Source organism: Dasypus novemcinctus, chromosome 14 (assembly GCF_030445035.2).
Source record: "Dasypus novemcinctus isolate mDasNov1 chromosome 14, mDasNov1.1.hap2, whole genome shotgun sequence".
NCBI classification, from domain to species: Eukaryota; Metazoa; Chordata; class Mammalia; order Cingulata; family Dasypodidae; genus Dasypus; species Dasypus novemcinctus.
Window position 1 is genome coordinate 37,737,224 of NC_080686.1, and position 72,089 is coordinate 37,809,312.

Consider the following 72,089-nt stretch of genomic DNA (forward strand, 5'->3'; position numbering starts at 1 on the left):
AGAATGTTCTTAGCATTATTTTGCAAGCCAAATATTTAACAGTAGAATGGTTACGTAAATGGTGGTATGTCCATCAAAGAAAACGAACAAGCTACTTTTATATACAGCAACATGGACAAATCTCACAGACATTGAGTTAAAGAAACTAGACATAAAAGGAGCCAGACAATGGAATCATATACTGTATAATTCTATTTAGGTAAAGATTAAAGACAGGGAGAACTAATCTTTGAGATTAGAAGTCAGAATATTAGTGTGGTGGTTAGAAGCCAGAAAAATATTTTCTTAAATCTAATGCAATCCTGTGGATGTGAACCCATTGTAAGTATGACCTTTTTTTTAAAATGATTTTTATTTATTTATTTATTTATTTTATTTCTCTCCCCTTCTCTCCCCCTTCTCCACCCCTGTTGTCTGCTTTCTGTGTCCATCCACTGGGTGTTCTTCTGTGTCTACTTGTTAGCAGCACCCAGAATCTGTGTCTCTTTTTGTTGTATCATCTTGTTGCATCAGCTCTGTGTGTGTGCAGTGCCATTCCTGGGCAGGCTGCGCTTTCTTTCACGCTGGGCGGCTCTCCTTACGGGTGCACTCCTTGCGCGTGGGGCTCCCCTATGCGGGGACACCCCTGCGTGGCACGGCAGTCCTTGTGCGCATCAGCACTGTGCATGGGCCAGCTCCACACAGGTCAAGGAGGCCCGGGGTTTGAACTGCGGACCTCCCATGTGATAGGCAGACGCCCTATCTGTTGGGCCAAATCCGTTTCCCAGTATGACCTTTTGATGAGGCTACTTCAGTTAAAGTGTGACCCACCTCATTCAGGATAGGTCTTAATCCTGTTCCTGGAGTCCTTTATAAGAGAAAGAAATTCAAACAAAGACAAAAGCCATGGAAGCAAGAAACTGAAAGCAACCATACCTGGGAGAGCAGGGAGAGACCAGCAGACTTGTGGCAGAGGAATGAAAGATCAGCAGCAGTCTTCAGGAAGAAAGCTACGCTTTGACCATGTCTTGATTTGGACATTGTCCTGGCCTCGAAATGTAAGGTAATAAATTCCCATCGGTTAAGCCAACCCATTTCATAGTACCTGCATTAAGCAGCCTAGGAAACTAAAACAGCTAGTGAGAATACACTAGGAAGGAGACACAGAGAATTACTATGTTCTCTATTTGAATCTGGGTGGTTTTCACATAGGCTTGTCGGCTTTGTACAATTTCATCAAGCTATACACTTAATTAAGCATTTTACACTTTAATGCATGTATGTTACACTTTAATAACAGTTTTAATAATCACTTGTTTACCTACAGTTAGAGTAGAAAGACTATGTGTACCATTCATTAAAATATTGTCATGTAATAGAGGTGTCCTAAATGCTAATGAACATGTATTGGATACATTTGCAACTGCTTTGGATAAGAATGGAAACTGTCCAATGCTAAGCAGGATTGAACCCCTCATCTGCCACAAGAAGCATCACTACACAGGTCAGAAATATTACAGATTGTTTTATGTCTATGTCTACAGATAGCTGTTTCTACTTAAAAGTTAAACCTTTATAATTTGATTAAATTCTATTGAGTTTACAAAACAGCAAATATAAAATAACTATGGAGAAAATATGACACTACTGAAGAGGAAGATATTGTCTCTGTAGAAATGTATATTAGAGTGTTTCCAGCTGCAAATAACTGAATACCAAGTCAATGTGGCTTTAACAGTACTATCATTTATTATCTCATTTAATACATACTTACATACATACATACATATGTACATAGGCTAGGTGGTACAAGGATTGATCGGAGACACAGAGACTCAGAGCTATCTTTCTGTTCAGCCAGGACAGCAGGTTTCGGCCCTCAGAGTTGCCCCTTTTCTTTGCACAATGCATCTTTATATTTCACAAATTTACACAACAGCATCTAAAGAGACATTTTCTCCTTTGCCTCTGTTGTTATCAAGCAGATAGCCTTTCCAACCCTTTCCTCCACCCCCAAGCAGACTTCCTTCTTCCTCTTAGTAACACTGCAGGACATCAATCCATGGTAGCAGGAATGAACTGTGATGATTGGCTTTGACTAATCAACATTCTCCTCTGAGGATGGGGTGGGACAATGTGACCGCAAGTGGGGTGGTGAATACCCCCAGTAAATTGGAGGCTGTGGGCTTGGAAGAAAGGGGTGGAAGGATGGTTGGTGGTTAGGCAACCAAAAGTGCCTGCCACAAGAAAGTAGTAATACTAAAAACAACCAAGCCTTTACAAGTAACAGCCTTAGTCACAAACCAAAGTGCCACTTTTACATGAAGGCTGTGTGGAGAAGACATCATCTTCTGTCTACATTCATATTGCGCAACAACAAATAAAAATGTGAACAGTGCCGTCTTTTGAGTATTCAAGAATATTCTGTTTAATTTTATTCTTCAAAATGGCATTTCTAACTTATATACTGAAACAGGTATGACAGGAATGCATTATTGAAATATTAATGTTTAACATAGTGAATGTTTAAATCATTTTTTAACATAAAAATACGACCTTCAGTAACTAAACCAGAAGCCAGTAGAAACCCTCAGTCAAGGGATATACAATTTTTTCCCCTTGCCTGGAGAGAGTCTTGGAATTAAAACCTTACAACCTTATATTTTTGGGATCTAATGTATATTAGAAATACCATAGAGTTAAAAAAAAACATAAAACCTTATAACCAAATCTAAGTTGCTTTTTTCTAAGTAAGTCTTAAGGTGTTTGACTCATACAGTGTATGGAAAGATAAGTAGTTGAATCATTTCACAGTTATAATGTATTCAATCATTTCTTTTTCCTCTTAATTCCTTTCTTTCCAATTTAAATTATCTTGGAAATACTTCAAGTAGTGTTATTACTTTTATTTTTTTGTTTGATACTCAGTATTCTTTTCAAAACCACATTTAAAATGCAGCATAAAAATGTGTTCTTCCTCTACTGTGACATTTTCAATCATGAACTTTGGGGTCTTTCATCATTTTCCAGGAGAGGAAACCAGATCTCTGAAACTTTTGCAAGAGAATTATGAATAATTATTTGAAAAGCACAAACTTTTGGATTTAAGCTACTATGAAAATGCAAAATACACCTTTTATGAAATTCGGATGTGCACCAACAGCACTTTCTGTGCTTTTCCAACAGATGATGTTTCTCTTTGTTCGTTGAGACAGGAAGCAAGATCTCACATTCGCTAGAGGCTTAGATCTGAGTTCTTGGGTTTGATAAATAATGTGTAGTGGGATGGTGGAAAGAGACAGTTTAGGATGATGTGAAAGTTACTATCAGAACGCTTTACTTCATTTATCATGTGCTAACTGACAAAAGAAAATGAGAGTGTGGCTCACTACTGAGGGGAAGCAAAGATAAGAGAATTAAATACTTAACAAGAACGGACCTGCAGAAGCAGCACCACGCTCACTCAGTAGGAGGAGCCTTCGTGAATTTAAAATGAGAAATTTTCCTACTCCAGATTACAACGTGGACAGCAGGGAAACTGGCAGTCTCATTTCATTATCTCTTCTAGCGCTGGGGTTTGCATTCCTGTCAACTTAGCAAGATAAATTAACTGAGGGAATCCTGTGCATTATCGCTATAAAATTATACATCATTAGAAAGAAAGAAAGGAGCATCCTGGTCACTTTGAGAAGCATATACCACATATTTGATGGGTGAAGTAGGACTCTCAATTGTCAGGGAATCCTTAGTCACAAAGGAAAGCCTTCTTGGATGACTCGGTCTTTCTCTGACTCCCCCTACCGCATCTGGCTATTATCAAGTTCTAAAGGAGCCAAAGAGAACTTCTCAATTCTAGATACCAGGTCCGGGAAACAAGCGGTTCCCTGGAAAAATAAAATAAAAGAAGCCTTTCTCTCCCATACCACCCTCCAGTTCTACCTCTCTCCAAGACTAAAGGTGTTAACCGCACTGCCACTCCTATTCCATGCTCTCTGGGGCAGCTCCTTTTCTGTAATTCATTTTAGCATCAGGTCCGGACGGAGGCTCTTTGAAAGGAGGGAAGGTGTGAAGAGCCTTCCTTGCAAACACCTTCCTCAGGGTCTAGATCCTTGCAAACACCTTCCTCAGGGTCTAGACCTTCCACGCCCCCAACTCTGCAACTCAAAGCACGCCCACAAAGGCCCAGCGTCCGGGCCGCGCCGCGCCCGGGGAGGGGGGGCGGGAGGCTCCCAGTTCTTCTGGCGGGCATCCGGCCGGAGCTGCGTGGAGGTGGGGTGGGCGAGGTGGGGGGGCGCTCACGTCACGTACGCGCGCAGGGACCGCAATAAATGCCCGCGAGCTCCGGCAGCCGCGGAAGCGCTCCTGCACCCGACTGCGCGCTGCAGCAGCGCGAGGGGGCCGCTAGTCTTCCCCCCAGCCCCGCCGGTCTGCCCGCCCCTTCTCCTGCAGGAGTTGCTCAGGGACGCTCGGGCGCCCACCCTGGCAAGCTAACTAGGCAGCTCCCTTTTGGCCCCAAGTTCAGGGGCTAACTTAGGAGCACTTTGCCTACTGCTCCTTCTTGTTCAGAAAGGAGCGGCGGAGACAGAAGATTGTCCCCCTGCAGTCAGCGCCCCCTTCGCCCCAGTCCGAGCGTCGCCGGGTCCTTCCCAAACCGTGCTTCCCCGATCGCAGTGGTTTGTGGCGGCTGCCGGAGGCCGGCGGTCCTGCTCCGCCCAACGCTCATAGCGAAATTCACACTGGAGAGGTAAGCGTATTTCTAAAACGTATCGCCGAGTGGAAAAGTTCCCGCCGTTTATCCACCTTTTCTTTGTAAAACCCTCCTTTCAAAAACGCCAACTTGGAGAGAATCGCCAGGCACAAAGGCTGGGTGGGCTCCTTGGAAAGCAGCGGCGATGGAGATGGCAGGAGCTTGTTCTTGTGACTTTGTGGGTTTCATCACCTCACTCGGTCGCAAGCTTTCCATTTAGGCTAAGTGAATAAATAGTGTGCCCCTGCGGTGGATGGGGGCAAAAGCTCTGAAATTGTTGGTGAACTGCTGGCGCTCTCGAATGCGGACTACAGGTTAGGCACAAACTTGCCAGGGAATAATAATTGAGCTGCGCCTGCTTAAGAGGAGACTTCCCTAGTGACCCGAACCATTCATTCGCGGTAGCTCACTGGGCCCTGCAGCTGTGCCCACGAGCATATCCATGAATAGCGTTGTACTTTAACACGTTTATCTTCAATTTCAGAATGCTGTGATTTCTCCTAGCCATAGATAGGACACTGGAGTGAAAGGAGAGAAAGAAACATGAGCCTTTCATTGCTATAAAACATTCTACGTAGATAACGCTGCTCTTTGCAGACTCTGTATCATATATAGTCATTTAAAGCCTTGTAATTCAGAAATTATTTTCAAGTTTTGACTCTTCTATGCTGCTTCTCCCAGTTATTTTTAGCCTCATGTATATTATCTTGCAAAATATTGTGGTCTATTTTGTGGAAATAAAACATTGTGAAAAGCCCTCTGGAAGAAACAGGGCTTGGAGATGAGTTAATTCAAAAAGTGGGTGGCCATTTGCTGGTATTATAGAGACAAATCCAGCGGGCATACTCCCTTTCGAATGCTTGTTTTACTTTTACTATTAGAAAATCAGTATCTGCCAGTGTTTTCATCTGAATCACATTGCATGTCGTTATAGCCAAAAGGAGTGGAAGAGCCTGTCTTGGAGCATATCCTGGGGAAACCCTGAGGTCATTCATTATGAAGTGTACGGCGCCAGAGTGGCTCAGAGTAACCACAGTGCTGTTCGTGGCTAGAGCAATCCCAGCCATGCTGGTTCCTAATGCCACTTCATTGGAAAAACTTTTGGAGAAGTACATGGATGAGGAGGGTGAGTGGTGGACGGCCAAGCAAAGAGGGAAAAGGGCCATCACCGACAATGACATGCAGAGTATCTTGGACCTTCACAATAAATTACGAAGTCAGGTGTATCCAACAGCTTCTAATATGGAGTACATGGTAAGGACATTTTTCAAGTGGAATGGTACAGGAAAAAAAATGTTTATTGATGCTTTCAGCCACCACAGTTAAAATGGAATATTCGTAATTGTCTTTAAAGAAATAAAAAAGATTTTATTTGGAGGAATCTTCTTCTAGATATTCATTTATTAGTGTTTCTCTCATTTCTAAGAGTAGAATTCAGTATGTTTAGATGCAGTTTTCTTAGTAAGTGCTCTAAATTCTGCTCCTACTGGAAGGTTGCTATACAGGAAATGGCTAACAGCTGATGCGTTTGATTTTCAGTGACTTAATAGAACAATTGCTTTCTAATTCCTAACTGATGGAAACTTCCCATGAATGGTGGGTCTGAAAAATTCAAGAACTAGTTATTTGAAGAAGCTTTCTGGATTGCTGATACCTATGTTTCTAATGGACCATTGTTTCTTACAAATATCTAACGGATGTGTTGTAAAGAGTACATTTTTGTGGTTGCTTAATATTAAGAAATGCTTTGGCAAAAGCTTTTTAAAATGAGTTTTATTATTTGTGAGCTTTAAAATATGAAAATTAGCCTGGGCAAAGGATCAAACAAAAATAAATAGCACCTTCTTATAATAACTTTACATTTACTCTTGGAGTAAATTGGCAAGTTTGGGAAACAAAATCACTTAAGATCATTCCTAGTATTCTAAATATTTAGAAAAAAATTTAAAAATCCATTATGTTACTTGCATGAATTAGGAATGCACTTGGAATAATAAATGATCCTTGGTGATAGCAAAGCTTATTTAACAAACATTGGGAATAACATTTCTTCTTTGGATACATTACAGGGTATTATAATGTATTCTTGTTTTTCTTTTTTTCAGCATTTACATTAGTTGTGATGGGTAGTCTCCGTTTAGGTAACTTTGGTGAAGCTTGGAAGTTCTAAAGTTGACGCTACCCATAACAAAATATGGCATTATGTTATTGTAACTTTTACCGGAGAAGTATTTTACCTTAAGGAAAGTAGGAAGCAGTCAAGAGAACTCATCAGTGATTAAGTTTTGAGTCCCAGGACTCAGATTGCCTGGATTTAAAACCCTGGTAGAGAACAGGCACAGGCTGCCTGACTTTGGGCAACTTATTAATTTCTCTTTGCTTAGTTTCCTCATCTCTAACTTTTGTACTTCACAGAACTGTTGTGAGGATTAAGTGAGATGACCTGTGTAAAGCTTTAACTCATTAACAGGCACATTGTAAGGTCTCAGTAAATGTTATTATGACACATAACTAATTTTATTTCTCCTCATATTGTTTAAATAGACTATCTAAGGAAGTTGATAGCTCTTTCGAAATTCTGTGGAGAATATCACATCTGTAATGTCTTACTTTTCTGCTTTTTGTGTATTTTAAGGAGTCGTTGTATACAGTGCAAAATTCTATGAGTTGGGGAGCAGATGTAGCTCAAGTGGTTGAGCATCTTCTTCCCATGTATGAGGTCCTGGTCTCAACCCCCAGTACCTTCTGAAACAAACAAAAAGACCAACTTTCCTTAGGGAGTGGATGTAGCTAAATGGTTGAGCACCTGCTGCCATGTACTATCATGGGTTCAATCCCTGGTCCCTCCTAAAAAAATAAATTATATGAGCTCCTCATCTGTGAGCCTTCAAACAGAAAGAGCCAATTATGCAAGCTTTCCGACTGGCATACCAAATGCTTATTCCATGCGAATGAGTATTCAGTTGCTTTTAATTTAAAATAAGGAAAAACTTAGGAGTTCAAATCCACACACACACAAAAGAAATCTGAGAATATTTGTATGTGTTTTAAGTAATATGGAAGTAATGAAAACAGTTCTGTTATTCATTTTCATGTCTGACTTCCAAAGACAATAGCTGCCTATTGTATGATGTCTGGTCTGGGGTGTTTATATGAGTTTCTTTTTAGTTTCACTGGTTTCATTCTAATCCTTGAAATGTAGATTCAGAAACCTGCCAGGGTTTATGTTGTGTTGCCCTTAGATACTGTTAGCACTGGAAGTGTGTCTTGGACATTAGCTGGACTGCAGGGGAGTTCATTGCCCAACTGTAATACTGTAATGTATTTTCTAGACTACATATTGAAGGGGAAGTCTGAAAGAACAATAGTTCTATTTTATTTGAAATACTGTTGATTTATGTATTATATAACATTTAATACAGATGTTGCTTCAACCTTGTAAAAATGTAATTTATTCAAATCGTTTTTTAAAGTACATTTATTCTGAGAATACAGAATTAAAAAGTGGCTAAAGGCTGTTTCTTATAAACTCTGCAATGTCCTATGATAAATGCCACTACTTTTGGCAACTTATACTCTATATGTCATAATATTAAAAGGTTGCATAGCTGATTACCTTATTTCACATTTGGTGCTTATTTTAGTCTACCCTTATCCTGTGAACGTATTACGGCATCAAAGCCATATCTGCATTTATTAACATTGCATCCCTACCCCTAGTCTTTCTTCATTTAATGATCATGGCTAAAAATTGATTCTAGAAAGCTGTGTCTTCCCTTAATAATTATATAAGTTAATTGAGAAGAAAGAGTAGATACATCTGAAAATTTTCAACTAAACAAGGATACATAATTTTTTGTTCATGTCTATAAATAATGCCAAGGAACACAAAATAATGGAATATTCCTAATTGTGAAAATTAATCAGTGGGAGTTCTTGGAGAAGAGGAGATACAAGTTGTTCTTTGAAGGCTGTCGTGACCACAAATTGTGGGAAAGTGTGGAAGGTATATTCCAATTAGAGAAAGTGGGACAGATAAATGCAGGGCTGCAGGAATTGACAGCTGATTGAAGGGAACTAGAAGCAAATAAGGTTGATGAAAGCATAAAACCTGTGGCTGAATTACGAAGGGGAGAAACAAGTTATTGCTTATGTGAAACTACTAATTCTAAGGAGGGAGATTGCTTTTTAATTTAGGGTAAATCAGGAAACTGGAACTTTTGGGCCATCAAATGATGCTGTTGCTGAAGAGCCAAAGGATTTTGGAGGAAAAAAATATCGGCTTAGCTGTGGACAGGATGTGATCTTTGACAGCATCCATTCTGGGCATTGGTAAATTAGTATACCTCACAGATTATAATCAGATAAGACATTTGATACAGTTGAACTTACTCTTCAAGCCTTTCCATGGGTTTAAGAAACCATCACTTGGTTCTTTTATTTTTCTGGTTATTTCATCACCATCCTTGCTTTCTGCTAATCCCTTAAAATTTTATTCCCCAGGTTTTTAGTTCTGGACTTCTCTCTTCCTTTGGGACCTTATCTGCTCTTTTGACTTTAAGTATTACCTAAACAGTGATAGCACCAAAGTCTGTGTCTCCATTCAAGAATTCTTTCTCTGGAGCTTCATTGTCTTATTCCCAGCTGCCCATGTTCATTTGCGTGTAGTATTACTCCACAGTCAGTTCAAGTATAAGATGTCTGAAAAGTAACTGCCTTACCCTTTTCCTCCACCCTCACTGGCCAACCTGCTCTACTTCTGGATTCTCTATTTCAGTTAATGCCATCAACATCTGCTCAGTCCCCAATTCCTTCCCTCTATCCATTTCCACATAAGATACACATACCTATGCAAATACATAATTACTTTGCCAAACTCTGTAGATTCCATCTCAGAATATCTTTTGAATCCTTCTCTAGTATTTCATCCTTTTCAGGTTCATTATCTCACATCTACATTTGTACAACAGCCTGTACCTAGGAGACTGTACCAGTCTGTTCCGACTTTATTTCTGCTTTACTCTACCCTCTTTGTTGTCACTAAAGTTGTCTTCTCCCCCAACACAAATCTTCAGTGGTTCCTCCACTGTGCAAAACGGCTGTTCACTTCCTGCTGCTAATAAATTAAAACCCACACTGGTGAGCTTATAAAAGATGGCACTTCAGGCCCCCGGTCTGCCCCAGGTCTCTCAACTCCGTTGTGTGTATGTGAATCTCAGTTCACACTGAACTTCTCGCTCTTAAAGATTCTTGTGCCTCATCAGACTGGTGCGCCTCTTTACTCAGACGCCTTCCTCTGTGCCCAGGATGCCTGTGCTTTCTGTTTTCTGACAGACTCTTACTCATCCCTCAAGACGAAGCTCAAACATGATCTTCCTTCTAAAGCTATCTCTGGTGTACCCATTCCTGTCATATTCCTTTTGTGCTCCTAAAGCATTTTATTTGAGCCTATTTGTGGTAGTAAAGTTTTGTTGCAATTAAATATTTGCATATCGGCTTTCCACCCCAAGACCTTGCTTTCCTAGAAGGGTAAGGATCATATCTTATTGGTCTTTATGTCTTAGTGCCTGGGGCATAGAAGAGGTGTGCAACAGAAGTTTGTTGGTTGAATATTGTTGCATGCTCAATAAATAGATGCTAAAGGAAAGGATGGCTGGAAGAAGAGATAAGGTTGTATGAGATAAATATGGAGGGCAAGTAAGAAAGAGAAATGAAAATAATAGGTGTTGTGGAAGGTAGGATGTCACCAATATAAGAGATTTTGACATGGGAAATTGGAAACAATAGAGAGGAAGACATAAATACTTCAAGTAATTCAGGATATATTTTCTACCTTTAAAAATATTCATGGGTTGCTAAAAATTATCCTGCAGTATAGGGCTTCTGATCTAAGAGGAAAGACATTCAAATGTTTTGGAATTTAAACAAAAAGATAAATTAACTGTATTAACCTTTGTTACAGATTTTTAACACAGAACCTTAAACATATAGATTGACTGAGATCCGTATTAGTTTACTGCGATGCAAAGTATACTGATGTCTAGAATGTGTACTAGCAACCAGGGCACTTGATCTAGAAGGGACACATGGGCTAGTTCTAAACACTGTTTTCTACATTTTTAGCTGTTTCCAAGTCTTTTAGAAAACTGTTGACAGATACTCTGTTGGGAGAGTTGGTGGCTGTGCCTGCTTACTCTCTGCTCACATATGGATGAGAAACTGGGCAGAAGTTTGGCACAGCACTTTTCCAAATGCAGAACAAATGCTTCTGAGTACCTCTTCTTTTTCTAGACAACCAGAGGCTTTAAGCCAAATAACTAGTGGTACTTTCTGTACAGTCTGTGGTGTATGTTGATACTCCTTTCTTAATCTTTCTAAAAGCATCAGGAATTCTACTGTAATGGGATTTTATTGCAATTCTTGATTCCTAAAACAATAGTTATCTTGCTATATATTGGTTGCTTTATACTTTTCAGCTATTAAATATTTTCATATTTTATTGATTTTCATTATAATCTATATGCACTGAAAACTAAGTGAAATCTTTTCCTTGGTTTAAAAAGCATCGTTACTATTTAAAGTTACTAAAGTTTCTTTGTTCCAAATTTGAAATAGCTTATTTAACTTTCCTAAAGTGCTTTCACTTTAATAGTATTGTTGAGATTAAAAAACCACTATGTTTTGTTAAGTGTCTTTGTCTACAGAATTTTAAATTTTACAAAATCTTAAATTTGGATAGATACCAGGTTTTTGGTTTTTAGAAATTGACACTTTAAAATTTATGTTTCTTTTTGGAACTTGCCTGTAGTTGGCAGTACTTATAAGAAAAATGTGGCATTACCGGCCAGTTCTGTTGAATTTAGTAATTTACCCTGGATTTCTAGGAGATTAAAGATCTCTCCTTAAATGTAAGGAATATATCTAGGTCTTTGGAAAGTCAAGGGAAGAGAAGTAGTCTCAATAGGAGAATGTAACTCCCAGAGACAGAAAAGTGCATAACGTTTTGAAATTACTTCTATCCAATTCTTCATTCAACAGATATTGGGGTTTACCATATGCCAGGCACTGCCTGGAGGGAAACGTGACAAGCATTCTTCCTTGCATGGAGCAGGAGTGAATGCCCTGGAGCTTCAGGTTCAGCAGGCGGTCTGTGAGGCTGGACTAGTGAATTTGGGGCATTTCTCTGGAAATGAGTCCAGAGATTTTATTGGTTGGGGTGGGCTGAAGATACTGTCATTGTGTCATTGTAAAAACTCACTTTTAGTAAGTTAGGAGAAGACATTTGAGGCATTTGAACAGAGGTGTGATCTTATTTGCATTTAATCAGGAACATTCTGGCTTTGTTGGGCATAGGGTTTTCATGGTGGGAGATGGGGCAAGGGTATCAGCAGGAGCTAAGGGTCTTATAATAATTCCTCCAACTGTTGATGGTTGCTAGGACTGGGGTTGGTAGCAGTGAAGGTGGGGTGGTGAGAAGTGGCAAAAATGTGATTATATGCTAAAATCCCTGTGTACCCATAACATGAATCATGAAAAATTCAAGGAGGGCTTGTGCAAGGCTAGTGAACTTGATTTGGCCAACCAGGCAGCAAGCAGCCTGGGCCTTCTTTCATTTGCTGCAAGATTTAAATCCATCCAGGCTTTGGCTGAAGTTCCGTGACAAAGGGTGGAAGTCACCCATGCTCATTTGAATATCACTGGGGAAGATTCTGGGTCCTCTAACTTACTAGGGCTCCCAGAATGTTGCAGAGATTCTGGAAATCACCTGATTAGTTGATATTCATTAGAGGAGGTGGGAACCCAGTCTGTGAATAGGGAATGGGTTTCCAGGATGGAGATGGCTGCTATTTTCCTACCTGGTTTGCCCTCCCTTCACAAAATCCATTTTACTCCTTCACTTCTTCCATGACCAACAGAAGATAAGAATTTTAACATAAAAAGCAGAAAAGGGCAGTGGTCCAGTTCCTGTCCAGTAATTATCAGCCATACTATTCTGGGGTATATCATTGGGATTACATTTCATTTTCAAGGTAGCACCAAAGAGATTTTGGTTGTGGAGTGTGGTTCCAAGATTTTTGCCTGGGACACTGGAAGTATTGGAGTTGCCATTTCCTATGATGGGAAAGAATGTGGATAGACCACTTTCTGATAGAAAAAGCTGGAGCTCAATTTTGGACATAATTAATTTGAGATATAGCTTAGATATCCAAAGGAATTTTTCTATTATGGAATTAGACGTATAGTGATTAGATATATGCGGTACAATCTGGAAGGTAAATTTTTGATTCATTGGCATTTAGATGGTATTTGAATCCAAGAGGAGATAGGAATCACCAAGGCAGTGGGAATAGGTAGAGAAGAGGAAATGTTCAAGAAGTGAGCCCTTGAAGCACTTTAAAGTGTTTAAAGAGGAAGAGAAAGTGAGGAGGAACAGCAAAGAGAATGGAGAATTGGAAAGGAGACCAAGGAGTATGATGCTCTGAAAGCCAAATGAAGAAAGTTTTCAAAGCTAAAGGATAATCAGCTGTCAAATGTTGCTTATAGAAGTCAAGCAAAATAAGGAGCAAGAAGAGACCATTGCCACTAGTTATCTGACAGAACTCATAGAGGTGAAAGCCTGACTTCAGAAAGTGGTGAAAGTAGCTCCAGAAAAAAATGGGATTGGAGAATAAGCATGCTTATTTATTCACTTCTTCATCAAACATATACCGTCTACTGTATGGCAGGTGATATCTGCAATCATAACTATTTTCTAACCAAATGTTTTCAACTTAGTTTTAGAAGAGATAATTCCATTAGGGAACATATCTCAAATCTTATAATGACGGGCAATAGGAAAATGCAATTTTACTTGCAGTAACTTTTATTAAATGCCTTCATTGAAAACTGAAGATATTAATTTATAATCATATATAATCACAATTAAGAGTGACATTCATTTTAGGAACATTCCCTCTTCACTTTTGTCCAGGCTTTGTTTGTGGTTACACATATTCCTTTCAGGAATTTATTCAAACTAATCATTGTTCACAATTTTAAAAATATTTTAAATTTTCATATTTTTAATGACTATCACTAATTGAATAAAAGTTTGATGTTTGTGAAACTTGCAATAAGCCATTATATATAAAACATCAGTAATATAAATATAAAAATATATGTGATTAATGGGAAGGAAAATGTGAAAATTCAAGTGATAATGATTTGCCTAGTAAAGGTATTATAGTAAGTATGTCTAAGTGACTTTTTAAAATATTTTTCTAAATATTTGTTGCCTTTATAATTTTAAGAAGCTACAAAGATTCTTTGATAATGGATACAAATAATCTATTGACATTGGTAAATTTGCATGTAAGAAAATGGGTTTGTTTATTCAACAAATATTGACTGAGCAGTTAAGAGCTGGGAACTATTCTTAATGCTGGCGAATACATTAAGTTATAAGAAGTGTAACAAGTTAATGCAAATGAGATGATAGAGAATGATATAGGTGGATCCAATTGTAGCTGAGAAAGATTTCTCTGAATTGGCTTTTGAGTTGAGAAGTGAATTACAAGGAGTCAACTTTACAAGGATACAGAAACTTATCATTCCAGGCAGGAATATGAGGCACAAAGACTTTAAGGAAAGAGGTTGGGGTGTACAAGGATCATACAAGCCACCACTGTGGCTGCATTTTATTCAGCCTTGGGAAAATGTTAGACAATGAGGTAGGCATATAAGCATGCAGCAGATCCTTTTGACCCTTATAGTAGTGAGGAGAAATTTGGGTTTTATTCTGACTGCAATGGAAAGTCATCGAAAATTTTCACAAGAGATTGTTATTGGTATGATACACAGTTTTGTAAGATTACATTGACTGCCTTGTGGAGAAGGGTCTGAAGGAGGTGCACAAGAGTGGAAGCAGACGAGTTAGGAAGCCATTGCTATACTCTAGGCAAGAGATGATGGTGAATTGTACTAAGGTGGTGGTGGTAAAGAAGAGAAGTGGCTAGTTTCAGGCTGAGTTTTGATGGTGTTACTGATTAACCCTGCAGATAGATTAATATGAAGGGTGAAGGTTAAAAGGCAATCTGGAATGTTCTTAGATTTTTACTGAAGCCTGGGTGGATAGTTGAAGCATATGCCAGATCAAAAGGAAAAACAAGTTGGACGTGAGGATGAAATCAAGAGTTTCTCTTTGACCAACCTTGGTTTTTGAGGCCATGCTGGCCTCAGTTGAATTTAATGATCAGAGGAGAGTTGCATGTGAGATAAAAGTCTGGAAATTATTGATATGTAGATGTGATTAACTGAACTGACTGAACATCATCCAAGGAGAAGACTTTTATGGACAAGTGTTAAATATGTTGGATTGAACCTTGGGGCACAGCAATATTGAGAAGTGGAGAAGAAAGGAAAAGCTAGCAAAGGAAGTGAAGAACAAGTGGTTAGTGACATTGGAGGAAAAGACAGGATAATTTGATGTCCCAGAAAGCCAGGAGAAAATAATCCAACAAGGGAGAAGTCAACTCTTTTCAATATTTCTGATCAGTTAAGGTGAAGAAAAGTCAACCCTGGTTTTGCCAACATGGAGGTAACTGGTGACCTTGATAAGAGTAATTTCAGTGGAGAGTATGCACAGAGTTCTGAGTGAAGTGGTAAGAAGAAAATGGGAGATAAGGAAGCGGAGAACTAACTTTAGATAACTTTTGAAGATGACTTTGCTGTGAAAGAGATCAGAGAAATGACACAATAGCTAGAGAGGAATTGGGGAACTTTTTTTTTTCTTATTTTAAAGAGCGTGTTTGTAGGTGGATGGGAATGAAGAAGTTGAGAGGAAGCACTTGGCTTGGTAAGGAGAAAATTTAACTACAAAGTCAGTTCATCTGTTGTAAAGGAATGGCTGAGACTATGGTTATAGAAGCAGGTAGTTTGGCATGTTTGATGAAGAAGAGAATTTTCATGTGAATGCTTTAATTTTTTTCCCAGTGAAGTATGAAGCAAGATCATCAGCTGAAAGTAAAGAGGCAGGAATGGAGGGGTCTGCTCATAGGGACATTATGAAATGGTCATTTTATAAATATTGCTCAAGAATCACTGTGGAATCAAAAGTATTGGAGCTTTCTGATGGTGTTTTGAGGTGCTTCAAGTTCACTTATTTCACAGTGCTTTAAGTTAAAAAATTGAATAAATATGGAACAGATTTGCTCTAGTATGCCAAGGCATTTCCAGATAACAGAGGGCATTTAAAATAAATTGCCATAATTCCCACTACTCTATCCAGCCACCTCACTTGCTGTCATCTGCTTGGCTTTTGAAGGCATTTGATGAAGCAGTTTTTGGAAATGAGAAAATGGTGATTGAAAACATGGTAGTTAAATTTTTAAAATATTCACATATTGAATAACAGAACAATTGCAAATAAAATAGTGTTTTTGGTTCAAAATGCAAACTAAATGCTAAACACAGATAGTTGAATAAGAATTCTAAAAATAAAATTATGGACCTCTTACCCCCAAATATGTAACTTGGATTAGTGTGTCATAAAACTGCCATTGATAAGAAACTGGAACTGGTTTACCTTACTACTAACACTACTATCACTAAAATATATGTTTTGCTCTTTAACAGAATTAATATTCAAGTCAACTACTAACATAAAACTTACTGGAGAAAAGACCACAATTTTCTATTTTGGCAGCTCATCAACCTCATAAGCAAAGTATGAATAGGGACACAACCCATTTAGATTTTAAGTGTTACATTTCAAGTTTTTAGTTAAAGGATATTTTGAAAAAAATCACCAGGAAATTAAGACTAGCATGAAAGCGCTGCTAGGTATGATTTGGGGGTCGAAATAGGAGGAGTGCTTTGTTTAGTCCAGTGCCTCTCAAACTTTAATGTGCACATGAATCCCCTAGGGACCTTGTTAAACCACAGATTCTGATTCAGAAGGTCTAGGGATGGCCTCAATAGTCTGCATTCCTAACAAGCTCCCAGGTGAGGTGGCAGCTGCTGTTCTGGGACCTCCAGTTTGAACAGAAGGCATTAGGCTCCCTGGAGGAAGCAAGGTCTAAATTGAGATGTGAAAAATTGACTCTGGAATTCAGATTCGTTCTTTTTCCCCTCTTCAACTGTCACCCTCACCTGCTCCCTTTTTGTAAGGTAGCAACTATAACCCCTGATGCATGAAAACAGAAGCTCCTTGTTAAGAAGTACTTAGAAACCAAAAATATGTAGGAGTTTGAACAATAATATTCTCCAGGGATTAATGTTTAATAAATCAATCTAACTTGGTGGAGGGAGAGTGTGGAAAATGAAATCTCAAAAGCTAAGGGCAATCAAGGACAGGGTAAACTTTAAAGACTGAAAGAGTGAGAAGGAAGAGAGGAATATTTCAAAGTGGGCAAGTGTAGCGGGGCTGGGGTTCAACTAAACAGGGTGATGAGCTATTAGATAGAACACAGGAATGAACATGGAAGTTACTATTTGTAGACCATCCCTTATGTGTTGTTGCAATTGAAACAATAGAAAGCAACCACCAAAACAGTGGAAATCCACTGTAAACGTGCTGGGAGTAAAACATAAAACTATATCTTACAGTTGTGCATGACATGGAAAATCCAAATCTAACATACTGAATTACAATGCCTGAAGTACTCAAACGATAGTGAGATCACATGTCCAAAGAAGGGAAACCAAAATGATAAAATAAGGATTGGGGGAGGGATTGCTCTTAATGAAGATGGAATAAGAACATCAGGACTCCTGTCTGGAAAGAAAAGCCTGAGAGATTTCTTAAATCCAGAGTGGTATGAATAATATGAGTACAAACCGCACAAACAAAATGCAGCACTGTTTCACTCAGACATATATGTCATTATCCATATGCTTTGGGTTTTTGGACACCGAACGGATCGTGCCAAACCTGCTCTCCTTTGCAGATGCTGGAATCCCTATGCTCTCCTTGTTTTCTCTAATGAATTTCTGTTTTTTCATCAAGACTCACTCAAAGCATAATCTTTTTCTCTAAACCCTCCCACATTCAGTTAGATCTCCTCCCCCAGTTGCCCAGACTCTGCCTCTGTTAATTTGCATGCTTGTCTATCTCTCACTCTTTCCTTCCTTAGATTAAATTCTTTCAGGGCCAGGGCCTTTGTTTTAGTATTCTCTGGCTGAGTGACTGACATATGTTCTAAGCTCAATTTATGCTAGTTGAAAGGAAAAAAAAATTGAAAAAAAGGAATGAAATACTGAAAAGATGATCAGATTTTTAACAATTTAAAATGGGCAGAATGGAAAAAGACTGATTAATTCTGTTTTGACAAGAAGATGTCATGATTCATAAGATTTCAAGAGCATTCTTTTCAGTGAATTACTTTGGTTATGTTTTACTTAATTTTGTGTTTTTAAGTACAATAGGGTTTAGGTTAGGGTAAAGTCTTTCTTTAATGAGCACAGCATTGCATTTCAGTGACTTTCGTGAGTTGCCCTGGGTTGCTGACATCTGTCTCATGGAGAGGGGTTGGCCAGACCCTCTCCGAAGATAGGGTTGGGATCTTCCAGGAGATACAATGATCAGAATGCTAAAGCTCTTGGGGCAAAACTCTTTACAAGACATAAATCACCACATGGTGAGAAGTACACATGAATATATTATAAACTTTCTGTAAATTTTAAAGGGTTTGGAAAAGATTGTAGACGTTGTGTGGTAGGGACTCCACCTGAATGACAGGAAGCCTTTCAGATAGGTAGTGATGTAAAAGTTTGCGTACAGTTGACGAGACGGGAGTACGTGGCAGTCATGATCTTGTGTGAACTGATTCAGACTTCTGTGTTGAGCTGTTTAAGGTCTTATTTTCCCAAATGATGCAGAGGACCTTGTTCTACCAGTGGGAATCATCCCACAGACTTCGGAAGCCTAGTGCTAGCAATGGCCATAGAGTAAGAAGCTATTCACATACTGACCTCTCATTTTTCTTCCCTACATACCAATGAAGATACATTTCATTTGAGGTAATTTGGACAGTGTTAATTTGACTTTTATAGGTGAAACAGTTGTGACAGTGTTTCCTAACTTTGTGTTTATTATTATTTATGTATACAGATGTCGCTTAAATGTCAGGAGTTATGGGAGGCTTCAGTGGAAATATCATCCTGAAAATTGAATACTAAAAAGGTCTTACCTGGAGAGTTAATTGTCAATAGATTCAAAGTAAAGCTAGGGATAACTTACTCTAAACTTTTAAAAAAAATTAATATTGTATTAAATTTGAATTCTAAGACAACTACTCTGTCATTGAAGCTTTAGGAAGTAGTGATTATATTATTGTTTGTCAATCATTTGAAATTTTGGATTTGAATTTTTTCCTTGGTTACATGAATATATGCAGTGTTCCAAATGCAAAAAAAAATTTAAAAAGAATCTACTATTAATTACAACAAATTAAACAGATTCTTAGGGGACTGGGGGAGGAAGAAGAGAACATTTATTAAGATCTAGTACTTGCCAGGTAATATATAAGGCAGTTTGCTATTACAAATTCTGTGAGTTAGATCTTTTTATTAGTTAGGATCTCAGCAGGAAACAAATGCTATAAGTATAAGTGTTTAATGATGGGTCTGTCTGCAGGGTCGTAATAGACTGTAAAAGTGAGCACCAAGGGATGGTGGTATCTGAGCCCGTGAATGCCGGACCTATAAGTAGCTGCATGAGAGGACACAGTGGACATGATGGTGAGGCAGAGGACACAGCAGAGATGAGATAGCAGTGAATACTTTAATTCAACCCCCACCCTATGAGACTAGATCTAGATCAGTCAGTCAGTAAGTATGTGTAGGTGACCAGTTATACACCAAGTTTTATATTAGGTGCTACGGCAAACACAAAAAATATGAGATGCAGTTTTTGATTTAAAAATCTAGTTTCAGAATTAAGATCCAAAGCAATAGATATGGGTCTAGAAGGATATAGAGTAACTGGAAAGTTATGTGTTTAAAAAGGTTCTGAGAAGGGTGAGAGAATTGGAGTACTGTAGTTGGAATGACTTCCAAGAGGAAAGACAACTTTGACTTTGGCGAAAGGATAAAATTTACCTAGGGAGGAGAGGAGAGAAAGAACACTGCTATGGGAAGGAAATCTCTGATAGATTCAAAGGAATATGAGAAATTCAAGAGAGGTGCAAGAACCTGGCTACTCAGAGTTTGTGTTCTCAGTATGGTCCTGGAACCATGTGTTAGAAATGTATCATGGATTTCTCTTCAGACCTACCAAACCTGAGTCTGAACTTCAACAAGATCCTGGTTGACTCAGAAGCCCTTTAGTATTTAAGAGTCAGCTGGAGAGGAGGATCCATATTGTGGAGGGCTGGGATGTAAATGAGGTAGATGTGATAAAGTCTCTGATGAGGTAAACCAGTAGATATTTGACAGAAATGGAAGGATTTTGTGAAGTTAATGGCTGTGCTGCCTTAGAAGGCATAGCATCTTGCATTCGCTGTATTTGTATAATATTGAAACAGTAGGTTTAATTGAAATCCTCTTGTTGAGTTTATCTGGATGTTAAATTTGTTTCAAAAATTAGTATTTTAATTTTAATAGAATGAAGATGCAATTCCTTAAATTATTAAGGTTTGAAGTTTTTAAGGTTGATGGTAAGTAAAACTCTGCTACATAGTCTCCTCATCTCTGTAACTTCCAGGAGACCCTATAGGTGCCTTTCCTTGAGGTCATGATACATTCTCAGAACCTGACAATCCCTTTGTGTCCAGTACCACAGCTTTGAAATCTGAGTCTTCTGTATTTTCCCTGTAACTACAAAGTTTTTTCGAAACAGGGAACCACAGTAGTTAATCACCTGAGGTAGTTTCCTAATTTTAAGGGATGTATTCCAGCTGTTTTCCATAGTGCTTTTATACCACATAGTTTAGTAAAGAAAACATAATACACTCTTCCAGCACAGACAGATTTATTGATTGATTGATTGGTTTGTTTATTGTAGTTCTGATAAAAAACAAACTGGATGGAAAAAAATGGCTTTACAGATTTTTAAATGAGGCATTAATGTTTGGAATGTGAATCAAGTCTCATGAACCATCAAATATAATATTTAATATATTACAATAGAATAACAGTTTATTGGGATATATTAGAAATCAAGTTATTGGTCTGAGGAGGATCAAATTGATAACTTACTCTATCAGATATTTAGAATGTGATTTCTAATTTAATAAGGAAAACAGGGGTGATTTGGGAAGAAATTTAGTTTTGACATAAGAATAATTTACTAACCTGTTTTTCCAGAAGTGGTAATGCAGCAAGAAATTTCTTTTAAAGGTGGTATTCAGAGATACTCTGTATATGTCTTTGATTTTCTTCAACCACTTCTACATCTGTGACCTGGCTAAAATATCCTGGTGCTCTTTTTAGCTGTGCAGAAAAATAGCATACAGAAGTCTATGACTTGTTTAAAATATTTTGCCATATTAATTTTAAGACTTGGCTGAAGAGAGACCTGTTTGTAACTGGTTACTGACAATGTTTTCTTTAATCAATTAACTGGGGCATTTTACTGAAAATTTTCAGTTGTTTTAGACAATGTTTTGGGATAACTTTAAAACCACAAATTTGCATCAAGCAGATAATCTTATAGAATGTTACATAATGTTCTTTAATATACTCTAAAACAATGTTGATTAATAAAAAAGGTCTTTAACATTGGTTATTCTGTGTGAAATTAGTGGTTGATTTTTACTTGAAAAATATCCACTTTACAATTTAATTATCTTTTGGTACTAAAACAAGTATATATTTCCAGGTTTACTTTTTAAGGTACTTTGTCATTATTAAATTTTTTCATATATGCCCACAAAATGACAATACCTCCAGGTTGAACTAGCTTTAAATATTACTGGAGATGAACATCAATAATCTAAATGCTTCTTATGGTAATAAAAGCTTGTGAACCAATTAGAGTGCTCTAAGAAGGAATAATATACGGATGTAGTTGAAAAACACAGTTATGCATTTCTACACCTCTCACATACCCATTTTATAAAGAAATGGTGAGTTAAATGTAGTTTGACTTTAAATTAGTCCTGGGTAAATAATTCTGATAAAGGGAGAGAGAGAAGCTTCTTAGGCCATCTTGATTTAATTTTAAAACCTGAATTTTATTAGAAATATGTAGATATCAATCTGCGTTTAAATAGGATGGGCATGAATTATTGGTGGTCTTAAAACCTGAATTATTGTGACAAAAATATATATACCATGCTGTTGGCATGTCATGATAATACTTCTTCCAGGGCAGCTATATTTTCAGTAAGTTTTTTCAAGACTCTTTTATTACTGAACTTAACTGAAGGATCCATGATTAGATTCTTTAAATAGATCACTATTTAAAGATTATCATTAATTATAGCAATTGACTATTGAATACATTAAAATAATGTCTATTTTAGCACTGTTATAGTTCATTTAATATGCTTTCCCCCTACCTTTAATGGATTTTTAAAAAATTAAATCATGCCTTAAAAAATCTTATCCATACTATATAATCAATAATTTTATTTTAGAGCTGGAAGGGATCTGAGTGATCTATTTTGGCTGATGCATTTTACACATAAGAAAGCTTAGCCCTAAGCATCTGAATGATTTATTTTGAGTTTATTCCAATTTATAAACTGCAAACTTTTGAAATATAAATAATTTGTGAGTTTGGAACTAGTTGTATATTCTCTCAGGATCCATCCTCAAATTCATAGAAAAAAAACTGACATCACAGGTTGTAGAATTGTGTGTAAAACAAGCGTTAATTGACCTTGATTCATTTTCTATATAGAGGAATAAATGTCTGTTCTAATTCCTATGATGGGCGTAAAGCAGGAGGCCCATAGAGCAATTCTGAAATCTGATCAGACACATATATTCTGTTCCTTGATTAAGACTCAGTTGTACTGCCTGGGAATGATTCTGCTAAGTTTTTGGCTCTGCCCTCTGGGCTCTGAGTTCTGATCCCTGTAAGAATGGCTGGTCAACCAAAGAGTGCTGTTTTCAACCTCTGCCCTGCCTACAGCTGTTAGGGAGCCAAAGGTCTACTTTCATGTTGTGCTCGTTTTTCAAACGGGTGGTATTTCCAGTAGTACAATTATTTTTAAAACTAGAGGGCTTCCTATGCTTCTAAAATTTTGTAGAGCCTGTGAATGAGACACAGTTTCATTTTAGAACTCAGCAAGTCCTGGCTCCTATACACTTAATACTAACATCTTTAGTTTACCTTATCAGCTGGTGCTTTACTAAAGGCAGCAAAAAGAAACTAGGTGACACCTTCAATACTCTGCCTAGAGGTGTCCTCAGCTACATCATCCAGGTAACGAAGTACTCCTTCTGTATTCTAGGCTCACCCATGAGACAGTGTTGCTAAACTTTCTGCCATTACATAACAGTGGTGCCCTTTCCTCCAGCTACCAATAACTTTTTCCTCACGTTGCGTAAGTCCTCACTGGCAGGCTCTTCCAAGGCCATCAGACTTGAGCCAACAGTCTTCAAGGCTCTTTAGGATTGCTCTGTGTACTTCCATCTTCTGCCTGTTGATTGGTGCCAAAGGCGCACATTTTAGGATGTGTTTTGGCAGCACCCCACTTTCAGGTACCAAATTTGTTCCAGTTATTATGACCATATAACTTATTCTCCCAAAAAGTAGTGGTTTAGAACAGTAGCAGCATTTTATTCGCATTCCTCAAGGTTTCTGATGGTTGATGCTTCTGAGAGGGACTACCTCTCCAACCTTTTGAATACAAAAGGAAATCTGCATCTTGCCCATTTTCGGAGACTTCATCAAGCTTCATTGTTTCTTACATAATTTGGGCACATAATATGACAGCAACTTGAATTATACCTTTGTTTTTTGTTAACTCTTATAAAAATATGTGATTTTACAGTTGTCACATTTAGATAATGGAATGAATTAATAGTATCCCAATATTTGGCAAATAGAATGCTTGCCTGATAAATACTTTATTTCATTGCACACATTTCTATTTCATAAAACTTATCTTTTTGAATATTCGACATTAATTCAAAGTAAAATTAAAGCTTTTAGGAAAATTAACTAATTGTATTCCTCTTTTTAGTTGCATGAAAAATATACATTTTTATAATTTAGCATCTGCCCATCTCTTTTCTCTAAAGTAATCTGTTCTTGCTTTTTCAACTTTCCCTTTCCATTCAGTTAATAAACCTCTACTGATTATCTTCTCTACTTGTCCTTGATCTGAAATTGCTCATGAGTTAGTTCGTGGCAAACCACATCTTTCTTGACTTCTCAGTGGCATTTGAATAGCCCACTCTACTCCTGGCATTCTGTCTGAAGGCTTCTATAATGTAATCCTCTTCTATTTTTCCTGTAATCTGTCTGATCTTTTTTTCTTTTCTGGTTTCATGTATTATCTCATTGTTTTTTCTCCTTTTAAGCTTTGATGAACCTGGAATTTTCTTTTCATACTTCTTACTGTCTATTAACATCTTGAAGAAATTCACCTCTAGGTGAATTTATGTCTTCACATTTTTTCTTCCAGAAACCCAGTCATATATTTTCACTCTCTACTTAGCATATGCAATCCAAGTATCACAGATACCTTACATACTAGCCCTAAGATATGCATAGAAATGCAATGACACACACTTCCACTTCCATTACAACTTATTTTTCTTTCTATATTGCCTTTCCCCAAACTTAGTAAGCTCATCTCTTAACTTTTTCTTTTCCCTCAGCACCTACCTTCAGCCACCCATCATCTTCTATTAATTTAGACCCTTAAACATTACAGCCTGTCTGCTCTTCTCCAAACTCATTGCTGTCACGTTAGTGGTGTCTTGTTCCAGTCCCAGGGCTATTTGTCCATCCTCTTCATGCATCCAGTGTCCCAATTAATAATTGGTGGTGCCAAGATTTGAACCTAGTTTTATCTGACTCTGTATTTTCATCACTGCCTGTCTTTTGAATCAATAACAAGTTAAATACTAAACCCAGATCATGCAAAATAATTTCAGTAATCATATTGTAATTTTAAATATTTATTTATAAATTACTTTTAAAGTATTAACTAATTGTACTCATTAAATTTTCTATAAAAACACATAGATTTTTCTTTTTAAGGAATTAGCTGTATTTAATTTTAATTCATGTGTTCAACAAGCATTTGTCAATCACCTTGTTTTTATGTCAGGTACAGAACAATAAACTGGAGATACCAGCTTGAATTAAGTTACTGCCTCCAAGCAGTTACTTATGCTTTTAAAACATAGACTTGTAGATGTATGATAATCATTGCAGTGCAATAGGCACTATACAAAGGGGTAAAACAAGACTTTAAATGATCCAGGGAGGGTGGAGTGTATGTCTAAGAGAAATGAAAAGGTATCACAGAAGGTAGGAATCTGCCTGACAAATAATCAAGAGAAGGATGTATCAGGCAGAGGAAACAGGGAATGGCTTGTGCTGAGATAGGGAACAGTGGGACAGAGGATCCTGAACTTTATTTGGTGTATGTGGGGAAGAATTTACCTGTTTAGGCAGAGGAGTCACTTAAGTATATTTGTGCTCACGTAAGTCATTGTGAACACTTGGGGAGAGTGGCAGAGTAAGAGATGAAGGCTTGGAGATTAATTAGGAGGGTGGTAGAAACATCTAGGTGAGGGATGGTGAGAACCCAGATGAAGATGCTGACCTTGCATAGAAGGGAGAAAACATAGGAACTGAGCAACGCTGGCTTCTGAACAAATGTCCAAACTACATCCACACACATTATATGTTTGTATCTGTATTTTGTTTTTGTTTTAAATTTTAGATGTGGGATGTAGAACTGGAAAGATCTGCAGAATCCTGGGCTGAAACTTGTTTGTGGGAACATGGACCTGCAAGCCTGCTTCCATCAATTGGACAGAATTTGGGAGCACATTGGGGAAGGTAGTTTAAAGTGTAACTTTTTGTTTCTGAAAAATAAGTGTTTGGAATGAAAATGCTTACCAAGTCATCATTGCAAATATTCAAAGCCTTGGTAGCTAAAGGAAAAGCAAGTAATCACAACAACATAAACAACAAAAAACTAATACACAAGATTGAGCAGCAGTTTTTTTAGACTTTATTTTGTTTTAAATCATTGATATTAGTAATGTATGAGGCATATTTATTTCAGGTGGATAATTTGCCATGCAAATATCTCTTTCCTATGAAACTTTTTATTTATGTTTTGGAAGATTTGGTTATACATGTTCTCCAACTTTCCTGCTCTTTGTGATGGATTTTCTTTCGAATAGGTATAGGCCCCCAACCTTTCATGTACAAGCATGGTATGATGAAGTGAGAGACTTTACCTACCCCTACGAGCACGAATGCAACCCGTATTGTCCATTCCGATGTTCTGGTCCTGTCTGTACTCATTATACACAGGTAACTGTGGGTGTGCTCCATTTCATTCTCTAGGTTGAATATGTGTAACTTAGTATGTGCCTTTCTTATGACATTTGGTATGATTACTAAAAATAGGTGTTACTAGAAGAAAAGCTAAAGGATGAAACATGGGACTTATTGCATAGTAAACCCTGTTGTAGGTGATGAGTGTGTTTCAAGTACAACTTTAAGAATGTTCTTTAATGAAACAAAACAAGTATAGGTTAATATTATATAGTGCTCTTGATGGGGCGGTATCTAAGTTAAAATGCACCTAAAGCAAACTATGGACTGAAGTGAATAGTAATATATTAATTTTTTCATCAATTTTAAGCAGAGAATAATCATATGTGACAGAAACCAGACACAAATTACTGCATATTGTTTGCCTTAAAATGTAAATAGACCTAAATTTATGGAGATGAAGTTAGATTAGTGGCAAGGGATGGATTGAAAGGTAACTGCTAATGAGTGGGGGGATTTTCTTTTTGGAGTAATGAAAATGGTCTAAAATTGATTGTGGTGATAAAAGCACAACTCTGTGACTATACCAAAATCTATTGAATGTATGCTTTGGGTGGATTGTATGGTATATGAATATATATCAATAAAATTGCTAAAATTATATAGTTACAAATATCTATATACATTAAAAACAATTTTCAGAAAAAGGCCCATGTATCTATTTTAAAAGACATTATTATGTTAATGATTTTATATATGAAACATTTTTAATAATTCCTTCTGTAAATGCAAATGGAGAGAAATATACTACTTTCACAGCCAGGAATCCTTATTATTTTTTATTTTCTAAGAATACAAATAGAGTTTTATTTGCCAGTGATATTCTGCACTTACACCTGTGCAGCATTTTTTTAATTCAGTGTTTTCATCTGGAATTATTTATATTCTGAACTTCTAAATCAGACAATTCAATTGAAGGTAGATACCAGATAAAGCTTATCACTGATGTGAGTTTTTCAATTTCTGTGACTGATTATTGATGACTGTAATGCAGACATGGTTCTCTGTGCCTTTCTGCATGACAAGATTAAGTTCTGCATTGAACTCGCTAATAACCAATGGCACAGTGAAAAAGATGATGCTGTGTAAGAAATGTGAACACCTAAATTTATGCTCCAGTTCTTTGTTTGAGAAATACGGGGTAAGAAATTGTTAGGAGGCCAACTAATTAAGCAGTTTCCCTATGTCCCAGGAAAAAGACACTTTTTGATATTGATGTCATTTCATTTTGAATAAATATTTGTTCTCAAATTCAGTTTTTATCCAGTTTTCTTTCAGGTATGTCGTTGTCTTATTTCATCTCAGATTACTTTCTCTGAACCTTTTTTTCCTTGAATGTAGGTGGTGTGGGCCACAAGTAGCAGAATAGGTTGTGCCATTAATTTGTGTCACAATATGAACATCTGGGGGCAGATATGGCCCAAAGCTGTCTACCTGGTGTGCAATTATTCCCCAAAGTGAGTACACAAAACACTTCTTTCATTTTTAAATTTATTCTTAACAACATGACAACTTTATATTCCTGAATTTTTCTCATTTTTCAGTTTGAATGATTAATTCAAACTGAAACTAATTTGGTTTATTAAATTTGGAAATAATTATGACTTGCCTAACATAAAATTAGTGCTTAAAGGGATATGAAAATAGGAATTATGATCTTTGTGGAGACAGCAGTCATATATTTTAGTATTATTTGTTACAGTATTCTATTCTGTAAATAGTTAATAATTTTTACTTACTAGAGGTTAGCAAGTCTAGATTAACTGAGAAATGTATTCTCACTGTAAAGACCTTTCAAATGATTTCATTGAAAGTGTTTTTCAGGGTCAAATCTAAGATCTGATTTTATGAAAGCAAATGGAATATAGGTGGCTATTCCATAACAGAATTTTGTTTTCTGCAAAAGTTTGGTTTTGCAATTTTACCAATATGAATAAATGAATTGCTTAGAACATTTTTGAAAGGATGAGGCAGTAATCTATATTTAAACCCCAAAACAAAAAGGACTCTGTACTAAAAGATTATGTCTTAAAACTCTATACACAAAATCATTCCTTAAAGATTCTTATATAGTAATATTTTACAATATTGCCAATTATGCTATTCAACTACTACTTAACTGAGCGGATCTTCTCTTTAAGGGGGAACTGGTGGGGCCATGCCCCTTACAAACATGGACGGCCCTGCTCTGCTTGCCCACCTAGTTTTGGAGGGGGCTGTAGAGAAAATCTGTGCTACAAAGGTATGTGCTAATGTGTTTTAATATTCCACTTGATTAATATTTTAATCTTGTGTCTACATTAAATTACGTTTAAAAAGACAAAAGTGGAGTTCGTTTTTACATGAGGGTTGCCTGAACTCTAGATTTGTAAAGAAACCATTTAAAACGTTTTTCAAACAGTCATAAAATAATCATAACAATAAAGTTTATTAGACTGACATGTATTTAAAGGAAAATTTTCATTATTATTCCACTTCTCATACTATTTTGAAATTGTCACAGAGTGATATTTATATTCTTAAGCCACCCTGAGGAACTGTTGAACAGTTATTTCCATAACTGTGATCATTTTTGAAGGATTTACTAATTTAACATAATTTATTGTTAGCCCTTACAAGTTTTTACCAAAATAACTAACCATGGATCTTACTGAAGCATATTAAATGAATTATCCTAATCCTGTACATTTCACTGCAGAGTATACAAATTTTCATGTTGAAATAACAAAAAAAGTATAAAAGCATTAAAACCATTATAAAAGTAGTGCTCTCTAATGAATTTGAATCCTAAAAAGCAAATATAATTATGGTGTCCTATTTATAGCTCGTGAAAATGAAACGTATGTGACAAAACTTTGTGAAAAGTCATGCCCTTGTTTGAAATCCAAGTGAACAGCTTTCAGTACCTTGGGCTTTTTTCTTAATGATGATAAAAGGAAATGAAGATTAATGTAGAGTAAATGTGTTAGAAAATCTTTGAATAAATGAAACCTCTTTTCAGAGCTCATAAAGAAAGGTGAATTTTTTTTTAATGAATAGGCACTAATTAGCTATGATGAACAGGCTAATCATATATTTCACTCCATTGTATAAGACATTTTTAATTTCTGGAAGTATGTGCAGCTTTTTTCATTATATAAGCATCTGTCTATTTTTTGTCCTCTATACCACCAAGCCTCTAACCTTTCTGCTCCTCTATCAATGGCCACTATATTTTACTTAAAAGTGCATTCCTCTGACTTCATACTTCTTATTCCTAGATTCTGAGTTCTTGGACATACATGAAAAGATTAGGAAACAATATTGCACATCTCTAAAATGTGCCACTGTCAAGCCTGTGATAAAGCTAATCTGGAAAAAATTATTTAATTCAAAATTTGAAGTTATTATCCATCTTCATGTTTATATTTCTAAACATTGAATTCCATGCTAAAATAGAAAAACCTTTCCATCCAAACTGATCCTGTAGTAAAAACAATCCTTTATGCCAAATTGCCTTTTGGGAGAATTCTAAATGTTGTCCTCCTAAAAGTAGTAAGAATATAATTTCATGGAAAAAACAAATTCATTAAACCCTAACTTCATTATATCACTGTGCTAGATTTCATGATGTTAATATGAAAATCAAACACTGATAACATATTGAAAAATGAAAGTTTGGAAATGACTCCATTGAATATTAACAAAACAGTAACATAAATGAATGTTGGGCTCAAAGGCTTCTATGTGTATTTCTTGTATTCCAATGAGGTATGTAAAGCGACCACCTAAAGCCAAAACTTTTGCCCCAAAACAGTACTGATTTTTCTAGTTTGATGTTACCAGGCATGTAAAGGACATATTATTTTGGAAATCTGTGCACATGTAAAATGGGATTCATGCTTCTTAAATCCATTCTCTGTAACAGAAGGGCCAGACCAGTATTACCCTCCTCAAGAAGAAACGAATGAAATTGAGCGGCAACAGTCACAAGTCCGTGACTCCCGTGTTCGGACAAGAGCTGATGAAAGTAACAGAAACGAAGTCATAAGTACCCAACAAATGTGTAAGACCTCTGCATTGAATTAGTTAAAAATATTCAAAAGCTTAAGTAGAGAGCATACCTGTCTGTATTTTGTTATTAATTTGCACATTTTTGAATGGAAAAAGCTTAACATTAGATGATACGTGATAAAGTAGAACAGCCTTCTTTCCAAACAATAAAATGAGTGGAACTTCCTTCTTCACGTAATTTGTAGTATGTGTGAGAATCAAACTATTTTTAGGTAGATCTTTATTAATGTATTTCTATCTCCAAAATGTTAAGTTGTTAGTGTTTTCTGATGATTGTAGTTGAGCTGTTTATAATCAGGGTGTGCGTGACAGTTTAAATGTCCAGCGCTGAAGATCATGACATGTTGTTATCAGCAAGAGCCAATGCTCGAATTCCAAACTATAGAAATATGTCTAAATTGATGATTATTAGGACTCTTTTAGATATTCCTGGATTTTGCCTTTTGTGATTAAGGTTTCATGGGCAAATGGTTTTAATTATTTTACTTTTCTGGGGACCTAAATCCAATTGAGGCATGATATTCCATCAAAATCCGTTTTTTGAAAGTCATAGCTAATTTTATTGTAGTATTTGTTGTTGATATAATATCCCAGTATTTCAGACTGAAGGTCATCCTTTGCTGACAAAGGTTACCTGTTTCTTTGCAAAAAAGCATTTGACTAAAATGTTTACTTTCTTCAATGTTATTTGGAAGCAATCAATTGTAAATCAAGCAGGAAAACAACATTGCCTTGTGCAAAGATTTTTCTGGATATTTGTTTCCCTATTCTAAATGTTTTTTTTTGGCTAACATTTTATCAAAATAATATTCTTTTAAATAAACAAAAAATAAGTGTTTACAACAAATGAAATATTTAAGTCAAAAACACATCATGAGATTCACTTCCAGTGTAAATGCACAGAAAATATGTGTAATACTAGTATCTTAAAGTTAATTTTAATTAAGTAAAAGTTAAGTCCCCGGGCATTTGAAAGATATCAGGGGACACAGATTTTTTTTTACCATTTCTACCATGTATGGCAACAACATTCTGTAATTTTAAGGTCATAACTTGAGGTTCCTTGAGGAGAAAATTTTTTATTTAATTTTGTATCCATTTTCCATCATTATATAAATGAATGGCCAGAGATTGCTGAATTCAGTATAGCTTTTCTTAGGAAGGTACCTCTTCCCAAGTGATGATACTAATATTCTTTTTTAACAATTGGGAATTAAAATATATAAGATAATTTTCTCCTAACATCTTTTTAATAAGTGTACATAGCCAAATATATCTTTATAAATCCAAGTATCAGTTTAAAATGAGAACTCTTTAGTTATCTAAAACAGAATGTGTATTTTATAGTCCTCTTCTTGAATTTACTCTCTTTGTTCTCACAAAGCCCTTTTGAGGTTGGCAGTATTGTTTTGTACTTGATGGAGCATTTGGGTTTCATAGAATTGTAATTACTTGCTCATGTGAAATTATTATTAAGTGACAGAGCATTAAAAAAAGGAAAAAATAATTAGAAATCTGAAAAAGGAAAGGGTGTTTTGTAATTCTTAGTCCAACTCAGTATTCACTGTACCATGTTGCTGTCAACCTTGTGACTAAGGAGTCGTTCAGAGATGCATTTTGTAGAGTTTGGTGATCACTTTTGTATAGCAATTACTCCAAGCCTAGCCTCTTTTACATTACCTAAATTATTTTGTTATTTTTTCCCTTTTAGCCCAAATTGTTTCTTGTGAAGTAAGATTAAGAGATCAGTGCAAAGGAACAACCTGCAATAGGTAATATTTGTTATTGTTCTCAAAATTATTGGACAAAATATGCAAAATGTTTTTGTTTTATTCTGAAAGTTTCCATTTCTTTTATTTAGATATGAATGTCCTGCTGGCTGTTTGGATAGTAGAGCGAAAGTTATTGGCAGTGTGCATTATGAAATGGTAAGTATTATAAATGCAATTATTGGGGGAAAGAATCCTTTCATATAATATTTAATTTTTTAAAAATAATGAGCTTTATTTTTAGATCCATTTTAGCTTTATAGAAATATATTTGATTTTTTAATGTGAAAAGTAACTGATGGAAGTACAGATATTTTGCTGAGACATGTTTATTTAGCCTTAGAAATGTTAACGAGTCATGGCCTATGAGGAACTCAGTATTTTAACATCCTTTTCTTTCCTCTTTGTCTTCAAGCAATCCAGCATCTGTAAGGCTGCAATTCATTATGGTATAATAGACAATGATGGTGGTTGGGTAGATATCACCAGACAAGGAAGAAAACATTATTTCATTAAATCTAATAGAAATGGTGTTCAATCAATTGGGTAAGTACCTGAATGATCTTTTAGATCAGATGATTTTAAATTGAAACAATGAGTTACGTGCTTTTAGGGGAAATCATAGAATTTAATTTGTAAAGAAAGAAGTCACTAATTTTCAGCATTAATTCTTGCTGCATAGTTTTCTTAGCCAAAAAGATGAAAAAGCATCTAAAACTTTCAATGGTGAAATTTTTTCTCATAAAGAGCATGATAAAAGTCCAAATTTTCAAAGTTTCATTAAGAATGTACAAATTTAGAATTATTCCCAATATAAAACAATAAATATTTCAATTATAACAGAAAATACACCAGAGAAGGCTACTTTATATGCATATTTCCCTGTCCTGATTTTGAAAAATGGCTTATGTCTTGCAACAAGTTTATGAATGAGATAAATTAGGTTAATAGATAAAAGAGCATTTTAAAAATATATAAAAATAATATAAATATATAATATACCACATTATCTTCCTCTTGTCCATTTAAGTGTAATTTCACCCAACAAAATAGCATTAATTAATTTTCAAAATTTTTTCATTAGGTATACTAAATATCTTATTCTAAAACACTGTGCATTTTCATATGTACTCTATAGAAAGTAGAAGAATATAGGCTATTGTATTGTCTTTGCTGGGTCTCTTTCTCCTATGTAAAAATAAACATTATTGGACTTCATAAATGATTCCTTCTCTTAGTAAAGGTGGCATAGTTGCTTTCTTAACTGCACAATCATATGCAACTCCACACTAGGGTTAAGCTGGACTCAGAATGATAAAAAATAATTTATGAAAAACCCATACAAACTGATGGAATGGTGTCCCATTGTATACAGTTTTGTTCAAAGGCTTTATGTATAGTTTTCAGACGTAAGTGCTTATTCTCATTAGTAAAAGCTACATAGAGTTCTTTATTGATTAACTTATTCATTCAGCAAATATTTATTAATTACCTTTAATAAATGATAGCTGTTACTCATTATCTTTAGTATATTTATCTTCACTTGGTCAAACACATTTATCTAATTTACTTTTATTTCCTTAAACTTAATTTTTGCATATGTCTGTTATAGAAATCCTCTTAAAACTTGGGGGCTGCATTTACTAGTTTGTAATTTTTGTGCCTCGAGGAATATTATTTCTTTGAGTATATTACAGATGATGAATATTAAAAACTGAGTTTGAAGTTGACAGAAATAAAAGTTTGTCGAAATTTTATAACACCTTCTGTTCTGAGCTAATGTATTCAGAGGATTTGCCATGTTGAAGTATTATTATAAATAAAGTTCAACTTTTGCAATAGATGTGTTTTGAAAACCTAAGTATAAATAAGCCAATTAAAATTTTGATATGTAATGATATAACTAATGTTATATTCCTGTGGTTTTGTATGCATGTAAATGAGGGGGACTTCATTCATTGTAAACATACTAGGTCCTGAGGGGACACTTTCACAAGGTACATATTATCTAATAATCTTTTTTTTTTTTAAAGATTTATTTATTTATTTAATTTCCCCCCCCTCCCCCGGTTGTCTGTTCTCTGTGTCTATTTGCTGCGTCTTGTTTCTTTGTCCGCTTCTGTTGTTGTTAGCGGCACGGGAAGTGTGGGTGGCGCCATTCCTGGTCAGGCTGCGCTTTCTTTCGCGCTGGGCGGCTCTCCTTACGGGGTGCACTCCTTGCGCGTGGGGCTCCCCTACATGGGGGACACCCCTGTGTGGCACGGCACTCCTTGCGCACATCAGCACTGCTCATGGGCTAGCTCCACACGGGTCAAGGAGGCCCGGGGTTTGAACCGCGGACCTCCCATGTGGTAGACGGACGCCCTAACCACTGGGCCAAGTCCGTTTTCCCCTAATAATCTTTTAAGAACACTACCTTGCACTTATTATTGTGAAGGACTAAATAGTTTGGTTTTCTAGCAACTTGGAAGTAGTACATTAAGAGTTTTAATTTATATATATAAATGTATACTGTTTGCTCTAAGCTACTATCTATAACTTTTTTTCTTTATTAAAGAAGTTGTGGGTTTTTAGAATAACATTGCATGAAATACAGGGTTCCCATATATACCACTCTATTATTAACACCTTGCTTTTGTGTAGAACACTTGCTATAATTAATGAAAGCTCATTTTTATAATCCACTATTATTTATAATCCATGGTTTAACTTAGACGTCACTATTTGTGTAGGACAGTTCCATGAATTTTTAAAAAATTTTTATTGTTACCATATATGCAACCAACATTTCCCTTTTTAACCATGTTCAGATATTTATTTCAATGCTGTTAATTACGTTCACATTGTTGTGCTGCCATCGCCACCATACATTAGTAAAACATTTCTATCATTCTAAATAGGAATGCTGTACATTTTAAGCCTTAACTTCCCATTCCCTATCCTTTCTTTTCCTCTAGTAATCTGTATTCTAGATTCTGACTCTATGAGCTCTCTTATTCTATTTCTTATCACTGAAATCATACAATATTTTCCTGTTGTATCTGGCTTATTTCTTCAAGGTTCATCCTTGTTGCCTCATGTAGTAAAACTTCTTCCTTTATATGGCTGAATAATATTCCATTGTGTGTATATACCACATTTTATCATTCATTGATTGATGGACCCTTGGGTTGCTTCCATCTTTTGACAATTGTAAATAATATTGCTATGAACATCAGTGTGCAAATACCTGTTCAATTCCCTGCTTTCAATTCTTTTGGGTATGTGCCTGGTAGTAGTATTGCCAGTTCATATGGTAGTTCCATAATTAGCTTTCTGAGGAACTGCCAAACTGTCTTCCACAGTGGCTGCACTGTTTTACTTTGCCACCAGCAATGAATGAATGTTCTTATTCCTCAGCATCCTCTCCAATTCTTGTAATCTTCCATTTTTTAGTAGTATCCTTTCTCATGGGTATCTTCTTGTGGTTTTGATTTGCAGTTCTCTGATGACTAATGATGTTGAACATTGTTTCATGTGCTTTTTGGCCATTTGTGTATATTCAAACACAGAATGTCCTTTCATTTATTTAGGTCCTCTTTGATTTCTTTTGGCAACGTTTTGATGTTTTCTATGTACAAGGCTTTCACAGCCTTGGTTTGATTTACTACTAGATACTTGATTTTTTTCATTGCTATTGTGAATGGAATTTCTTTTCTTGATTTCTTCTTCTAATTGTTTATTGCTTGTGTATATAACCACTACTGATTTTTGGGTTTTGGTCTTGAATTCCGCTGCTTTGCTGAATGAATTTATTAACACTAGGAAGTTTGTCATTTTTCAGGATGTTCTGTCCATAGGATCATGTCATCTGCAAATAGTTTTACTTCCTTCTTGCCAATCTGGATGCCTTTTATTTCTTTTTGTTGTCTAATTGCTCTGGCAAGAACTTCTAGGACACTGTTGAATAAAAGTGGTGACCTTGGGCATCCTTGTCTTGTTTTTGATCATAGAGGGAAAACTTTCAGTTTTTCACCATTAAGCAGGATATTAGCTGTGGGATTTTCATATATGCCCTTTATCATGTTGAGGAAGTTTCCTTCTCTTCCTAGTTTTCTAAGAGTTTTTCTCAAGAAGAGATGCTGGATTTCGTCAAATGCCTTTTCTACATTGTCTCTTTTTTCCCCTCATTCTGTTAATGTGGTGTATTTTATTAGTTGATTTTCTTCTTGTACCACCCTTGCATACCAGGGATAAGTCCCACTTGCTAATGGTGTATAATTCTTTTAAAGTGCTGTTGGATGTGGTTTGCTAGCATTTTATGGAGGATTTTTGCATCTGTATTCATAAAAGATAATGGTCTGTAATTTTCTTTTCTATTACTATTACCTGTAACTTGAATATGGTAATGAAAAGACATAGTCCACTAATGTCAAGAATGGTAATTTGGTTCATACTTGAAGATAATAGGATTTTGTACAAAATAGAAGATGTATTTCAGACCAGTACTTATCTAGATATTTTAATAAAAATGTTTAATAAGAAATAAAGCGCTTATAGACCTGAAAAATACCAGAAATGATGATGATTATGATACATGTAGGAAAATGATTGATATTTTTCTTTTTATTGTCAGCAAATACCAGTCTGCTAATTCCTTCACAGTCTCTAAAGTAACAGGTTAGCACTTTTAAATTTTTATTTAATTTTTTTACTACTATATTGTGTGCAAATTTCTTCCAAAGAATTTGCTTATTGTTTTTCATTTTAATTTTTATAGTTCAGGCTGTCACTTGTGAAACAACTGTGGAACAACTCTGTCCATTTCATAAGCCTGCTTCACATTGCCCAAGGTAATGGTTTAGAAATTTTATCATTCTTTATTGTGAAAATGGAGCTTTGATCTGTGAGAACTGTGTTTGCCTGGCCTCTGGGTTTTTCTAGGATGTATATAGCATATGCTCTTGAACTGCTAAGGAGGTAGGAGCAATGGGACATGACAGGTGATTTATATTCCAGGATATGCTAGTGTGTGCCCCCCAAATAGCACAGTACTTTCTAACATTCCAGAATTGCTGGGCTTGTGCACGTCATATGTATGTTCACACATACTACCAATAGTTTACTACAGAAACTAAAATGACATAACTCAAATTTTTTAATATTGTTAAAACAGTTCCTAAATTAAATAAATCTAGTCATGATTAGTAAATCAAAAAGCCCATCTTAAGCCTTTCATTTGTATTTTGCATGCTATCATTGAAAAATTATGTTGTTTAAACACTATAAAACAATGGGAAAAATGCTTCATTTATCTTTTCCAAACTAAGTTGGAAACTTACAGAAGTATTATTATAAAGACACATTTTAATTGGGATGATAAAATGATATTTTAAAAATGTATGTGTGGCACTTTTGCAGGCAAAAGGAGCCTTTAAAGTATGGGGGAGTGGGAACGCTAAGTACTTATTAATTTTTGAGATATTGCATCATTTAGGTAGCTTAATTATACTTAAAAATTGCATTCACTGTGGAATTTAACCATAAAGAATGTAATTTATTGGGTTTCCACAGAAGCAGATAAACTTTTGAAGTTGTCATACCGAATGACAATAAGATGTTACTATTAATTCGGTCACTGTTACCATATACTCATACATTATTTCATTGCATCAATTGTAATTTCATCATCTTCAGGTAAAAACGAAGTAGAATATAGTCTGCTTTATGGCCTTCCTAATTTTTTTGTTAATCTTGTAAAAACTGAGCAACCTGTGGATTGTTTTGAAAAAACTAACACCAAGAAATAATTCTTTTTTGCCAATCTGCACTATTAACTCCACATTTGAGTGTGTTGAACTTCTTCCTCTTTGTTGGCAGGGTTGAAAGCATCAATTAAAGAGTGTCTTGACATTCTTCCAAGTTATGAGTATTAATAGTTCAGCCCCTAAAATACTGTTTAGCCAAAATCAATGATATCTCATGGTGTTTTAAAATATTCTGAATGAGGAGGGTTTTGAATCCCACCCAATAAAATTTTATTAATAATTAACTTTATTAATTCCCTTCCCAGGAAAATTTTGTTCACTTGAAATTTAATCTCATTTAATATAATTTATTAAATTTATAAATTTAATTATTAAAAAAAGGATTTTTAAATGAAAGTTTTTTACTACTTTGGGAAACATTGAAATATTTAAAATATTTCTGCTCATTTCTGAAATCTTACATCAATTATTTTATAATTTTAAAATTAAATTGTAGAAGGGTTTGTTTTGTTTTGCCAATTATTCAAATTAATTCAAGTGAACCAAAATCTATAGAGAATGTGAATGTTTGTGTTTTTATGAATCTGTAAATAGCAATAATAATTTAAAGCCTCTTTATTCTATTCTAGCTGAGGAATAAAAAAGATGGGGAAAGGGAGCTAGCTTCTATTGAGCATTTACTTTATGCTGAGCTTGCTCTAATATATTCCTCATTTACCCTTTCCATAGTTCTATTGGAAAGACATTATGGTACCAGTTTACAATATAGAATGAGACCTGGGAAAGAAGGTTCAGTATCTTCCTTCAGTCATATAACTAGTAAATAATTAAGCTGAAATTTAAACCTAGATTTTTCTCTTTCATAGCCTAAGTACAGAATACATTGTACTGTACATTTTACTGTACAGTGATCTTTAGAAGTGATTCCTTGTAGAACAATTTGATCTTCTTTTGAAACATAATATTAATTCTTGTGTTCCTATATATGTTCTCTCAAATTCTTTCCCTCATTTCTCAACCATATCTAGGCTTTATTGTGGAGGTTTTAAAAACACTGAAAGCTACATCCCAACAACAGAGGTTCAAATTTCATTGTCTAAGTTGGGCTCAAGGCATTAGATATTCCTTTAAATTCCCTGGTATTCTAATAAATGGTCAGAGTACAGACCCCTGCCATCAGCTGTAAGGATACATAATAGGAAAAATGAAGTGTCTCCTTGGATTATCCATTTCTGTAGCCATGCTACCCCCATTACAGAAAAAAAAAATCTGTTTTAATTCCAAAAACCAGTAGCGAGAGTTAGAATTGTAATTCCAATTTGACAAGCTATATTTACTAAACATTTTTTAGAAAAGCCTAATTACTTACCCTTCTAAAACTAAAGCAATGTGTCACACTTAAAGAATGAGATTGGTTGTTCACAAAGGTAGCACAAGACTGTAATGGTGTTATAAGATACTGGTATTTCATTTTCCATTATTAGGGAGTTTCTCAATTAGAAATCTGATATAAACAATCAATTCCTTCACATACTTGACACACAAACAAGCAACTGTTTCCTGCTCAGTTGTTGAGTGCCTGCTTCCCACATAAGAGATCCCAGGTTCATTCCCTGATACAGCCTAAAGAGAAAAAAAAGTTCTGTTAGTTCCTACTCTACTGCAAGAACATGGCTGATGCATGCTACTTGGGAATTTTTTAAATTTTCAGCATGAACTTTTAAAGGAATCAGCAGATTACAAAGTGTGTAGGATAATTTGAGACCCTACTTCTTATTTTTGAAACACATCATATACTTTTTTATTTTTTACCATCTGACCACAAATGAACTATATGTCAAATATTTTTGTTATAGAAGTGTAATCTTCTGCCATGAGAATGTCACTAATTATCCTCTTTTAAGGCTCACAGATTTAATTAGATCATGGTTTATTTTGTAAACAGAGAATTTTTTAGAATTTTTTTCAGATTTCTTCAACCCCTGTACTTACAGAGTGTAGTCTTAAAGGAGAAGAAGACCTGTATTGTTAAGTGATGCTGGTAAATATTAACATCACGATATGGTGAAAAAAAGAGTAGTTTTAGAATTTCCATTTTTATTTTCTTATTAAATACTTACTGTATCATAGAACTGTAGCCAATCTCAACCATGTGACTAGGTTTATGGGAAACAAAAATTAAGAATAACCTCTGTGGAACATCCCAACATAATGTCTGCCTCTAGTAAAGGTTAAATAAATGTTAATTCTATATCTCAGTTACAATCTATATCAGGATGTACCAAAAGAAAAAAAAAAGTCATTCAAATAAAATAATAATGAATGAGTTTCCTATTTCTTGGCTTATTCTGGAAGGAGGACATACAAAAAGGTAAAATGGTATACATATTTAAAATTCTTTTTGGCTTTTACTCTCATCAATATAATAAATCTGAAGAAGTAATTGTTTATGTATAATTTTGATCTTAAGAGGCATGAAGCCTTTACATTTTTTTTTCTTTTATGGACTAGTAAAAAAGTAGTTTGATAATTTTGGTCAAAATGATATTGTTTACATGACAATTTGAAGTTTTTAGGGAAACACAGTTTGGTACCTCTGTTTTAGCTTAAATTATTGCCTTGGGAGGTTCCATAGCTGGCAGAACAGACTCAAGTAAACTATCTTTAACTATCATTTAGAACCATAACCTTACAGAGATTATGTATGTGCGTGCATGTGTGCCAGTACAAAGAACTATTTTTTTCCAGTTTTGGTTCTTAGTGTCCGTGTTTGTGTGTGTGAATCAAATTTTCAGAAGTGCCATATGTGCTTCCTGGACTCTGGAAATGGGTTTTTCCCTTTAGTTATGTTGATTGAACACTGATAATTTCACCCTATTTTCAAATAAAAACTTTTGGAAACTCCTTTCAAATGAGCTAAGTCAGAAAGGTATCAGTAAAATAAGTTTCAATACAAGTATGTGGAAAATAGATTGGAGTGGGGCAAAGTTGGGAGCAGAGAGAACATACAGGAATCTGTTGCAGTAAACCAGGCAGCAGATGATGGGGTCCAGAGTTACAGTGGATGAGGTGCTCAGATATGGTCTAATTTTAGATGCATTTTAATGTATAGCCAATAGAAACTGCCAATGGGTAAAATGTAACTATAAGACAAGGAGAAGAATCAAGGATAGGTTAAGGTGTTTTGGCCTGAACACCTGGAATAATGAATTTGCCAATTTATTGAGATGGGAAGACTAAAGAAAGGACAGATTTGGGGACTGGGAGAGATGATCAGGAATTTGGTTTTATACACACAAAGTCTGAGGTGCCTATTAGATCTAAGTAGAGATGTTGAATAAGCAGGATGATAAATATGGAATTAAGAGACAAGATCACAAATGGAGATGTAAATTTGGGAACCAACAGTTTTTGCATGATAGTTAAACCCATGAAATTGGGTGAGATCACTATAGATGTATATGCCTGTCTATGGTTTTTCTAATAAGAAAGACTAAAGTAAAAATCTTATTTATATATATATATATATATTTTTTTTTCTTTTTCAGAGTATACTGTCCTCGTAACTGTATGCAGGCAAATCCACATTATGCTCGTGTAATTGGAAATCGAGTTTATTCTGATGTAAGTATCTTAACTTTTATCGTTCTCAATATTCTTGTTAATATGGATATATGCATACACATTTAAATGAACAAGGAACCATATTCTTTGTTGACACTCATTCTCAGAGGATTTAATCATCAATAACACTGAAAAATGAATATCCAGATGTAAATATGAGTGGGTAATAATTTATTTTGACCAAATTTTTCCTCATATCCTGTTCCTATCTCTTATATTAGACATATAATGAAACAGTCTCCAGGCATTCTTTGGAAGAGAAATGCATTTTACTTTCTTTAATCTTTAGAATTTGAAATGTAACCTGAATCATTGACAGTTTGTCAAACATGAGCAATATCTTCACTGTCAAAGGCACATTTAAAATGTAGCATAGAATCAAAAACAATATGTTAAAATATGTACCTATGAAAATCAGTTGAGGGGATATCATAACAAAATAAATTACTGGGGTTGGACAAGGATTATCAGCTGGGATGGGCTTCAGTATGGATAATCTTCTTTCCAGCCAGGTCTGAAGTGTGGTTTAGTAAAGATGATTAGGAAACAAAGATTCCATGTGAGATGAATGGCATCATCAGCAAAGGCATAGAAGTAAGAGCAAGTGAGCTGCATGCAAGGCATAACTAATGGATTTGCTTGTTTCTAAGTTAGTACAAATAAGGTAGAAAAGTAGTTGCAACCAGTTTAATCCAAGGAGATAGAGGGATCCAGCTCTTGAAACGTGTAGACAGAAGTCTGAAAGTGCATGCTGATGAGTTTAGATTTCATGTGCAAACATTTAGAAACCATTATAGATTTCTAAGCAGTAGAGTTACAATAACAAACTTAGGAATTCTATTCTTACTACCCATATTCAACAGACCTCTTTGGAAATATAATTGTGAATAGAGGACTGAGAAATATACCCGACCACTTATTTTTCTTTGTGAGTTCATTTAGGTCCAAGTTTCTTAAAAAAATTTTTTTTTCAATTCAGCTGTACCTTTGAAATGATTCTCGAATTCTAATCTCTCCCAGGCTCTAGCTTTACCCTCTTCTTATTTTCAGTTTAAATGTCCTGTCCTGCTGGTATCTTGAATTTGCTGGTTCTCACATTGTTCTTGTCCCTGCTCAAAATCATCCTATTGTTTTTCTCATTTCTATGTGAAAACCAGGCCATTCTTCACATCCTAAATTATTGCTATGTTTTCCATGCAGCACAGTCCTGTTTCTCCTAATCCAAGTGGTTCTCTTTGAGAACCTGGAATTTTTTTTTTCTTTCTTTTTAGCACTTAGATTCTGTTAGGAATTTGATTTTTTCCCTACCTCTCTTATTATTCGTTTGTCAGTTCCTCGAAGACAGTATCTGGGTAATTCATTTACCATTTTTTTTCATCAGCAATTTGATATGTGCCAAGCTGGGAACAAGACAGACTTGCTCCATGCAGTGCATTAACAGAGCTACAGCACACAGCAACAATATCAGACATTATGCAAATAACTTTCGCATAAATATTTGTTGAAAAAACTGGTAAATGTATCTGAATGAGCATATCTGGTACCCTCAGAGATTTTCAAATAAATCAGTTTTTCCAGATTGTCCTTTTAAGACCAGAACTTTCACATTTAGTCACAGCTGGTGACTATCTTTCAAAATATGCTGTATTTCTTCTACACCTTAAAGCTATTTCTGTTAGAGATAAGTTTTATTAGAACTTACATTCTGAGATCAATTTATTGCCCTAAATAGGTAGGCAATATGTATTATTGTATAGTCCTTTTAGGGGTAAATTAGGAATATAAAGATTATCATTACATGGTAAGTACAGAGACAGGGATCCAACCATTAATCGCCCTCTTCCCACCCCTACAAATACATTTTTCTCTTCAAATAAGGCTGATATGTAAAGGTAGAAAACAGCCAACCAACCGCCCCTTTCCTTCTTTTCTTACGACTTACACATTCTATTACTTTTAGAGTACTTTGAACTTGTACTTTTTGTTTATTAGAGATGAAGTCAATTTCTACATTCATTAAAAATGTACTAACATTTGCACAGATAAAATCTTTCTTTCCTTTCATGATACAGTAATTTTTGTTTATGAAATGAAAAGCTCTTATGTTCTTTGAACTCAAATAGGAATGCCTACTGACTATAGTTATAGGCAAAACAGTAGTTTCAGAACATTGTAACTGCTTGGATTTAGTGAGTGAATGCTTTATTGCAGCACTTTTATTGCCTTGAATAAAATGCCACTCATAGCCTTTTAACTGAATGGGCTAAATACTGAAATGTGTACAAAATGATTTTTAATCTCATATGTTATGAATCATATTGGATACAAAAATTAATTCAGTGAGGCACTTAAAATGGTGATGAAAATGCTTCCTCCTCAGAGTCAGTATATAAGGTTTTAGACACATGTCATTTTGTAATATAGCAAAGCACGAAAAGGATTAAACTGCTTAGCATTCATTCTCTTTGAGCTAATAAATACTGACTGATGCTGCATAGTTCAGGGCACAGTAATAAAGCAAGGTCATGGAAGATACACATGCTTATGTGACCTTATAAAAGCACATTAAGTCACCCATATGTGCATAGAGATGAGAAAAGAACATACCAGAGTGATGAGGAAAGACTTCTGTGGATTTGGGTGAATTGTTCTATATTGAAACACTTAAAGTGATTTCCTCAGGCTATACTCAGATATTGATAAGTTTTGGTAGAGCATTTGGGTACAAGCAGATGTTAAATTTAGAGAAGTCTAATGGGCCAAAATAATTATGTGACGTCTAGAAGTCCATAGTTTAAAAAAATGGAAAGTATTGGACCTGAAACCATTATTTTCTCCTCCATAGTAATCCCACTTAATTCAGATTATTTAACTGGTACTTTACAATCATAAAACTTCCCTAATACTCCATGTCAGACCATTTAAACCAGTGCATAAAACTTGAATTTTATATTAAACTTAATATAAACATGTATTTTGAAAAAGGGATAAAAGAGATACACAGAACCAGACATGAGTTGTCTATAGAAACTAAGCATAAATGAGGTACAGACGATCCAATTTGTGAATATTTAGTCAGAGGGAGTCTGGTATGGATTAAGAAAGGTTGAAATTTAAGAATGATGAATTGGCCTTGGCAGAGGTTAAAGGAGCTAATTTGCTTTTTAGTGCTTCTGCTGTGCTACTGCTGGGTTCTAAAAGCCTGCTGTTTGGACAAGCCAAGTATTTGCTAGATGAGATGGTGGGGGGTTTGTTGCCATTGCAGCCACTGCTAAGATCTGCCTTCAGACTAGCTCTGAATTGGTTCTGACATTTGCGGCTTTTACCTGTAGAGTACTTGTTTACGCACAAAACATCATTCAGCAGCTGCTACTGGCTATCCCTGTAGAGGCAGATGTGAGCAACTGCAGTCCAGTAGGAATTTGGCAGTTCCAGTTCAGCAGGAATTTCCTAATGGCAGGTTTTTCCTTGCTCCTTCAGCTGTCCAGTATCTGCAGAGCAGCAGTACATGCTGGAGTGGTTCGAAATCATGGTGGTTATGTTGACATTATGCCTGTGGACAAAAGAAAGACATACACTGCTTCTTTTCAGAATGGAATCTTCTCAGAAAGGTAAAACGACATGCATATGTGTTATTATATATGTCTCCAATGTTTTTTATATACCATCTCCCTTTGTTTATGATGGCTTTACAGATGACCTACTTTCATATGGGTTTGAAGTTACGTGGCTGTGCCAGTGTATTTCCTTTACACATATGCGTAACAGTCATTCTTCTGGGGATGGGAGAGGCTTGGATACCAGAGGTGCCTGTCTCCTGCAGGCTTATAAATCAACCTGAAAATCGGATTATGAGTCAGAACCATTCTTTTGTTAACAGATCTTATAATAAGGAAATTTCTTTCACCCTCTTTTGGATTTTCTAGATTAGTTTTTATATTTAATTCTTTCTAGATGAGCAAGGCATTAAATATTTCTATAATCCAGTTACCTGACAAAGTATTTGACAAAAACAATGTGTCTGATTTTTCCCAGAACCAAATGCTCTTTTTAATTGGAAGTCAGATGTCTAGTGTGATGTGAATAAACTCTTTCAGGTCATCTCATAGTGTTTAGCCCATTAGTACTATTATATTTTATTAGTCTATGAGAACAAATGTGCCAGATATACTTTAAGGGAAAAGAACCTCTTGTGTTTTTCAAATCATTGATCCCAGAACTCTGGAGTATTTTTTAAGTATCAGCTATCTTTTTAACTGACAGTTAATGTTTCTTCAAATCAGCTTGTAAACCTGAGCCTCAATATTCCCCCAGTAAATTGTAATAACACCTGTTAAACTCTGCTGTATTAAGATCAAAGGAGGTAACAGGTAAAAACCTGTGTAGTTCCAGTATTATTACTATTATGCATCTTAAATTTCTTTAGTAAACTTGCAGCACTCCTTACAACTGAGATTTAGAAAATTAAATCATCCTCACTCAAGCTTCCAGTAACTGCAAATTATAGTATCTACAAAAGTTGACCATCTGGATTCATAGAGTTGCTTTCTTGATTGCCAGAAGAAGACATGATTGATTTGAAGGATTGTATGTGGAGATGACATCAATATACTTTTCTGTATTTTTTCCAGTTTACAGAATCCTCCAGGAGGAAAGGCATTCAGAGTATTTGCTGTTGTGTGAAGTAAAACACTTGGAAAAGACTAGTAAAGACTATTCCAAATACTATATTTCTGAAGTTTGTATAAAACTGTAACATTACTGTATAGAAGAAGTCAACTATTTCCAGTCCAAAAAAGTACCAATACATATAAATCTTGAGGACAACGTCTGTAAAATAATACATGGGACATTATACCTTTGGAAAAAGTATTGAATATGTAATGGTTTTAGAAATCCTGTGTTAAATATTGCTATATTTTCTTAGCAGTTATTTCTACAGTTAATTACATAATCGTGATTGTTCTACATTTCATATATTATATTATATGGTGCTTTGTATATGCCACTAATAAAATGAATCTAAACATTGAATGTGAATGGCCCTCAGAAAATCATCTGGTGCATTTAAAAATAAGCAAGTCTCAGAACTGAAAGGAACTATAGTATCAAATTTTCCCAGTCCAGTGCTATGACATTACCTAGTCCAAATAATCTCAAATGATGTTCAAGTCAATTCCTATGCAGTTTTTTCCTTCTCTTAAGTTTAGGCAATTAGAATATTAAGTCCTGATATTGCACTTATTTTGAATAAATGAGTCCCTTAATATCCAAATGACTCTGTTAACATGTTTGATTCCTTGGGGATGGCCTTAATAGTAAATGGAATACAGAATAGTGGTATAAAAACATTCCTAGTGATCATATAGTAAATATAGAGATAAGTACGGGCAGCCCAAGCTTTATATGTATTATTAAAATTGAGGTCACACATTTTCTTTGTATCCTGGCAAATACTCCTGCAGGCCAGGAAGTATAATAGCAAAAAGTTTGACAAAGATGAAATAATGTATTGCATCACCATTGCCACTGATTTTCTTAATGGTAAATGGACTTTTGTGTTAATGTTATATTATGGTACTGATAGTGGTGATATATTTGTTTCCATGAAAAATGTATTGTGCTTTGAAGCTTTAAAAAATCTGTAAATCAATACTTTTGGTAATTTTTTTCTGTTGATGAATTTACTCTTTTCCTATAAATATATTAACATTAATTGTGTTTCAGCGTGTTATTTTCCCTTTGCAAGCTTATTCTTATTTTGAGTTAGAAATCATTTTAAGAGAAATGAACAAGATTATTTAAAGACTCTTCCCTTAGGTTCAACAGGGAAAATTAAGCCCTTCACTTCTATTATTATTTTAAGTTTATATTTGCCCTTACATTCTAAGTGTGGTTTTAAAACAGAGGTCAGTGCTCATAGAATAATATAACTTTTAGCTTTCAATGTTGAACAAACCACTTGCTAATATTAATGTTCCTCATCTAATAAAAGCCTACTAAAAAAAAACAACCTTTTTACTGTGTATTTCAAGCAAATCAGAGCAATAAAAAGATAAATCTACATCCTAATCTGTTAGATAATTTGCAATAACTTGCAAATTAAAATTCTATTAATATTGTGTAATATTGTATATAAAGAAATTGTTCTCTAGCATTTCTAACATGTTTTAAAAAGAAATGTAAACTCTTCTGAGGGGCATGGTGAGCTGAAACAGAACTGTGATTTTTACAAACATACCAATATTCATATTTGGGATTTGAACTAATATGCTGTACAAAGAATTACATTTTATAGGTTGTTTAAAAACATTTATCAGATCTGGATAATATTCCTACCATGTCATCATAATATTCAGGAGCTGAAGAAATATTTTAATATATAATCTGATCCCTTTTGACTAATTTGTTGGGATTAAAAGCCAAATTATACAGCTTGAGATTTTAAAAAGCACTCTTTTCAGGGATCTGCTATTATGTTTAGCAATTATATATTCTCTAGCTCTTCTTATCCCCCAATACTTTTGTCATATTCTATAAAATAATCAAAGTGTAAAACAATGCTCATAAACAAACTTCCTAGGACTCAAACTTTAAGTTCGGGAAACTATTTTGTCAATGATTACTTAAAAATAGTTTCTAATTAAGGCCATAATTAATTGTGAATTATATTCATGAACTATGTTGATGAGAATGAAAAGCTGAGGACTGCAACAGACTACTGATGAGCTCAATTTTAAAAAGGAACATATACGGAAGGTGAAGTAGAAATCAAGAATAAATATTTAAAGGGATATGACTGATTTTTTTTTTAAAGATTTATTTATGTCTTCCCCTTCCCATGCTGTTGTCTGTTCTCTGTATCCATTCTCTGTGTGTTCTTCTGTGGCTGCTTGTCTTCTCTTTAAGTAGCACCAGGAACCAATCCTGGGACATTCTGGAGTGGGAGAGAGGTGCTCAATCTCTTGCACCACCTCAGCTCCCTGGTCTGCTATGTCTGTTATTGTCTCTCCCCTGTGTCTCTTTTTGTTGCGTCATCTTGCTGCGCCAGCTTGCCACACAGGCCAGCACTCCTGCATGGGACAGCACTCCACATGGGCCGGCTGTCCGCTTAGGCCAGCTCGCCATGCAGACCAGCTTGCCTTTACCAGGAGGCCCCAGGAATCGAACCCTGGACCTCCCATATGGTAGATGGGAGCCCAATCACTTGAGCCACAGCCATGTCCCATTAAAAATAATTAGAAATGCTAAAACCCAGCCTCATTGAGCTCTTAACTTATATTAAGGGAAATATAGGTATTTTTAAAGCTATAGGAGAACAACTTGGATAGAAGCGATACAATGAAAAACACAAATAATTGTTCTGCCTTTCTGCTCTATGTATCCATTCATTCCATGAATATCAATTGCCTACTATTTGCTATGGACTGTGCCGATCACTGTCTAAATCCTCTGATGCTGTCAGGAAATAGAATCTAGTGAAAGAAACAGATAGTAATTAAATATTCATAGAAATAGATATGATCACAAACCCTGAAGGTTTAACTGCACAGCTACAAGGAAAATGCTCATAATATCAAAAGGGCATTTAACAGTGTACTTGACCTAGTGGAGTTGAGTAAAGTCTCCTGAGAAAGTGACATTAGTTAGAGCTTAGATCTTAAGGATCAGTAGGCATTGACTCAGGAGGGAAGAATTCCTTGCAGAAATAATTGAATGTGCAAATGTCATATTACAGGAACATTCTAAAAACCAAACAACCAAACCAAAGATCCAGGTTGTTTGGAGGGAAAGAACAGATATTATGCAGCGTGAGTAGGAAAGGGTGAGAAGGGGAGCAGAGCCTGTTTTTAGAATCACTTTAAGGTTAAAATGAACTGATGGTGTTCAAAGAGATACCCAAATTGAATATGCTATGACAGGATACATATCAATGTGCTCAAAGTTCACTCAGGTATTCAGAGTTTTATTAGAGAAGCAAAATAATTGAACAAATTCTATAATAATATCAACCTTTGGGTTTTATAGTACTTTATTTATCTAATTCTCTTGGGATTTAAAGAGTCTGATTCTTACCTGATTAACATATCCATAAGCAATGGATTGCACATGATTGTATGAGAGAGGGAATGACAAGTATTGAGCACCAACTATGTGTTAGAAATACTGCTATGTATTTCATATGTTTTTGATTCTCACAACAAACCTGGGAGACAAGACATTCCCCAATCATACACAATAGGAAACAGATTCTAGAAAGTTAAGCAGCATTGGTCTCAAGTCTAGGATCTTGAGTTTGAAAAGTAGAAGTCTCCTTATCGCTAACTCCTTATCCCATGGTCTTTATGTGAGTAACTTCCCCAGTACCTCCCAAACCAGATTGAGAAGTATTCACCTGTGCGGGACAAGAGCCAAGAGGGACTCCTGCAGTGTTTCCTTCAGTTTGGTACCCCAGGTGGGACTCTGGGACCTCTGAGGAGATCACTGCCCAGTGGAATCCCAGTCCCTCGGGGTTGGATGTGCACTCCTCCAGTCCAGCAGCTCCTGGAATCCTATTATCTCCGAAGACCGAGAATGGGATCTCCCACCCCAAGTGTCAAGGATCCCGAAAGCAGCAGGTTGCAAGAGAAACCAGTTTCCCTTAAGATTTCAATGACTTCGGTGAGTATAAAATTAACTTGATTTTGGTTTGGGGTGATTGTTAATAACCCACACTTGGTTTCTTGGTTTCTAGGCTTCCAGGTTTCTAATGTTGGGGATGGAATTTGGAGTCCTGCCCGGAGACCCCGTGCCACCCAGTGGGGAGCAGAGCCCAGGAATAGGAGGGCCTCGCCATTGCGCCTAAGCTAAAAAAATATATTGGAATTGGTTTTACTCACGTGAGGTCTGTCTGAAAGTTGAAATGGGAAAAAAACCAGAGCTCTGAAGGAAAGGAAAATGTCCTCTAGATTGTATTTTAAAACCCTGAGAACAGTTTGGTTATAATCCAATGACTAAAAAGAATGAACTTTTGTGCAAAACTGTATGCCATAGTGCAAATTAGAATTATCAGAAATAGCCTTCAAAGAGATCTCTTGAATGTAATGTTAATTTACAGTTAAACTTATTTTGTAAGAGAATGAGAATTATAAGTCAAATTAGTAAGGTTTGTGTTTTTAGTTGTGTGTCTCACCCTTTATTTGTGTCTATTTGCTCAGTGAATATTTTCGTACTTCCAGATGGCAATGTCAAATGAACAAATTTGATATTAAAAAAGCTCTATTTGAATTGCATGTAGAAATGAGTACACCTAGGGCCCCACATTAGAAAAGCTGAGCTTCTGGTGCTCTTTTAAAGCTTATAATCTAAATACTCAGGCTTTGAACCATTAGGGTTTTTTTTAGGATGAAAAAGTCTTAGAAGTCTGAATAAAGGAACTAATTTTTAAAAAGTTTTTTTCCTAGGCTCCTGGATGCTACCCTGCCCAAGGACCTTCTCCTAACCTTGACTGAATTCAAGACTCTATCTAAAACCGATATAGGAAACTATGGGAGTTGGGCTAAGTGTGGAAAATGGGGTAGATATGAGTTTGCTTACATCTGTCTACTAGGCCTGAAAATTAAAAATGATAGGGACAGAGGAGATATTGCAGAGTAAACCTTGCTTTTCATATATGTCCTGTCATTTCCCAATTAAATTTTAACAGCCTTGAGGTGAGAGTAATGGACAAATTTCAGTAAGTAAAGAAATAGTCCTTGAAAGCTGTGAGAAGGCTTTTCTAAATTATAATTAAAATAAAACAATTATAATGTATTTTCCAGAGCTTGATAGTCAGTATGCTTTTGAGGGTATTTATAACTTTAAAGTATTATGAAAACAAGGAGGTTTTAACCACCTATGAAGGAAAAGAAAAAAAAACTTTTCTTCATAAAATATAATTATTTTAATTTATTTTATTAAATTTTATTTATTTAATTTTATTTTATTAAATCATCCTAGGTTTAGAGGGACACTAATACAATGAGGCAGCATTGTCTGTTAAATCATTAAGATGATGAAAAATTATCCTTCTTCGGTTCTTAAAAATAATGTTTTGACTAAAGTGAGATGACTGGTTTTTCACAGAACAGAATGAGGGATATAAGACAAGACTTAAATGGATAGGGAGGGAAGCGGACGTGGCTCAACTAATAGAGCAAACCCTGGAGGGTCCAGGGTTTGATCCCTAGGGCCTCCTGTCCCGTGTGGTAAGCTGGCCCATGTGCAGTGCTGTCACGTGCAAGGAGTACAGGGGCGCCTCCATGAAGGGGTATCCCACGTGCAAGGTATGTGCCCTGCAAGGAGAGTTGCCCCACGTGAAAAAAGCTCTGCCTGCCCAGGAGTGATTCTACACACTTGGAGAGCTGATGCAGCAAGATGACTCAACAAAAAAGAGATGCATATTCCCAGTGCCACCTGATAATGCAAGCAGACGCAGAAGAACACACAGCGAATGGACACAGAGAGCAGACAACTGAGGGAAGGGGAGAGAAATAAATAAAATCTTAAAAAAAAAAGAAAAGGATAGGGAAAGAAGTAGAAGGATTGTGAAAGCCTGTTTAAGGTAATGTGTTTTGTCCTAAATAAGATGGCTGGTTTTCATAAAATCATGGTGGAAATACGTTGGGTAAGACTTGAATAGTTATGGAAAGTTGCAGAAGGGTTTGTGGAAGTAAATTTTGCTTGTTGCTGACTGTAACTCAATAAGCTATTTAAAGGTGAAATTTGTCTTAAGATGAAGTAGTCTATAAGGTTATAAATGGTTATAAGAGGCTTATAGGAAACTATAAGTTGTGGGAAGTTGTAAAAGCATTTTCTAAACTGAGGGATTTCAATGTAAATAGCTCATTCTGGAAAACCATTATTAAGTAAAAATCTATGAGTTATATTGATAACAAAAAGAATCTTCATAGCAGAAAAACCTATCCGAGGCCACCTTCATCTATTATGATTGATGTTAATTCAGAATTGTTTGCCAAATGGTATACAGATGCAAAATTAAAGTGTGATTTTTAAAGTAACAAATGTTTTTAAAATGGTTGATCTGTCCTGAGTGGAAGGATATAAAAGTCCTTTTGAAATAGTTAATAAAGGACAAAGAATTTGTGCCCTATCAGAATGGTTTCATGTACTTCATGTAGGCCTCACCATATCCTTAATGGTTTTACAAAAATATATAGAGCCACTATTTTTTTAGAAGTTAAAGTATTTTCGTATTTTGCTAATTTGTCACTGTGATAAATAGTCTTGTTTAAATATAATGTTCAAGCCTGACAATTTTTAATATTCTAATAAAACCCTTAAAGATATCTTTCATTTGAAACTATTAAACTGAAAAAAGTGAGTTGCTAAAATATTTAAGTTTATGAAAATTAAAATTATCAATATATTTGCATTTTAATTCACAGTGAAAAAATATGTTCCAAAACTGAAAACTCATAATACTTGTATATACTGTGGAAAAGTTTAAATGGAGTGTTATTTTGACAATGTTTTAAATTTTCATCACATTTTATTATTCTGATCAGAATTTTTACCAAGGTGTTAAACTTCCTTTTTTGAAAAAAACTGATTTGTCATAAAATACTGTGCATAATCACAGTATTTGTTTCCTAAGACTGTTGCAAATGTGTAGACATTATGTAGTGGCGGATGAGAAGATTCGGTGACTGCGGTATTGAAGACCAGGACAGGAGACTCTTCTGAGAAGGAATTTTATTACCACCGGCCAGGCCCTGTGGACTTCTGCACAAAGACTGAGCCCCCAGCAGGATTTCCAGATCCCTTTTATGTAGAGGACTTGGGAGCGGGGGTCACGCAGCGCTTTTGGCACAAAAGGAACTTTCGTTGTTAGATCAGGTTTCAGTCTAGGGCAATTTTAGACACCAGGTAAGCTTGACTAAACATCCAGTCTACATCCTTCCTGACTACACAGATACTATAGAGTCTGTATCACTTAATTGGCTCTTAGAAGCCTATGCAAGTTTGAATACAGAATTAGATAAGTTGAATACACACACATACATGTACAGGCCATATCAGTATATTTACTGCTAAGGGAAATATTATTTATAAAATGATACTAAATCTGGTATTGACTGCCTATTTCAGACACTTTATAATTGCAAAGATCCATATTACATTTATCAGTCTGAAGTTTTTAAAAATAACCCTTATTTTTGAAAGTGAGAATATTAATATTCCAATAAGTACTACTAAGGTGGTGGTAACTGATAACATTACAATAATTTTGATTCCACTGGGAATCCTGTGTTTTTGTAAATTTAATAGAAAACTAGCTTTCTTTGGTACTGCTGAAGTTTCTTTGTGGTAAACAGTTTATGTTTCTAAAAGAGCAAACATGGAGAAATTAAATGTGTAATTTACTTATATATTTGGGGATTATATGAAAATTCTTAAAGAATTTTTAAAGTTCTCACTGTCTATTCTATCCTAATACTGATCTGCATGATATTGTTTGTAATAGTTTTAGTTATTCTTAGAAAAATGTGATGTTATGAAAACAACCAAATCTCTTTTCAGTTACAATGTTTGTTCTGCTGCTTCTCTAAAAGAACATGCAGTCAGCCTAACTTCAGCAAAAAGGGACTTAAAATGAAAAGCAAGGCAAGAGTCTATAACTTATGTTTTGCCTATTGATTAACATAATCTTGGTAAAATTATAAAATCAAATGAAACAAAACTTCTACTATGGTTTGTAGTAAGTGATTTCTAGAAACAGCTTTATTTAAAACATAAGAAAAATTAGGGCCTAGATTGCAAGCTCTTATAGCAGTCATATTTATATCTGGACTCTGATTTCCAATTGTTATTTCTAAATCCTAAGATGCCTTACTCTTTCTGTATAACTTAATAGCTCCCTAGAATTTTTAAAGACTGTATGACACCTGGAACTCAGAGCTAAAGTTAACCAACTCTAAAGGTGCTGAAAAAACAGCATTAATTCTAATAGACAACCCCAATTAAATAATTCAGAAACAAACTTCAATGAAATGGAGCAAATCTAAAGACTGAAGAGAATCAGGATGCAAGGGAAAAGGTAATATTATAAGTATTTTAAAACTTTAAGTACAATGGGGACCAGAAAGAAGAAATTTATTTTGTCAAGAAACTTTTTTAATTTTCTGTGAAGCACTCTGATTTAACCATACTAGCCAACTCATTTAAACAGCATAGCTAAAATGGAACCCAAGATAAAATAGTGAATGACACTGATATTCAGTACACAATTGTTCCCAGTGCATTTCAAAATGTTTTGGGCATAAGATAAGAAAAGTATTTGCAAAAATGTAGAAATATTAAACTTCTTCATTTGGGAAATTGCTGTCACAAACAATAGGAGCTTCCAACTTATTGAAATGGTAGAATTCTGCAAGGTAAACCTTTGAAAAAGAAACATACTAGTAAGGTGAGCCCTTGATTTCGAATCTTGCTCTCCTGAAACTTAATTCTGTAATAACGAAGCTAAACCTAACAATAATTAATACCTAAGAGTCACCTCTTGAGAGCTTCTTTATTACTCAAATGTGGCCTGTCTCTCTAAATCAAACTCTCACTACCCTCTCCCCCACATGGGACAGGACTTCTAAGGATAAAGTTTTCCCTGGCAACATAGGACTTGACTTCCAGAGATTTTTCCTGGCAATGTATGACTTGACAACTCCCAGAGATGGGACTCCTTGACAACGTGGATTAGGCCAAAAGGTGGAAAAGAAATAGAACAGAATAAAGTTTTAATGGCTAAGAGATTTCATATAGAGTTGAGAAGTCATTCTGGAGGTTACTTTTATGCAGGTTTCAGCAAGGTAGTACAAACTGCCATTGTAGGCAAAGCCCGAAGAATACTCCAGACTATATCTAAGCAAGACTGTAAAATTATTTCTCAATGTAACATGGTTATTTAAAGCTATAATTACTTCTTAAGTTTGTTTTTCCGGAAGTCACTTAATTATTCCTATGCCAGATAAGCCCTTGAAACCAGAGGTCAAGCATGATGACCAACTTCATTCACCTACCCTGTAAAGTCGATGCCCCATCTCAGCAGGAAGTAGCCAGATCAAACAACACCCAAATTCCCAAGATCAGAAATGTATATTTAATCAGGGGGAATTTGTAGTACAAGAAAAATCCAGTATCACTTTAAATATTAAGGTATTGTCCTATACCATGTAATGTTAGAAAAATTCAGTGTGACTCTTGCTCTCAAGCATGCAGAGCTACGGATTTAACATTAACCAGATTTAGCTCTACCAAAAATGTATAACCATGCACTTTCTCACTTGTTATCTTTACACACTCGAATCTGGCCCATTATCTGTATCTGCATCCATTCTTATCTGGACCTTCACATCCTTACCTCCCACCATCCCTAATCTCCTATCTCAAGATTGCCTGACTTCAGGTACCATGCATGTTTTAAGATTAACTGAGAAAAGAAAAAAAATACTTTTTCTGGACCCTTCTTAGAAATGTCACCCTTGTGTATACTTACTGTTGTGTTAGTAATTCTAGACTAAACTTACCTTTGATTATGGTTATTTCAGAACTAAACTCACGCTTATGTATACTTGCCATTGTGATGGTAACCATTCTACTCTTCCCCGATTGAATCCATAACAACTCTTGCTCCCCTGGTTTGGGGAAGGCAGCTTTGAGACACTTCAGTCTCCTCTCCTTCCACAGGCATTAATAAACCTGCTTTCTCTCATGACCCTCCCAGTGTGGACTCCAGTTCATCTGCTCTGGGCAAGAACCCAGAGGGACCCCTGGGGGGTTTCCTTCACTTGTACAGCCTTTTAAAATCTTTGAGTATGCCAGACATTTGTTAGATGTAGGAAGAGCTGTAGACAAGGACTAGAGATTTGGTTTTCTTTGGAAACTACCTATCCTACGAGATTTAAAACAAAAAGGTCATTGATTCAGGGAACACCAGAAAAACAAGAGGAATGGGTTATACAGATTTTGAATTAGTGGGCTAGTTTTTCAAGACAATAAACTTTCCCTCCCCCAATTCATTAAAATGATAATGAAGAGGAAGAAAATAAATACACCCCTAAAAGCATAAATATCCTGAAAATGGAAGGCAATTGGAACTATATTGAGCCTCAGCTCAGAGCCCTCACAAGAGAAAGCTGCAGTCAAGGACAAAGTTTCTCTTTATGGTAGAGCAAGGACCAGAGTGACTGAAGAAATTATCTTAATTTCATTCCAATGGCTTTGTTGACTTCATTATAGAGGAAATGTGGATTCCTTTTCCTAATGAACCTTAAAGACCAATTCCTGCAACACCTGGGATTCGGAGACAGAAAATTTGTTTACACAAGCAAAGGAAAACAATGGTCTTGTGGCCCCCAAAACTCCCTCCCAGATCTATAGAAATTCTAATATTTTATAACATCAGGATGTTAATTAGTAATTAAGGTGGAGCTAACATGGGCTCTTCATTAATAAATATGAAGATGCTGAACAGGGTGGGAGGTGGGTACCAAAGCAGAGTGAGTCACAAAGTTACAATCATTATCAGAGATCAAGGCATTTGGGGACTTGGGGCGGGGGGGGGGGGGCTACCAAAAAAAGTCAGTTACAAGATTTTTCACATGGATATCAAACAGAGGAAGGTGGAATGGTTACCCTTTCAATAGAAATGTTCTTATACAAAGGTAAGGTTGTATGGAATAATCATCATAATGGCAGGTAGAAGTGACTATATACAAGAGTAAGATCTGTCTGGAATAAGCAACACAACGGCAGGTTTTCAGTTGGACATGAAACTATACAAAGGGTGAGTTCTGTCTAGCCAGTTTTAGTAATTTCAGATATCAACCTTTGACTATTTTACAATTTATTGGAAGTAAAGAGCCATCTGTATAATGATTTAGTAGTAATAATTATTTGTTAATTCTTACCCCTTGGTTAAAACTACTCTCCAACCCTATCCTGCCCACATACACTCAAATAAATCCAACTAATCAACATGGCACCACTCACAAAGAACTTTAGATCAGACCTCCTTCATTCAAGTGGCAAGTTGATGATAATCTATGTTAATCAACCTAGTTTTTCAAATATAATATGAACAAAGAGTATCACCAGTAATATACATAGCAAGTGTCACATAAACTGAGAGCAGAGGAAGTGGATGTTTCTGAGGAAGTCTACCTTTAAAATCAGTATCTTCAGCATGAGATGAGATGAGATAAGTACACCTATAAAATGGGAACAAGCTATTATGAAAAAGAAATAGAGAACAGGAAAGATCTTGAAAGAGATTAGAGTACCTAGGACCCAGATATTGGATTTAGCAAAGTGAAAAAGTAGACATGCTTGGAAGTGGTGGTGTGGCTAAATGTAGGAATTTAAGGGAGGTATAGAAGTAGAACATACACCAGAAAATTTTTGTTAAAGATGAAAAACATGAAAAGTATTCAGTTACCTACATGCTCTATAACATTGATATTATCAAAAACCATGTCAAATTAGTGTAAGTTGCAGTATAACAGTGAATTTCTAGTGAGAAATACTCGGCTTCCATACCAGCTTTGCCTTTTTCTAGTAGGAAAATGCCAGCCAAATTTATTAAACTACTCTGAGCCATAGTTTGCTCATATGTAATGCAGGAGTACAATAATTTCTTCACAGGGTTGATAGGAGAATGAACAAACATGGTTGAAATTGCCCAACACTTATTGAACACTAAATAAACAAAAGTCAAATATATCTATATTAATATGTCTATCTGTATAGACATGAATATTGGATTCTCTCAGAGATTACATGGACTTTGTTTTAGATTTCTATGACTGAGATTCAATCATTTTAATTAAATTTATAGTTTACAAGCAATAAAATATATGTGTTCAATTATTCAACTTGACGGGTTTTGACAAACTTATATATCCATATATATTACCACCATTATCGAGATATTAAACATTTCCATAAACCTAAAAAGGTCTCTCGTGTTTATTTCCAGTTAGTTACCCAAATGTCTCCAGACTCAGACAACTGCTATTGTGCTTCTTATATCAGTACAACCTGTGCTGTTGATGAAATTTGTATTTTCTACAGTTTTATATAAATATAATTAAGTAGTATGCATTGTTTTGCATCTGAATGTTTTTACTCAGCAAAAAAAAAATCTTTCTGAGATTTATTCATGCAGTTGCATTGATCAGTTTTCTCCTTTCTATTAGAGTTGTATTCCATTGTATGAATATACATCATTTGCTTATCTGTTCACCTGTTGACAGATATTTGTTATTTGTTCCATGTTTTATCTAATAAACTGCTATGAACTACATACAAGTCTTCGCGTATACATATATTTTCATTTCTTTTGGGTAAATAACTAGAAAAATTTTGGGGTCTTATGGTAAATATATGTTTATTTTAAAAGATTGTGCTAAGCTATTTCCCAGAGTGTTTATACCATCTTACATTTCCACCAACAATGCTTAAACACTCTTGGTTGCTCCACAAATTTGGCAACATTTGATATTTGCAAACTTTCTCATGTTAGCTATTCAAATGAGTCTGTAGTGTTTTCATTGTGATTTCATTTTGCCTTTCTATGAAGAATAACAATATTGAGCATCTTTCATGTGCTATTTATATATCCACTTTTGTCAAATGTCTGTTCAAATCTTTTGCCCATTTTTATCGGGGTTCTTGCTTTTTATTATGGAGCTATAATAGTAAAAGATTTTAATATATCTTAGATACAAGTCCTTTATCATATATATATATTTCAAATATTTTTCTCTAGTCAGTGACTTAACTATTTTCTTAATAATGACTTTCAAAGAGCAGAACTTTTAAATTTTGGTGCAGTATAATTTATCAAATCTTGTATTTTGTGGTTTGAGTTTTTTGTTCCATATCTATTTTGTTTCACTACGTGTACAAAATTGCAAGATTTTCTCCTATGATTTTTTCTAGGAATTGTATAGTTTAAATCTATTATCATTCGAATTAATATTTGAGCAATGTGTGATGTAAGGGTGTTGCACTATTTTTTTCCATGTGGATATCCAGTTTCCTAGTACTATCTGTTGAAAAAGACTATCCTTTTCAATTAAACTATCATGATATTGCCTTAAAAATTTATTGAGTATATTGGTATTCATCTATTTCTGGATACTTTATTTCAACACTAGACAATAGAAATAAAATGAAGACCATCTCTAAGATCTTTAATTTTTAAATAGCCACATTATAAAAGGCAAAAATTTTGAATTATTTATAATAATACATTTTGTTTAACCCAATATGTTCATAATATCATAATTCTAAAACATAGTCAATATAAAAATATCTGTTAATAGTTTTGTTCTGAATACTACTTTATCTGATATTAATACTGCATCTAGGTTTCTTAGGATAGTGTTTGAATGATAGATTTTCTTTCATCTATTTGTTTTTTTAAAAATTGACACAATTTACATGCATTTTCATGCATGCAGTCTATAATTTTAGTGTATTTATTTTCTTTGACAAATGTATGCAGTTGTCTAACAAACAACACAAGTAAGATACAAGACAGTTCCATCAACCCCCAAAATTTTTGTGGTCAACCTCTTCCCCATTCTTTTTCCCTGCAACCACTGATCTCTTTTCTTTATAGTTTTCTTTTTCCAGAACTCAATATAAATGGAATTAATGTAGCTTTTTGAGTCTGGCTTCTTTCACTTAGAATAATGCAGTTGAAATTAATCCACTTTATTGGGTGTGTCAGTGGTTTGACACATTCTATTGATAGGTGGAAGTCCATTGTGTGCGTGTGTAGTAGTTTGCTTATTCACTTATTGGTTGCAGGATATTTAGTAATGGTGGTGATTGTGAATAAAACCACACTTTTTGGTTGCTTTAGTGATTGTTAACAAAGCCACAGTTTTTGTATGAAAATACACAGTTCTAGGTTTTGTGTGAAGAAAAGTTTTCATTTCACTTGGTTAGCTATCCAGGAGTATAACTGAGAGTTAAGAATTAACAAATGATCATGATTACTGAATCATTACATAGATTCTATTTTTCCCTACTTTTCTGGTATATTAGAGAATAGCCACATGTTAATACCTGAAATTACTGAAACATGCTAGACTGGTCTCACTTTTGTTTATGGTTATTCCAAACTAGGCTCACCCTTGTGTATATTTGTTATTGAAATAGTAACCACTCCACACTACCCTGTTTGGACCTATAAAAACCTTAAACTCCTCAAACTCAGGGAAACAGATTTTTGGCCATTAGGTCATCTGAGATCCTTGCTATGTACTGACAATAAAGTCTCTGCTTGAAATTCCATTTTCTCAGGAATTGGTCATTTGAAGTGCATTAGACAAAGAACCCAGCTTTTTCTTGTAACAGAAAGGGGATTGCTGTATTGTAAGATAAATTGTATGTCTAACTTTATGGGGAAAAAACCTGCCAAACATTGTTTCCAAAGTGGCAGTACCATTTTGCATTCCCACAGCAATATATGAGAGTTGCTCTGTAACTTCACCAGCACTTGGTATTTTGGAGTTTTAAAATTTTTGCCATTCTAGCAGGGGTATAATAGGATGTTATTGTTATCTACCTACTATTAATTTATCCATTTCTTTATATTAAAAATGGTTTTCTTTAAATATTTTCCTATATAGAGGATATATTCAGGTCTTGCTTTTTTATACAATATGACAATCTCTTCTTTTTAATTGGGTATTTATACCACTTACATTTCATATAATTATTGATATGGTTAGGTTTGAATTTGTGAACTTCTTATTTGATTTTTATATGTACCATCAATTTTGTTTTTCCTCTTTTATACCTTTTTTTGGATGAATTGAACAGTTTTAACCTTCCATTTTATCTCCACTACTGCCTCATTTAGTAGGCTTCTTTGTTTTAATTATTTCATGATTGTTTTAGGGTTTACCATAGGCATCTTTAAGCTATCACAGTTCTTCTGCAAATAATGTGATTTTACTAAAAATTATGTTATAGTCTTACAACAAAATGCTTTCATTTGTTCCTTTCCATCCTTTATGCTATTTCTGTTGTAAATTTTATTTCTACATGTGTTATAAATCCCACAATACATTATGTTTACTATAAATGATCAACTGTATTTTCAAATGAGAAAATATCTTTTATGCTTATTCACAAATTTATTACAGGTGCTTTTCATTCATTTATGTAGATCCAAGTTTCTAGTATAGTTTCCTTTTCATGAAAGAACTTCCTGTAACTTTACTTGTAGTAAAGAAACTTGGCATCAAATTTTCTTAGCTTTTGTTTATCTGAAGAAATATTTAGCCTGCCTTCTTTTTGAGGACTATGTTCATTGGATATAGAATTTTATGTTCACAGATATTTACTTTTAGCATTTTATGAATGTCATTTTATTGCCATATGGCCTTACATATTTTCTGATGAGACATCTGCAGTAATTATATGTATTCCTCTCTACAAAATTGTTATCTTTTCTCTGGTAACTTTTCGGATTTTCTCTTTATTGCTAACTAGAGATGGGTTAGCTCTCACTTTAAGGCTTGGCCCATCTGGGATCTCTGTTATATGTTCCCAGGTCATAAACAAGGGCTCTCCACTCTTGTTGGTCAGAGCTTGATTGACTCCTGGAACTGGTTGAGCTCTGGAAATTTTTCCGTTTACTCTTCTCTGATTGTTCTCTTTCAACATCCTTGAGCTATACTCTGCATGAGTAGCTTGTAATTCAGCAAAAACTTAAGAGGACCCCTTGCAAATTTCTGAAGATTTTTGCATAACTCCCTCTTTTCCAGAACTCTACTTTCCAACTTAGGTGGCTTCAGCCTCCTTGAACTCCATCCTCTGTCTCCTCAACTCAGATAATGATATTCTGCTTGCGACCCCCCTCCTTGGATTGCAGGTGGGAATGGGTCTTCTGGCACAGAGCTAGGGTGACCACATGGTTCACCTTGCTTCTCTTCTCTCTGACTTTACACTGTTGCCTTGCTTTGTGACCAATGAATGAAAAGCACTGTTTTTTTCCTTCCCGTTTGCTACTTTATGATGGGAAGAGAAAACTGTTCTGTCTTACTTCATCTTGGTAAAAAACAGAAATTTTCAATTAATTTCAAAGAAAATTACCCTAAGAGAAAACGCTTCCATTACTTTTCAATTAATTTGAAAGATTAAAATAATGGTGACCTGTTTATCTTTTTAAAATTAGAATTATTTGTGAAAGGTTTTGGTATTGTTTAAAAATATGTTGATTCTTAAGTTCACTCAAATGTTAGTGGCTTCTCACAGAAATCATCAGTTTAGCAGATTGAAGAATTCGATTAGACAGGCAGGAATGCTAGCTGGAGGCTTGCTGGAGCTGGGAGGAGTACTAAAAGTATCCTTAATATGACAGTTTTATCTATAAACAACCAGAAGGAAACCTTTATATAAATAAAGTGAATGCATAAACTGAGAACTACAAATGCTTGGAAACATTACAATCCTGAAATGGAAAAAGTAGAAAGGGCAAAACTAAAAAAAAAAAGCTAAAATGTACTAGGAAGGGTTATTTAAAGAACATAGAAGTTGGACTGGTTTCTTTAGTATTGTTTTGCATTTTCAGTAGATTACTCCCTTATTACACGGTGTCTTAAATCTTTCATATTATAGACATTATAAATGTCTTTACAAGGTAAATTTAATGACATTTTAAAAATGTACATTGCATGAAAAATTCACCCAATTTTAGCTTTCTTGTTTTTTTCTATATGAATAACATCAGAAAGAGTAAACCTTTAATGCCTAAGTAATAATAAAAAATTCAGTATATTGCAAACAAACTTTTTTGGCCAACAGGAATTTTCATCTATGAACTAGAAAACACCTTGAAATAAATGGATTTCTCTACTTATTATGACTAGTTAAATTTTGCAGGAATATCTTCCCACATGAATAGGAAAAAGAATCTACATCAAACATTCTTTAAAAATCTTAACTCCCAATTTTTTGTAATCCTCTAGTAATAATATTATGTCTATAGTGTTTTACTTTGCCTAAGGCTGCCAATGCAAAAATACCAGAAGTGGGTTGACTTTTATAAAGGAGATTTATTTGGAGTAAAAGCTTACAGTTCCAAGGCTGTGAAATGTCCCATCAAGGCATCAGCAGGGATGCTTTCTTGCCAAAGTTCAGCTGCTAGAAGACCCAGGAGTCCTGTCATGTGGTGAGGCAAGATGGCAGGCCTCCCAGTCTCTCTCTACTTTCTCCCAGAGCTCAGCCATAGGCAATCAGGCATCTCTCCCTGGGCCTCATCTCCTTGAGCCTCTTGGGACTTCTCTGTCTTTCTGTTGGCAAACCTGGAGTCCTCTTTCTCACATGGCCAGGGGAAATGGCACAGCTCCCTTTTCCATGTCTCTTTACTCTCTGTGTGTTCTCAGTTTATATAAGACTGAGCAAGGAAGTGGAGACTCAACCTAGGTCACACCTCCCTGACTTAGTCCAATTAAAAGCCCTAAAGCAATCTAATCAAGTGATCTAATCAAAGGCTTCTTAACTGAATTTAATGCAATCAAAAAGTCTCACACCCATAGGAAGGGATTAGTTAAAATACATAATCTTTTCTGGGATTCACAAAAGAACTTCAAACTGCCACATATAGGAAAATACTGTCACTACAAAAATTCACAATTATGTACCTGGAAGCATAGATCAAATCACAGTTATCACATATCTCATATGAATACCTTTGAAAATATACAATCCAAACATATTTTAAACAAATTCCAGGAAAAAATTACTCTTCTTGGAGCTCATCTTGATTTCATTGTGAAGGACTAAAAGCCAAGTTACCATTTAGCTGGATTGCTGGTAGAGTATGAAGATCAAGCACTTACTGGTTTATCATAATGACTTCCTAATCTAAGTTTCTGGTCAAGATATCTACTGATACCCCGACCTGTAGTATCTGGATATCTTCACATGGTGGTGCCTCAGGTGTCTTAAGTTTAACATGTTCAATAGGTCATTTTGTTTCCTAACCAGTTTTTGTATATATTCCATACCTAATTATATGACTTTACCTTAGCTACAAATTTGAGGCATCTCTGAATCTATCTTTTCATTATTTTTTCCTTTGTCTATTATGTTCAATGTATCACAAACTCATATTGACTATATGTTTCACATTGCTTCTCTGCATCGTAACTGATACTGTCTTCCTTTAAATTCCCATGCTTTCTTATTGGATTATAGCAACAGCCACCTAACTGGTGTATCTGCCTCGGTCTTGTCAACTTTAAATCCATTCTTTAAGGTTACATGGGAGTTATATTGTTACTAATGCATATATCTGATCATGTAATTTCCCTGCCAAAATTCATTAACAGCACACCAATATCAATAATACAAAAATCTAAATTACTTAGAAAGATAAATAAGGTGTTTGCTTACCTGGATCCTGAATCTCTCTCTAATCTCTTCCCTCATCAATCTTGTGCAATTTCTGTCCTTGAAGCTCCATACCCACTAAGTACAGCCTAATTTCTCTCCAATTTGGGCCTTTGTAATGCTATTTCCTTCTCCTTCAACTTGCCAACCCCAATTTATTCTTCAAGACTCAACCTAGGATTTCTATTTCTGGCCATAATAGAGAAATATATGGCTGACCAAAGGATTTGCCAGAACTGGAATAGCCAGATAACATTTTAAAAAATAATAAATAAGAACACATATATTTGAAGGTATAGGATAACTTCCAGTTACCCTGGACTTAAGGGGCCACACTCCAAATGAAAAGAAAACTCATGGAAGTAAGCCCAACTTGATGCATACTACTCTTTCCCACAGGACATTTTGCAAACTGGAAAGCCAAGTAGAGGGTGGGGGGGGCAAGGGGAGAAAAATTAGCAAAACTTTGTGCAAACTCAAGGAAATGGGGGGACAAATCTTGAAGTTTAGAGATGGCAAGGAAACTAGAATTTGAGGTACCAGCTGTTAGAGAGAACCAAGGCACAAAGAAGTCAACCCTGAATAATTTCCCTCTTGAGGTCAGGGTATTTGCTGATTATACATTGCAAGGTAAGAAGCAAAAAAAACAAGAAGAAGTGGCTAGAAAGCAAAGGAAAGTTTTTCACACTCCCACGGTGATAGGGAAAAAAATAATGGAGTTCAAGATCTGCCAAGAATTGAGGGCCCTAAGAAGGTTCAAGATTCATAGAACACTAGAAATCTATATCCTAGGAGAGGAGATAAAGTAGAGGAAGACTGAGGTTATAGAGACCATAAGTAATTCTTAAGTCAGATTAGTCCTAATTAGTTTGAGGTGGTCATCCCTGCTGCTACATGCCAGAGAAAATGATGAATCTTCTCTGAAGAAATAGTACCATACAGAGCCTCCATAATTTTTATAGACAATGCCTCGCATTCAATAAGAAATTACTAGGCATAAATAGAAGCAAAACAGAGTGAAAAAAAGACTTGTGACCAGATTCATAAGTGACCCTGTTAGTGGAATAGTAAGGCACAGACTTTAAAATAACTCTGATTAATATGTTTTTAAAAGTAGATGACAAGAAGAATTTCACCAATGAATTAGAATCTATGAAAAATAATCAAATGGAAGTTCTCTATTAATAATGCAATAACTGAATTTAAGACTGTATCAAATAGGTTTAGAAGTAGATTTGCCACATAGTGGTACTGGTAGGTGGCTGCCACCAGTCTGGATATTAGAATGGCTAAATATATTAGTAACAGGAATTAGTATAGAAGGAAATAGGAACCATCCATAAAATATCCTCTTCTGTGCATAAGTAATCTAATTCATGCAAGGTGAGTTTGCAAATGTGGTAAGAAGCAGGGAATCCTAAGAATAATAACTGAATATGATATGTTTGCATAAGAAAATATTTAACTAAGATGTTGAGAAACTTTGATTTGTTATGTAGTCAAAGCATAACTTTTGTTTTACCACCATCCCAGTAAATGCATTCAGTACGGAACACTTCCCTGTCCCTGCATAGAAACTTGGGAAAATTTCATAATTTTTCTGCTCACTCTTCTGAAATAAACAGGCTAGAGCTCACTGTAAGTTGCAAGCATGAAGTAAACTTGTAAATTAGAAGGTATTCAGTACAAGAAATTAATTAAATGCTTTAATCTTAATTCTGGAAGACTTAAGAAGGAACACATTTCCTTCCCCTCTCATATGCTAAGGTCAGTAGTTGGTGGGGATCTGCCTTCATAGCTGTGATCATCTTCTGTCATTTTCTCTCTTTCAGCTTACCTCCTGTTTTAATTGCTAGCTGTTGTTTATAATTCCATCAAGGATCCTTCTCTTTGCCAGTTTCATATACTTGCTCAATTCTAGGGACATCTTATTTTTTCAAGTGTATATATATTTATTCTAGTAGGATTCCTTCTTTATGTCTAGGTATCCAGCTACAGTTTATTGTGCAGTGGTCCCCCCAACCCTTTTGGTGACTACATATTCCAGAAAAAAAAGTTAGAATTCTATCTTGCAAACCCACACTTGTCCATGAGACACAGACTTAAGTTCTGGCCCCTGACATCTGGATGAATGGAAGTTCTCCCTGACAAATTCTTGGAGTTCAGGCCATCCACCTCTGTACTCTCCACAAGATTTTACAATGGTGGGAAGTTACTGCATGACCACACTCTCTTTAAAGACATCCTTCCATGAAATCCTCTTATTCTCTCTTAATCTGGCGCTATTTTGTATCTTTGATTGGATTGTGGGTCTCAAAGTCATGAAAATTGTTCTCGAATATTTCTTGTAAATTCTCTGTATGGACTATAGTAATTCCCCAAGGCTGCCATAACAAATTATCAGAAACTCAGTGGCCGAAAACAACAAAAATTTATTCTCTCACAGCTCTGGAGGCCAGAAGTCCAAAATCAAGTTGTCAGTAGGGATCACACTCACTCTATAAAGATCCTCTTTCCAATGAGCTCACATTCACAGGTTCTGTGAGATAGGGCACGAATGGATCTTTTGGGGGACACCTTTCAAACCACTACATGGAACATCTGATAAACACCTGCTATATATATGCAAAAGTTGAGCCCCTGACAAAAATTGTCATACAAGATTGAATTGATTTTATTAGTCTAAATTTAGCTTTCTCATTAGTGCATGGGAATCGAGACAAATAATTCAAGAAGAGTTCTTGTGATAAAAAAAATAATTCAAGTCCTATATTTGCACATATCTGAGAAATGAGTGTCCATTTATATTGGCTGAACAGAAATAAGCTTTAAGAGGCCTTAAGTTAAATTCAAAGTTAAAGAATTTAACCCAAGTCTTAAAGTAGTGGATTTCGTCCATCTTACATTCTGTTCTGATGCCTATTTTTCATTTTATATCTGTCTGATAGTCTTTTATATTTCTAGAAAGTATACTGCTAAATGCAAATCTAAGATTTGTATATCTTCCTGATTTATGGACCACTATAAGAAATTTTATTCTTTAACTCTTTGCCTTAAAGTCTATTTTGCTCATTATTATTAAAACCACTCTGATGTCCTTCAGGTTACTTCTTACATGGAAGGTATTTTCCATCTTTTACTTTTAACTTTCTGGTATTCTTTTAAAGATGTCTCTTTTTTAAAGCAGTAGTCATAGAATTTCCCCTAAAGCTGGACATTTTTTTAAATGGAGTTTTTGGTCTTTTTACATCTAAGGCACACTGATACAGTATACTTAAATTTATCATTTATCACTTTGTGCTTTTTCTCCCTTCCTTTTTCTGAGATTTGGAGACTACTTTAGTAGAAAAGTCAAAAAGAACATAAAGCTCACACTCTACAGTTTCCTTTTTTTCAAAACTTTAAGCTCTGCCTACACTGGTTACTTGTCAAAACCTTCAAATACCTGTTATGAAAAGTCTTTCCAGCTTTTATCATTGCTTTATGATGGTGGAATAGTGCAAAATAATCTATTCTAACATGGCTAGAACCAGAAAGCTACAAAGTTTTATTTTTAGAAACTATTTTTGTACAGAAAATGTAAAATGATCTTTGATAACAATAACCAAAAAGCCTCAAGAAGTTCCAAAAATATATGATGGAAAGTAAATTTTAGCACTACCCTGAAGACCAATTTTCCTTTCTAAATTCAATTAAACTTCCTATGCATTTACAAGTACAAAAAATGTGAATGTGTTTATGTGTATGTTATAAATATTTCCATGTTAATTATTAACTATTACGGCACTCTATCTAATTAAGAAATTATTGCTTCCTTATTCATTTCAAATTCGTTCTCCAACATCAAGACTATAGTCAGGGCAGATAGCTCAGGAGTTTGGTGCCTTGCCAGTGGGCCCTATATTGGAATTTATGCTCCCCAGTGTGATGAAGGTGTACTCAGTTGTGGTTTCCCTACACATGACTCTTCTGTCCTGTTATTTGAACCTATAATTTGTACTAGAGTTCATAGGTATAAGCCCAACAGACCTAAATCTTTGGGCTGTCCATGTGCCAGCTGGGCCCTGAATCTCAATGGAGTTGCAACACCTACTCTCCAGTTCATTGGTCTCACTCAGGACAACTAACAAGGAGGTGATGATGGACAACTACCATACCAAGGAACCTAGAGAGTCTACAATTGCAAGTAAGAGACTCCCATCCACTGGCCCTATGGGAGCACAGCCCCCTCCCAATTAGAGGTGGAGTAGACATCACCATCCCAGGATCCTCAGGACTAGGGAATGAACTATGGACTAAAGTAGACTTACTGGTATTATACTATAGCCTTATTGTGATTCTAGCAATGGAAGAAATTATATCATTGATGAGGAGGCAGTAGCCACTGGAGGTTCTGAGGGCAGGGAGAGGAAAATATAGATTTAATATGGGGGCATTTTTGACTTGGGAATGCAGGCCATTATATATCTTGCCATAACCTACAGAATGGGGTGGGAGAGAGTATAAACTACAATGTAAACTTTAACCCATGCTTAGGGGCAGTGCTGCAAAATGTGTGCATCAATTGTAATGAATGTACCTCACTAATGAGGGATGTTGTTAATGTGGGAAAATGTTGGAGGTGTGGGGAATGGGACATATGGGAATCCCTTATATTTTTTATGTGACATTTGTATAATCTAAGTAACTTAAAAAATAAAATAAAATAAAATACTTTCTCCAGTCATTTTCCTCGTATTTTTAAAAATTTTTATCTGTACATTACTAAATTTTTGAAACCTTTCCATGAATGATTCTAAATTTTGTGTCTTGCTTAGAAAGAACATTTGTACTTCAAGCATATATGAAAAAACACCTTCAATGTCTTCTTCTAGTACTTTAAAATTTTCACTTACTATGCTGAAACATTGGAAAATCTAAAATTTATTTGGGTAAAAGGATTAAGAGAAAGAGAAATCCAGCTATATTTTTCCAAATGGCTATCCATTTTCCTAACACTGTATTCTGAATAATCCATCTTTTCTACATAAACTTGAAAATGCTGCCCTATTTAAGCTAAGTTTCTATAAGTACTCGATATAATTATTGGGTCTCTCTATTGAGCCATTGATCTATCTCTCTACCTATCAATCTATCTATAGCCAGTACTAACATGTTTCAATTAATTTGCTTTGTAATGCATTTTAATGTTTGGTGTGGCTCATTGCTCATGTTCTTAAGAAATTTCCCAACTTGTCTCAAATGTTTTTATTTCCACATGAAGTAAAAGTCATTTTGTCAAGTTCCAATAAACAATTCAGACTAAGCAGCACTGATATAATATAGGGTGCCCTATACTTTGGCCACTAGTTATAATCACAGTTCCTGCTGCCATCATTTCTGCATTTTTTACTCAAAAGGGCCAGTGATATCCCTAGAACTTGTTACAGTAGTTTTAGATATCAGTGGCCAGGAACACCTTGTAGCATGCCTTAGGGGAAAATACTTGACAGAGAAAATCCTGTTTTACTAAATGTCCCTGAACATTTACTCAATGCCTTAGGCAATGATTCTAAACTTCTGGGCTATGTACACTCGGACAAGAGCAGAGTTATTGCTGGGGTTTGTGTCACTAAGTGTACTATCTTGGAATCTGCTGCTTTTGTCTTGCCAGAATTCTCTTATTCATTTTCTGATAAATGCATCTTGGTTTTACTTTGGGGAATCACACTTGCTCCACTTTCAGTTCATGTTATTCATTTGGTACCAAACCCACACCCAAAATCCCAGGGTCAGCCTGTGACTCAAGCCTCGATACAGCATTTTCCAACTCTCTGACCAAAGTAAATGTTTAGTGATGGAAACATGAAAATTGTTCTGGATTTTTGTTTCTATTTTGAAAAAGCAATTCTTTCTTTTTCTGTAGAGATGAACTAAGGACAATCTGCTGGATTTGTTGGATGCCACCATATCTGTGGCCCTGTCTGAGAACCAGGTCAAAACAGAGGAAAGCTGAGTTAACAGATGCACAGAGAGATACGATAGCTGCCGCCAATGTCTGAGCCACTAAGTCCAGTCAAGCCTCACACTAGATAAAAGCATGGCTTTTCTTTTCTGTTGCCAAAAAATTCCCTATCTGCATATATTATTTGAAATTTTCTCTATTTGTTAATTTGACAAATATTTATTAAGCTGGGGATATAATAGTAAAAACAAATATGTGGTAGCCATTTTTTTCAATGGAATAAATATCTTTCATTGAGATACATCTGACTGTAGGTATCAGTCAGGGTTATCTAGAGCAACAGAACCAACAGGATATAAGTATGTAGATATTTGTATATGGTATATGAATATTAAGTTATTTAATGAAAGGAATTGGCTCATGCAACCAGGGCAGATGGCAAGGCCAAATTCTCAGGCTGGAAACTGATAAAAGTGATGTTGAAGTTCCAGGGAAAGCTGTCAGGCTGGAAATTCCAGCAAGAGCTGATGTGGAAGTCTTGAGGCAGAAATTCTTCTGGCCTCTGGAACCCTCAGTTCTTGGTTAAGACATCCAACTGACTGGATGTGGTCCACCACATTATAAAGGGTAATCCCATAATGATTGTAGGTGCTTATCTCATCTATGAAATTCTTACATTAACAACTAAGACAGTATTTGACCAACCAACTGGACACATAACCTACCCAAAGTGACAAATAAAATTTACCATCACACTGTAATTCCAATTTACGCAGACATTACTGAAATGCACTTTTGAGCTCGTTTCGTATTTTTTATCAACAAGTTCTAAATGTCTAAACATTTTCATGTGGGTCCCTGAAATGGAAAATATTTGGTTAGTCTAAAAGCATTAAACAAACAAACAAACAAACAAACGAACAGCTTCTTGATCATGAGAGAAAAGTGGAAATGCATTCTCTTAAATTACCCTGTCTATTCAGTGAGGCCTTGAACACAAAGGGAAGTGAAAACTGCTCTTTTCCTTCTACTGGTAACATGAATGGATCAGATTTAAAGAGTACCTTATATATATACACACATGTTAAAGTGTCCAGGGTTTATCCTTTGCCTTAATAACAGGGCATGTTCAAGGAGACAAGTGCTTCTTTTGGTAGATTCAAAGATTAGTGGCTTGAAACAACAAATTGAACATTTTCTTTAATGGTTCTTTGGGGCAACTTGACTCAGATGGATCATTCTCCTGAGAGATGCCCATAAGACTGAGGTTTGGAGGCAGGAGAAGGCTCAGCTGGCTGGATATTTAAGATGTTTCACT

The 72,089-nt window shown here is 35.2% G+C and overlaps 1 protein-coding gene and 1 pseudogene across 1 annotated transcript; both read left to right on the forward strand.

The window, feature by feature from the left end:
* The first annotated feature begins 4,331 nt into the window (after positions 1 to 4,331).
* CRISPLD1 (cysteine rich secretory protein LCCL domain containing 1) lies at positions 4,332 to 47,089 on the forward strand. The gene is made up of 15 exons (XM_058275661.1): positions 4,332 to 4,723; positions 5,661 to 5,980; positions 25,558 to 25,676; positions 26,027 to 26,159; positions 27,525 to 27,640; positions 28,325 to 28,425; positions 30,091 to 30,228; positions 31,948 to 32,008; positions 32,098 to 32,164; positions 32,421 to 32,551; positions 36,621 to 36,664; positions 36,765 to 36,837; positions 41,301 to 41,376; positions 44,857 to 44,987; positions 46,008 to 47,089. Exons 2-15 carry the CDS (start codon positions 5,723 to 5,725, stop codon positions 46,057 to 46,059), a joined length of 1,500 nt encoding a protein of 499 aa, XP_058131644.1. The 5' UTR covers positions 4,332 to 4,723; positions 5,661 to 5,722; the 3' UTR covers positions 46,060 to 47,089.
* Positions 47,090 to 49,950: 2,861 nt separating this feature from the next.
* Positions 49,951 to 72,089, forward strand: part of LOC105746496 (small ribosomal subunit protein uS5 pseudogene) — a 24,185-nt pseudogene continuing 2,046 nt past the window's right edge.

Bases quoted from the DNA above. Each gene is read 5' to 3' on its own strand.
- CRISPLD1 (XM_058275661.1), top strand. From the start codon at position 5,723: ATGAAGTGTACGGCGCCAGAGTGGCTCAGAGTAACCACAGTGCTGTTC. The intron at 25,677-26,026 runs GTAGTTTAAAGT...TCTTTCGAATAG, and splicing joins TTGGGAGCACATTGGGGAAG to GTATAGGCCCCCAACCTTTC. The intron at 26,160-27,524 runs GTAACTGTGGGT...CCTTGAATGTAG, and splicing joins TCTGTACTCATTATACACAG to GTGGTGTGGGCCACAAGTAG.